The sequence below is a fragment of the Colius striatus genome, chromosome 26 (assembly GCF_028858725.1).
Source record: "Colius striatus isolate bColStr4 chromosome 26, bColStr4.1.hap1, whole genome shotgun sequence".
NCBI lineage: Eukaryota > Metazoa > Chordata > Aves > Coliiformes > Coliidae > Colius > Colius striatus.
The window spans coordinates 1,726,002-1,792,932 of NC_084784.1; the positions used below are offsets into that span (position 1 = coordinate 1,726,002).

A 66,931-nucleotide genomic window follows, 5' to 3' on the forward strand; every position below is an offset into this window, starting at 1 on the left:
CGTAGGTCACGCAGCCCCTTCCTCACCCTGAGTGTGTGTGGGGGGGGGTCCTGCACCCACCCCCCTCAACCCCACCCCTTATTCCAGGGGTCCCTTCCAACCCTCCTCCCACCTCTCTGCTTCCTTTCCAGCCTCTGACAGCCAGAACGGGAACGGGCTGAGCCCGGGGGGGCCCCCGCACCCCTCCGGAGCCCCCCCGCACCCCCCCAGCGGCCGCATCACCCGCAGCCAGCCCGGCCACCCCCCCGGCCCCGCCCCCGGCCCGGTCAGCAACGGCAAAGAGACGCGGCGGAGCGGCAAGAGATGACGGGCTGAGCCCCCCGCAGCCCCCCCGCCCCGGGGAGGGGGGGGGGACACCCCCAGCCCTCAGCACCCCCCCGGGTGCCAACCCGGCCTCGCAGCCCTCGGGGAGCAGCTCTGGACCCTCCCCCCTCCCCCAGCCCATGCTGGGGGTCCCGGCTGGGCTGGGGCTGAGCGCTGCCCCGCAGCCCCCCCCCCGCTGCAGCCCCCTCGGGGTGAGGGTGGGGGGGGGGACACCCCCCTGCACCCCCCCCCCCTTCATCCCTGCACCCAAAGCCCCGCGGCCGGGGGTGTCAATAAAGGCTGGTGCCGTGCCCGCCGTGCCGTGCCCACTCCTTGCCCCCGGGGAGGCGCAGGGGGGGCTCAGACCCCCACCCCCCGGGGCAGCTCAGGCCCTTCCCCCGGCCCCTCCCGGCCCGGGGCCGGCTGGGAGCAGCCCGTGCTGACCCTTGCCCCCCCCCGCGTTGGGCGCTGCACACGCGCGGCACCGGGACACGGGGCTGGGGGGGTGGGGGGCGGGGGGGGGGGGCATCGAGCAGCAGCGACCCCCGACCCCCGGCATCGGCGCAGGTGAGACGTCGGGGTGGGGGGAGGCAGGAGGAGGGGGGATGAAGCCCCGAAATGACGCGGTGGGGGGAGGGGGGGGCACCCCTAGGACTTTGCACCGCGGGGGGGGGGGGGATAATGGGGGTGACGGCTGCTGGGGTCTGCTGGGGTGTCCCAGCCCCGTGTTGGGGGGGCAGAGGATGAGCCCCACGGCCATGGGGCTGGTCCTGGGGGGGGGTGCAGGGGGGGGTCCCGTGGGGTGGGGGTGTCGCCGACCTTATCTCCCCGCCCCGTCAAACATTAACCGCGGCACTAAAGCTGCCCCGGGCTGCAGAACGGCCCCTCAAGGACGGCTGGCAGCCCGTGACCCCCACGGCCATCCCCACATCGGCCCTGCCTGTGAGGGGCTTTTGGGGAGGGTTTTAGGGGGGCACAACCCCCCCCCCCCTTTGAGCCTGTCCCCAGGGGCAGGACACGTGTCCCCAGCCCTGACCCTGATGCCTCCTGTTGCTTTCCCAAGGTGAGGACGGGGGGGATGGTGGGAGAACCCCTGACCCCAGCAGCTCCCCTTCTCCTCCCCCAGCTCCACCAGGACCCTCCTGCTCAGGATCTGACCCCATGGCCCCCCAGGGGCTGCTGCTGGGTGTGCTGGTGCTGGCGGCTCTGGGGGCCGGGGCTGTGCCGGAGGACGCGGCTCAGGAACACGGCTACTACCTGCAGCAGCTCTTCGGGCTCTACGGGGCCAACGGGACGCTGCCCTCGGAGGGGCTGGCGAGGCTGCTGGGCAGCCTGGGGCTGGGCAGGGTGAGGGTGGTGCAGATCCAGCACGAGGAGCTGGGCCACGGCCACGTCAGCCACCTCGACCTGCTGGAGGTGCAGGATGAGAAGCATCGGCACCGGCACCCGCTGTGGGAACACGACGGGGACCCGGCTCCCAGCACCCCGCTGCCCACCCGCAGCCCCAGGTACCTGCCTGGCCCCCCCAGCCCTGGGGAGGGGGGGTGGCTGGGATTGGGGAGGGGTCTCATCTTGCATTTGTCTCTCCAGCCCTCAGCTCTCGCTGACAAACAGCCCAAGGAAGCCACTGCCTGGTGTGGGGGTCACCCCTGGTGGTCGTGGGGTCACCTCTGGGAGCCGTGGGGTCACCCCTGGTGGTCGTGGGGTCACCCCTGGGAGCCATGGGGTCACCTCTGGGAGCCATGGGGTCACCCCTGGTGGTCGTGGGGGTCACCCCTGGTGGTCGTGGGGTCACCCCAGGGGGCCATGGGGTCCCCCCACCCCCCCGTCGGGACCATCCAGGGCTGAGCCTGCTGGGGAAAGTGCTGGGCTTGGAGCACTCCAGTGATGACCATCCCCACGATGATGTGAGCAGGGCTTTAATGAAGGGGAAGGGGGTCACATCATCACTGCAGCTCCTGGGGAGCCCCCCTGCTCCCCCCCATGGGCTCCCCCCTGCTCCCCAGCAGCTCTGACGTGCCCCCCTCTCCCTGCAGTGTCTCAACGTGACGCAGCTGCTGGGGAGCTTCGGGCTGGACGCGGTGGCTCAGCTGACCCCGGAGCAGTTCAGCCTCCTCTGCCCAGCCCTGCTCTACCAGATCGACAGCCGGGTCTGCATCCAGCACAGCGATGAGCTGACGCTGCTGCCTCCCTCGGGGCGGGGGCTGTGGCCAGGTAACTCCAACCCAGCCCCCTCCCCAGCCCCCAGCCCCAGCTCAGCCCTCCCACATCCCCCATCGCTGTGTGTCCCCCTCCCTGGGCACCCCATCAGCTGGGCCCTGTGTCTCCTGTCCCTGTAGCCCCATCCTTGGTCACCTCATCTTCTGGGCCCCTGTCACCTGGCTCTGCACCCTCAGCCCCCACCAGCTGAACCCCATCCCTGCATCTCCATCCCCATCTTCACTATATTCACAGTCTCAGGGGCTGGGAGGGAGCTGGGAAGCTCAGCCAGTGCAACCCCCTGCCAGAGCAGCAGCACCCAGAGCAGGGCACACAGGGACTCATCCAGCTGGGGTTGGGATGTCTCCAGAGCAGGAGCCTCCACAGCCCATCTGGGCAGCCCCTGCCAGGAGTTTCTCCTCCTGTGCCAGTGCAACCAGAGAATCACACAGTGATGGGGGTGGGAAGGAACCTCCAGAGCTCCTCCAGCCCCCTCAAGCAGGTTCCTCATGCTCAGGGGGCACAGGAATGAGGCCAAGGTGGGGTTGGGATGTCTCCAGAGCAGGAGCCTCCACAGCCCATCTGGGCAGCCCCTGCCAGTGCTCCCTCACCTCAGCAGGGAACAAATCCTGCCTTGTGTGTCTCTGGAACCTCTGATGTTGCAGCTTGTGCCCGTTGCCCCTTGTCCCATCATTGGCCATCCCTGAGCACAGCCTGGCTCCATCCTTCACCACCATTTCCCTCCTCACCATCCCTTCAGCCCCCACATCCCAGTCCCTACACTGCCCAAGTATCCCTCATCCCCCCTCCCCGGGTCCCCATCACCCCACCAGCCCAGTCCCAGCATCCCCACTCCTCCTCCATCCCACAAAGCCCGTCCTGTCTCCCCATCCCTGGCTCCTGTGCCCATCTCACCCTCCCCTCAGCGCTGGGCTGGGGGCTCCTGGCTGTTGCCTTCATCAGTTTGCCGTCTGCCCTGGCCGTCGGCCTCGTCCCGCTGCTCAGCTGCAGCTTCTTCCACTCGCTCTTGGCCTTCCTGGTGGCCCTGGCCGTGGGGACCCTCTGCGGGGATGCTCTGCTCCACCTCTGGCCCCATGTAGGTAGCCCAGCCCTGCCTGGCTGCTGGCCATGGGGTGGGCACTGGGGGTGGGCACTGGGGGTGGGTGCTGAGGGTGGGTGCTGAGGGTGGGCACAGGGGGTGGGCGCTGGGGGCTGGGGGTGGGCGCTGAGGATGGGCACACGGGGTGGGCGCTGGGGGTTGGCACCAAGGGTGGGCACTGGGGATGGGCGCTGTGGGTGGGTGCTGGGGATGGGCGCTGGGGGCTGGGGGTGGGCACTGGGGTGGATGCTGGGGTGGGCACTGAGGATGGGCACTGGGGATGGGCGCTGAGGTGGGCACTGGGGGTGGGCACTGAGGGTGGGCACTGAGGATGGGCACAGGGGATGGGCACTCGGGTGGGCACTGGGGGTGGGCACTGGGGGTGGGCACTGGGGGTGGGCACTGAGGGTGGGCACTGAGGATGGGCACAGGGGATGGGCACTCGGGTGGGCACTGGGGGTGGGCACTGAGGGTGGGCACTGAGGATGGGCACAGGGGATGGGCACTCGGGTGGGCACTGGGGGTGGGCGCTGAGGGTGGGCACTGAGGATGGGCACAGGGGATGGGCACTCGGGTGGGCACTGGGGGTGGGCACTGGGGGTGAGCACTGGGGGTGAGCACTGGGGGTGGGTGCTGAGGGTTGGTGCTGAGGGTGGGCACAGGGGGTGGGCACTGGGAGTGGGCGCTGAGGGTGGGCACAGGGGGTGGGCACTGGGAGTGGGCGCTGAGGGTGGGCACAGGGGGTGGGCACTGGGAGTGGGCATGGGGATGGGCGCTGGGGACCCTGAGCCAGCGACTCGCCCGTGTGCAGGCGCAGGGGAGGCACCAGGAGGCAGCGGCAGGGCTGGGAGCGGTGCAGCAGGGGCTGGCCGTGCTGGGGGGGCATCTACCTGCTCTTCCTGCTGGAGCTGCTGCTGGGGATGCTGCGGCACAGGCGGGAGCACACGGTGAGAGCCAGGGGCAGGGGGAGCCCAGGGGCAGGGGGAGCCCAGGGGCAGGGGGGAGCCCAAGGGGGGAGCCCAGGGGCAGGGGGGAGCCCATGGTGAGGGGAGCCCAGGGGCAGGGGGGAGCCCAGATGAGAGCCAGGGGCAGTGGGGGGCCCAGGTGAGAGCCAGGGGCAGGGGTGAGCCCATGGGGCCACTGCCAAGTCCCACATCACACCCAACACCTCTGTCTTCCCCAGGGACAGTCCCCCAGAGAGACCCCCGAGGTAGCCATGGGGGTCTTGGCACCACTGCATGAAGGTAAAACACTCCCCCACACCACCACCCTGAGCACCCACAGAGCCCCCAACCACAGCACCCACCCACAGACCCCCAGCACCCACCCACAGAGCCCCCTGCCCCAGCACCCACTCTACAGATCCCCAGCCCCAGCACCCACCCACAGAGCCCCCAGCACCCACCCCACAGAGCCCCAGCCCCAGCACCCACCCCACAGAGCCCCAGCCACAGCACCCACCCCACAGAGCCCCCAGCAGCCACCCCACAGACCCCCAGCCCCAGCCCCCACCCCACAGAGCCCCCAGCACCCACCCACAGACCCCCTGCCCCAGCACCCATCCCACAGAGCCCCCAGCACCCACTCTACAGATTCCCAGCCCCAGCACCCACCCACAGAGCCCCCAGCCCCCACCCCACAGACCCCCAGCACCCACCCCCAGACCCCCAGCACCCACCCCACGTCTCTCCCACCGCAGAGGCTGAGCTGCAGCAGCTGGCAGCACCAGAGCTGGAGCTCAAACCCCACCACGGACACCCCCCTGGACACCCCCAGGGACACCCCCAGGGACACCCCCAGGGACACCCCCAGGGACACTCCCACAGCCCCAGGCTGCCCCCAGGCCCCGGGGCCGCTGACATCGTGTGGATGGTGGCGCTGGGCGACGGGATCCACAACCTGACAGACGGCTTGGCCATCGGTGAGGGGCACAGGGGGGCTGGGGCTGAAGGTGCAGGGTGGGGGCTACGTGGGGATTTGAGGGGGGCACTCAGGGTCCAGGCTGACAGAGCCTCTTCCCTCAGGTGTCGCCTTCTCCCACGGCTTCTCCAGCGGCCTCAGCACCGCGCTGGCCGTGCTGTGCCACGAGCTGCCCCACGAGCTGGGTACGATCCTGCCCTCTGGAACAGCCCCTTGCCGTGGCAGCACCCCCCATCCATCCCAACCCCAGCACCACCCCTCCTCTTGCCTCAGGCGACCTGGCGGTGCTGCTGCGGGCTGGCACAGCCCCTCGCTCCGTCCTGCTGCTCAACCTGCTCTCGGCGGCGCTGGCTGGTGCTGGGGCGGCTGCTGGCGCTGCCGTGGGGCAAAGCGCTGCCCAGCTCACGCCCTGGATCCTCACCGGCACCGCCGGCGTCTTCCTCTACGTGGCCTTGGCTGACATGGTAAGGGGCTGCTTTGGGGGAGGTGGAGGGGGCTGTGGGGATGTGGCCAGCATCACTGAGCCCACACCATGCTCTGCACCAGCTCCATGAGGTGCTGTGGGATGCTGAGGGCCCTGGGCAGCAATGGGGAGGGCTCTATCCTGTGCCAACCCCACTGATTCACCTCCCCTTGCTCTGCCCCAGCTCCATGAGGTGCTGCAGGGTGCTGGGAGCCCTGGGGGGTGGGCATAGGGCTATATCCTGTGCCAGCCTCACTGAGCCCACACCGTGCTCTGCACCATCTCCATGAGGTGCTGCAGGGTGCTGGGAGCCCTGGGTAGTGATGTGGAGGGCTCTGTTCTGTGCCCCCTCCCCTTGCTCTGCCCCAGCTCCATGAGGTGCTGCAGGGTGCTGAGGGCCCTGGGTAGTGATGTGGAGGGCTCTGTTCTGTGCCCCCTCCCCTTGCTCTGCCCCAGCTCCATGAGGTGCTGCAGGGTGCTGGGAGCCCTGGAGGGTGGGCATAGGGCTATATCCTGTGCCAGCCTCACTGAGCCCACACTGTGCTCTGCACCAGCTCCATGAGGTGCTGCAGGGTGCTGAGAGCCCTGGGGGGTGGGCATAGAGCTCTATCCTGTGCCAGCCTCACTGAGCCCACACCGTGCTCTGCACCAGCTCCATGAGGTGCTGTGGGGTGCTGAGAGCCCTGGGCAGCAATGGGGAGGGCTCTATTCTGTGCCAGCCCCACTGATCCCCCTCCCCTTGCTCTGCCCCAGCTCCACGGGGTGCTGCAGGGTGCTGGGAGCCCTGGGCAGCAATGAGGAGGGCTCTATCCTGTGCCAACCCCACTGATCCCTTGCCCTTGCTCTGCCCCAGCTCCCTGAGGCTCTGTGTGGTGCTGAGGGCCCTGGGCATAGGGTTCTATCCTGTGCCAACCCCACTGATGCCCTGCCCTTGCTCTGCCCCAGCTCCCTGAGGCTCTGCGTGGTGCTGAGGGCCCTGGGCATAGGGTTATATCCTGTACCAACCCCACTGATCCCCCTTCCCTTGCTCTGCCCCAGCTCCATGAGGTGCTGCAGGGTGCTGGGGGCCCTGGGCAGCAATGGGGAGGGCTCTATCCTGTGCCAGCCCCACTGATCCCCTGCCCTTTGCTCCACCCCAGCTCCCTGAGGCTCTGCGTGGTGCTGAGGGCCCTGGGCAGGGCACCTGGGGCCGTTTCCTCCTGCAGAACGTGGGGTTCCTGCTGGGCAGTGGCACCATGTTGGGCATCGCTCTGGCTGAGGGGCACGTCCAGGCCTGGCTGCAGCCCTGAGCAGCCCCAGAGCTCAGCCCCACTCAGCCCAGCACACACCAGGAGGAGCAGGAGCCACGGCTGAGCTGGGAGGACGGACAGTGGGAGCCCCAGATGTGCCCTCAGGACTTTCTCCCCTCCCAGCACTGCTGGGACCCTCCGTGGCTCAGCTCCCAGGTCCCTGCAGCCCCTCCAGCCCCAGGGGATGGGACATGGGGTCCCCTCAGCACCCTGGGTCCTGTCTGAGGGGTGAGTGGGGCTGGGAGAGTGGAGGGGGACCCTTCCCACCCCCCCAGCTCAGCCTTTCGAGGAGGATGGACGCAACAGCATTTTAATAAACACAATTGTTTGGCAGCCACGATTGCAGGAGCAGGGCTTGGGAAATAGATCAAGTCTCGATGCTGGTGTTGTTGGCTGGGGGGTGGAGGAGTTCTTTAGTTTTCATAGAATCACAGACTCACAGCATGGGGGGGTTGGGAGGGACCTTTAGAGCTCATCCAGTGCAACCCCCTGCAGAAGCAGGGTCACCTAGATCAGGTCACACAGGAACGTGTCCAGGGGGGTCTTGAAGAGCTCCAAGGAAGGAGCCTCCACACCCTCCCTGGGCAGCCTGGGCCAGGGTTCCCTCACTCAAACAGGGAAAGAGTTTCTCCTTATGTTTAAGTGCAACTGTTTGTGTTCCAGCTTCATCCCATCACCCCTTGTCCTGTCACTATCTACTATAGAAAAGAGGGATGTCCCAACCTCCTGACACCCACCAGTGAGATATTGGTAAAGATGGTATTGGTAAATGATGAACTTGCCCTGCTCGTGGGGGTCTCCTCAGGATCCCCCCCATGGGAGAAGAACCTTGGGCAGCCCTTGTGCTTGGGCTTTGAAGGGGCAGTGAGGGGAAGGAGCACTGAGGAGGAAGGAGCATTGAGGGAGAGGAAGAAGGAGCATTGAGGAAGAGGAAGGAGCACTGAGGAGAAGGAGCACTGAGGAAGAAGAAGGAGCATTGAGGGGGATGAAGGAGCACTGAGAGAGGAGAAGGAGCACTGAGGGAGATGAAGGAGTACTGGGGGAGAGGAAGGAGCACTGAGGGGGATGAAGGAGCACTGAGGGGGATGAAGGAACACTGAGGGGGATGAAGGAACACTGAGGAAGATGAAGGAGCACTGAGGGAGAGGAAGGAGCACTGAGGGGGATGAAGGAGCACTGAGGGAAGATGAAGGAGCACTGAGGGGGATGAAGGAGCACTGAGGGGGATGAAGGAGCTCCAGCCCCCTCCCCTCCCCTCCCCTCCCCTCCCCTCTCCTCCCCTCTCCTCTCCTCTCCTCTCCTCTCCTCTCCTCTCCTCTCCTCTCCTCTCCTCTCCTCTCCTCTCCTCTCCTCTCCTCTCCTCCATCCTCCCCTCCCCTCCCCTCCATCCTCCCCTCCCCTCCCCTCCTCTCCTCCATCCTCCCCTCCCCTCCCCTCCCCTCCTCTCCTCCATCCTCCCCTCCCCTCCCCTCTCCTCTCCTCTCCTCTCCTCCCCTCTTCTCCCCTCTCCCCTCCCCTCCCCTCCCCTCCCCTCCCCTCCCCTCCCCTCCCCTCCCCTCCCCTCCCCTCCCCTCCCCTCCCCTCCCCTCCCCTCCCCTCCCCTCCCCTCCCCTCCCCTCCCCTCCCCTCCCTCCATCCCTCCCTCCCCCGTCACACACAGGGCTCAGCTCCAGGTTTCCATGCGTTGACTTTATTTAGTTTCAAGTTGACGAACAACACGGGGACGACTGGGTCGAGTAAGGCCATTTTCCTCTTCTTTTCCCCCACCCCTCCCACCGTTTCTTTCTCCCCTGGCTTTGGGGGGGGGGGGGAGGGAGGGAGGGGAGGGGGAAGCTCCGAGACCACCCGGCCACAGGGACCCGCCGAGGCACAACCGAGCCGAGGTGCAGGGGAGGAAGAGTCGTTGATACCTGGCTGCTGATGAGGTCTGTCCTATCTTAGTCAAAGAAATGTTTTATGTGCATAATATACAGAGAGGTGCAGCATTTGACACACAGGAGAAAGACACAGAGCTTGCTACAGATGCCTTCGAGTCCTCACACACGCATTCCCCTCTCCCTCCCTTCACCTCCTCAGGGATGGGGGTGGTTCTAACTCCATCCTCACCTCCCACCCTGATGCCAAGGGCTTGAAGTTGAAGGTGGGATGCAGAGCTCAGGTAGGTCCCTCCCCTCTCTGGAGCTGGCTTTTGGTTTTTGTGGTGGTGGGGGTTTGGTTTCTCTCTCCTTTCAGCACCTGCTGAGCCCAGAGGGGTTCAAGCAGGACTTGGAACAGCTGCTCCTGTCCTTGGATGAAAACAGAGAAAGAAAAGGAAGGGGAAAAACAACCCAAAAGGAAAGAAAAAGGAACAAAAGCCCCAAGGAATCTGCACCTCGAGAGGAGGGGGTGTGGGGGGGTCCTTTGGTTTCTGACTGAAGGCAGCTGGGGGGGAGCAGAGGCAGCTCCACACCTCCCCCATCTGAGGAGAATCAAATCAAAGAGGAACCCCCCCCCAAAAAAAGTTGTTTCCTGCACCTCTGCAGTTTGCTTGTTCTCTGTCTCGCTCCCCCCTCACCTCAGGGCACCCCCAGGATCGCTGCCGTGCTCAGAGGAGCAAAGAGAAACCCCCCTGGTTCCTCTGCTGGGTTGGTTGAGGGGGTTTTGGGGGGAGGAGGGGTAAAAGGGGGTTGGTTTTGCTTCAGCTTCCAGCTCCTTGTGCATCCCCGAGGGAGCATGTGGGGCAGGGAGGGGGATGAGATGAGGCAGAGGGTGATGAGGTGGGGAGGTGAGGGTGGGGGGAGGAGAAGGGAGTGAAGGAGGGGGGAAAAACCTTTTCCTCAAGTCAAAAACCAAAAAAGAAGGGATCATCTTTTGCCAATCACCTTCAGGAAACAGCAACAAGAAAGAAAACACAGCGACCAGCTCCTCCTCCTCCTCAGCTCCTCCTCAGCTCCTCCTCTCCTCCTCCTCAGCTCCTCCTCTCCTCCTCCTCAGCTCCTGCTGGTTGCAGCACCCGGCAGCCCCTGGCCCGTGCTTGGGGGGTTGGATTTGGGGGTGGGGTGGGGGGTTACATTCAGGGGGTGTCAGCAGTTTCTATGGCTCAGAGGGGCCCCAGGGCCAGTAGCCCCTTTTCTCTAGCAATGGCAGTGCAAATACACCTTGGTTGGTTGGTTTTTGAGTTGAAATGTTTTTGTGCTGTTTTGTATTTGTCTTTTTTTTTGTCTTTTTCATCTTGTTTTTCAGTTTCTCTCTCTCTCACCACTTCCCTTTGTTCATTCATTCCCTAGAAACAACCCTTTCTTTTCTCTTGGTTTGCAGGGTCTTTTGTGTCTGTTTGTGGGTTTTTTGTTGTTTCTCTTTTTACATCAAAACTGAGAAAAATAAACCCAAAGCCACTCTTCTTCATCCCTTCTGCTCTCCTGCTGCCCATGGGATGCTAAAGGGAATCCAGACTCATGCTTTAACAAAAGTGCTTATTACTTGAAGCAAGTGCTTTGGACTGAGGGGGTGGAGAGAAACTTCCTCTTGGTTTTTTTTGGGGGGAGGATTCAGTGCCCAGAGCTGAGGGAGGGAAAGGGGGAGAAGCTGAAAACATTGGGCAGGACGTGGGAATGGTCCAACTTTGGCATAAAGGTCCATGGGGAGGAAGGTTTGGGGTCCAGCAGCCCCCTTTTGATGGGCTGGGGAAGGATGGGGAAAGGTGAGGAGGGAGCAGGTAGGGCAGTGGAAGTTTCCCTCCATCCCTCTTTACAATGCACCAGGGAAACCATCACGAATCTCGTTGAGCAAAAGAATGCATTATTACCAAACACTTGGATTATTACTGAAATTGTCAAGCTGTGCTGTCAAATGGATACGATACAGCGTTAAAGGAGAACAAGACTGGCACCTCTGTGACCCCCCAACCCCCCTTTTCCACCCCCTAAACCTCCCCTTCCCCACACTGCCCCCCCTTTCTGCCTCCTCCCCACCCTCCGCTCCCGGCCTGCGGATGAGCTGCTGAAACCTCAGTTCCCTCCATCTCTATTATTATCATCATTGCTATTATTATTAAGACACAAGGGGAGGGGGAAAGGAGAAGGGAAAGATCCTCACACTAAGAGCAAAGAACACACACAAACACACACACACACACAGAGATAAACCTCGAGCGTGGTGCTGCAGAGAAGAGATGGAGAAGCCCTTAAACAGAGATCACATCGATTGTCTCGTCGTGGAGGGACAACACATCAACACAAGGCCTAAGAGAGAGCAGTTGTCTTCTCTAAAGAAAGAAACTGAAAGAAACCTCACTGTAATAGGCAAAGAAAAGAAAGGAGGGGGGTGTTGGGGGGAGGGAAAGCAGCATTTTCCATGTGCTCTAAGGAACGTGCTTCACCTGGCGACAGGAAAAAGCCTTCAAGTGAAATGGTGCTGGAGCCCTGTCCCCACTGCCAGCGATGCTGAAGCCACACAGCAGCGAGGAGGCATGAGGGGCATGCTGCTGCCTCACAACCTCCCCTCAAGTGCCTTTGGGAGAGCCAAAGGGGATGGAGCCATCAGGGCCCTGCTCCAAACCCACCTCGGACCTCGGGAAGTGCTGCCTGGGCGGCCACGGGCTGAGGCCTGGCCCGGCTCGGCCCCTTCCGTGTGCCTGAAAAGAAGTACTTTAGCCCTTGAAGACAACAGCTCAGGACTTTGGACCCACTTTGATTCCTACCCCTGTTGAGGAGGGTGAGGGCCAGCAGCGAGAAGAAGAGATCAAGTGATGCCTAAATTCCTCTCAGCAAGGGAAAGAGCTGCAGGAGGCAAGTGCGGACTCGACAGCAATGTAAACAAGTCTCTTTTTTTCCAGTTCTCCTCTGTAGAATACTGAAAAGGATCTTCAAAAGAAAAAAAAAAGCAACTTTTGATTCAAGTTTTGTTGAGTTTATTCTGGTTCTGAACTGAGGTACTCGGTGCAGAAAGGTTCAACACTTTCTTTCAAGCTAAAAGGTTGGGGGGTGGAAGGGGAGATGTGATGGGCTGGGGACAAGGGCCCCACTGGCCCAAAAAAAGGGAAGAACCCCTCTGGAGCAGCTGGAGAAGCCCTCCAGGGACCACCCAGCGCTCCTGCTCCAGCCCCTCACCGAGGGCAAACGTCTCAAGTGCTTTTACTGAAGGAAGTGCGTGCTGGGGAGGAGCCGGGGAGACCCGAGCGGTGGGTCCCCCATCCCTCTCCCCTTCAAGGGAGGGGGCAAAAAGCCCCACCTCCCTACATGAAACATGAAGAAAAATGTGCTTCTCACCCAAAGGCCAAGACTGAAACTTCATATTTGGTTCTAAAGAGTTTGGCTTTGGTTCAAAAAAAGAAAGAAAGAGTGTGAGGAGGGGGGTGAAATGTCGCTGGGCTGCCAGCAGCACCCTGTCCCCCGGGCACGGCTCTCAGCCCGACACACACCACCCCAAGAGGAGCCACCTTCGTTTCAAAACACACAAAAGAATCGTAACAATCATTAAAGAACAGAGCAGTAACTTGTTTTGGTTCCAGAGATGCTTTTTCCTCTCTGAAACACCGGGGCAGAAGAGCTGCAGCGAGGCCTCACCAGTGAGCCGAGGGCTGGAGGGGAGAGAAGGATCCTTGTGTCCCCCTGAAGGGATCAACCCTGGGACATCTCTCTGGTGAGAGCCTCAGGTCACTGTGTTCCCAAGGAGTCAGAAGGAAAAAGAGGTGAGGGGAGAAGATGGCTCCTGAAATCCTGCTGCCCTATCAAGCCTGTTCTCGTTCTCTGCCTCCCAAGTCTTTGGCTTTGAACAGACTGGTGATATGGAAGAAGAGGTTGGGGGGTGCTGGGGGTGCTGGGGGGTCTCTTTTTGCACATTATACTGTTACAGTAATTCAGAAGGAAAAGAAAACCCCAACCAATAAACCCAAACCCAAGGGGCAAACAAAAAGCCACAACAGTGCAACTGTTCTCCTATGGTTCCTTATAAATATGATTCCTAAACATCTCAAGAAAAACCCAGAACAACAACAACAACAACAACAACAACAAAAACCCACCCAAACAAAGGATGGTGGGCTCACCAGAAATCTGCCACGATGAAACTAAACACAGACGTACTCAGGGCTGGGAATAAGGACTCTGAAGTGCATTTTAACTTGTTAAAAGGCAAAAACTTTCAGAATGGGGTGGTTTGTTTTTGTTTGTTAAGTTATAAATAACCCAAAAAGCAACACTGACCCTGGCAGGGGGGTGGCAACACAGATCCCAAACACAACTTGTTTCTTTAGGATCCCACAGCTTGGCCAAGAGGTAAAGAACAAAACAACAACCCCAAACAACAAAGGGAAACCCAACAAAAGCCATGGAGCGAGGAACAGAATCCCTAAAGTGCCTGGTGTGGGGGAGGAGGCTCCAGCAGCTGGGTTTGGGCAGCAGCACCCGTTTTTGCATATAAAATGACAGCTGCCAACAGGATCTTTCTGGTTTTTAGTGTCCCCAAGCTACAGTAGATCTTCATTCAAGTGTTTTACGTATTGGAATCGAAAAGGAGGAGGGTGAGGAAATCAAAGTGATGGTGAGAGAGGAGCAGTTGAACGGCGGCACTTGGCCGGGAGCTAAAACCCACCCCAAAGACCCTCCCCACCCCAAAACCCTCACCAAAGAGTTCAGGCTTCCCCTTCCCAGCTGGATGGGACAGAGCCAGGGGACAAACTGGTGCTGGGAAGTGCCAGAATCCATTTCAAAGCGGCTGAGGGGACAAAACACCCTTCTCACCCTGACCCTGGTGCCCGCCTCACGCCCGCCCTCGGATTGAAGGGGCAGGGGATGGGAAGGGCACTGCCAGCTGCTCATTAAACCAGGGTAAAGATGGGAAGGGCACTACCAGCTGCTCATGAAACCCCATTAACAAGCTTTAGCACCTCACCTGGCGAGTTAAAGAGGAAGCTCTGAACTCTTGAGGCCTACCCCGGCCTGCTCTAGGCCTCACCCCGGCCTGCTCTAGGCCTCACCCCGGCCCGCTCTAGGCCTCACCCCGGCTCTAGGCCGCTCTCTGCCCAGTCTTGTTCTCCTTTAAAGTGCCCTATATTTATAGAGTTTCTAAATAAATATAATAAGATATCAGGTCACCCATAGCTGAAGCTACTCGGAGTAGCAGCCGTCCAGGCCGATGGCGCTGTGCCGCTCCTTGCCGTAGGGGCAGCTGCTGCCGTTGGGGAGGGCCCCGCACGCCGCCGTCTTGGCCGCGATGCCGCAGTTCTTGAGGAGGTTGAAGCTGAAAGAGCTGATGGCGTCTTTAGGTGGGAAAGGCTTCATGGTGGAGAGGATAAGTGCCAGGCAGTCGGCTACGTCCTTGTTGGGAGCGCATGCCAAGGCTGGGGTATGACCTGGGAGGGAGGAAGGGGGGGAAGGGTTGTGCCAGGGAATGTTCTCGGCAGGGCAGGGGGAGCGTCATGATGATGGGGGTGGAAGGGACCTGCAGAGCTGCTCCAGCCCCAGCCCCTGCTCCAGCAGCTTCCCCTGGCTCAGGGGGCACAGGAACGTGTCCAGGGGGGGTTGGGAACCTCCTGAGAAGGAGCCTCCACACCCTCCCTGGGCAGCCTGGGCCAGGGCTCCCTCAGCTCAGCACCAAAGGACTTGCTCCTCCTGGGCCAGGGGCACTTGCTGTGTCCCAGCCTGTGCCCATCACCCCTTGTCCTGCCACTGGCCACCCCAGCACAAAGCCTGGCCCCATCCATCCTCCTTTAGGGACTCAGCAGCATTGAGAAGGGCCCCTGAGCTCAGGCTTCTGTTCCCCAGGCTGAACAGCCCCAGGGCTGCAGCCTTTCCTCCTCACACACATGTTCCATCCCTCAGCATCTTGCTGGCCCTGCCCTGGCCTCTCTGCAGCACTTCCCTGTCTCTCTGCAGCTGGGGAGCCCAGCACTGGCCCCAGGACTCCAGCTGAGGCCTCCCCAGCTCTGGCAGAGCAGAGGGGCAGCACAACCTCCCTGGCCCTGCTGCCCACACTCTCTTCATGCCCCCCAGGCTGCCGTTGGCTCCTTGCCCACGACCCCACGGTGCTGCCCCACGTTCCCTTTGCTGCCCCCCAGCACTGCCAGGGCCCTGTCCCACAGCTGCTCTCCAGCAGCTCACCCCCAGCCTGGGCTGGTGCTGGGGTCCTACCCCTGTGCTGAGGGGACAGGACATCTATTTGCCCTCATCCCAAAAGCCTCTGCTCCTGGGCACCAGCGAGCCCCAGAAAGGCAGCAATTGCTCTGAAGTGTGCCAGGGTCAGCAGGAGAGGAATCAAAATCCCCAGAAGCCCTGGCAGAGAGTGAGAGAGCACTGGAAGGGGCACTGGAGTTGCAGAGAGTGCTCCTGTCTCCCCTCAGCCTGTTCTCCAGGGTCAACACCTCAGCTGCTTCCCAGCAGACTTGTGCCCCTTCCCCAGCCCCATCCAGCCCCTCAGCATCCCTCTTGTAGTGAGTGGCCCAAAACTTAACACCTCATCCCAACAGAGCCCTGCAGGCAGCTCCCAACCCCCTGAGCACTGTGAGGAACACTCACCTTCTTCATCCACAGCCAGCACAGTGGCCCCTCTGCTGAGCAGGGCCTGGACGACAGAGGCCAGTCCGTTGCGAGCTGCGATGTGGAGTGGCCTGTGGGGACAAGGAACCTGCCTGTAACAGCTTGTGCTAAAATGAAGGACCCCTGTGAGTGGTTTTGAGGCCAGAGGCTCAGGCCCTGCCCACCCCTGAGCTGCTTGTGCCCAGTGAGCACGGGCAAAGCTCCCAACACAGCGTCAGTCCCCCCTCAGCCAAGCCCCGTGGGCTCCCTGCCAGTGCCAGCTGCCCAGATACTCACATCTGCAGAGCACTGTTACTTGCATTGATAAGGCCAAGGTCTTGGGTTTCCCCCAGGATCAACAAGGCACACTTTTCATGACCCTGGAAAGAAGAGCAGAGTGTTCCCAGTGCAGGGGCAGCAGAGGGGAGCTGGTGCTGTAGCAGTGGAACACGATTCCCCAGGATACAGGGTATCCTGCCCTGCCCAGCACTGAGCCCTCAGCACCTCACCCCACGGCTTTGGGGTCCCTCCAGGGCTGGGCACTGCCCCAGCTCCCTGGGCAGCCTGGCACAGGGCTGACACCCCTCTCAGGGAAACAGTTCTGCCTCAGCTCCAGCCTCAACCTCCCCTGGGGCAACTCCAGCCCCTTTCCTCTTGTGCTGTCACTCAGGAGCAGAGACCAACCCTCAGCTCCCTGCAGCCTCCTGGCAGGGAGTTCACCACCCAAAACACACTTTTTCTATTAAAATTCCACCAAATCCCAACTTTTCACCTCAGAAGTTCACCAAAACCCTACTTTTCCCCCTCAAACCCATGTCCCAGGGGCTGTGGCCACGCTGCAGCCCCTCAGTGTCCCTGTGGCAGTGAGTGAGGGGCCCAGCACTGACACAGCCCTGGAGCTGCAGCCTCCCCAGGGCCCAGCACAGGGGACAATCCCTGCCCTGCTCCTGCTGCCACCCCAGGGCTGATCCCAGCCAGGCTGCCCTTGGCCTTCTTGCCCACCTCTGCAGCATCTCCTTTGCATGGACACACTGATCAGAAACCTCCTGCTCCCCCCACACCCCAGGAAGCACCAAGCTCAGAGAGGGGACTCCCCAGGAAAAATACCAACAGGTCTGTGCTAAAGCCTCAGAAGTGAGTCAGGCAGAGGCCAGGACAAGGGGACAACAATCCCAGGGTGTCCTGGCACAGCAGGAGCAGACAGACAACCCCTCTCAGCAGGGTACTGAGGCTGGAGGTGATGGTGGCTGTGAGTGGCTGGCTCCCTACCTTGCTGCAGGCCAGGTGAAGAGCTGTGTTCTTGTTGACATCCAGCACAGTTATATTTGCTTTTGCTTGGTACAGCAGGAACTCTGAAATGAGGAGGGAGAGCTGCTGTTGAGGAGCAGCAGCACAGAGCTTGGCCACGTGGTGCAAGCAGCCCCATGCCAAGGGAACAGAGGGGCAGCTGTCCCAGGGTGGCTATAAGGAGGGGGAAAAGACCCCAGTCCCTCAGGCTCTGGTGATGGAGGAGGCCCAGAGGCACATACCAACTGCTGCAGTGTGCCCATTCTCAGAAGCCATCATGAGGGGAGTCCTCCCCAGCTTGTCTGTGGTGTCCACCTCAGCTTGGTGGCGCAGGAGCAGCTGTAAACCATGGATGTTGTCTGCAAAGGCAGCAGCGTGAAGGGGTGTCCTGGGAAAGCAAGAGAGAGGCTGAAGAGGAGGGAAGGGCCCAGCAGCCACCCCAGTAAGACTGCTCAGGCCTATAGATAGGTTTGGGGGTGTCAGAGTCTCTTTGTGCTGTGGGGAGTCACATGGAAATGGCTGTGGGGAGTCACTCACCACCCAGCAGCACTGAGGAGGGAACCACAGAATCATTCTGGGTGGAAAAGCCCTTGAAGCTGCTGCAGTCCCAGCCCTCCCCTCACCCTGCCAACCCACCACAAACCCCTGGCCCTCAGCACCTCAGCCCCACAGCCTTGGGATCCCTCCAGGGCTGGGCACTGCCCCAGCTCCCTGACAACCCTCTCAGGGTTCTTTCTAAACGAAGGGAGGGACAAGAGAGGGAAGGAGTCTGTCTCACCTTCCTTTGGCATCTCTGCTATTAACAATCTTGGCACCTAATGCTTCCACCAGCATTTCAGCAGTGCCATCCTGGTTGTTAATTCTGTGGTGGAGATGAGAAGGAAAGTTAGAACAGCATGAAGCAGCACGAGCATGTCTGTAGCAGGAGGGAGCAGCGTGTTCCTGAGGTTCAGATCAAACAGCAGCTGGGCTGGAGTTCTTTAGGGTGAAACACCCCCTTCAACCTTCTTGGTGTTACTTGAGGCAACACAGCACCATGCCAGGCAACAGCCCTGCCCATCCTCTGGTGCCAAGGACACACCAGGCTGCCCCAGGCAGGACATGGCAATGCCTCTACCCTCCTCACCCCTTCCACTGCCAAGGAATCACCATCAGACCCTCTGCACTCTGTGGGACCCCAGGGATCACGCTCACACTGCTCCAGACACCTCTAAGGAAGAAGCTTGAGGCAACATGGAGCCTTTCTCCCACCACAGCCCATCTCCAGAGCCCTAAGGGAAGCCTGGAGAGTTCCTGAGATGCTCCAGAACCAAAGAGCAGTGAGGAGCCAGCAAGGCCTGGATCCCCAGCCCTTGGCAGCATCATTAGCCCCATGGAGCTGGAAGCTCTGGGAGCCTGGCATGTGACAGCCCTGGCTGTGCTGCCAGCAGACAGTGAGTTTACAGCTCCCCAGGGGCTTCTAGCAGCACAGGAACCCCCTTCCCACTACAAGGGAGCTGGGACAAGCAGGAGATCCCACCCCAAGGAGCTGCTGCTGCCTTTGGGAAGAAGGGCTGGAGCTCCTCTGCTCAGAGCACATATCCCCTGTCCTACATCACCTGGAAGGGAAGAGCCTGGGGCAGGTGCCAGGTGCCACTTACACTGCACAGTGCAATGGAGTAAAGGGGTTTCCTTCTAAGTACGCAAACGGGTTGTGTTCAAGTAACAATTCAAGACAATCTTCATGCCCTGTGAGGAGAGTGAGACAGAAATCCATCAGAACTCAGCCTGGGCTCCCTCACTTGTAACAAAGCAAAGTGGGACTAAAGGCTCCTCTTGCTCTGCCCACATCCAAAGAGCTGGAGGGCCCCAGAGGATCAGCAGCACCAAAGTGCCCCAATGAACCCATTCCCCAGCACAGAGGCAGAGGTTTTGTCTCCTCCCTGGGAGCAAAGCTGCTGCACTTCAGGTGGTTTCTAATTCCATGTTGTCTCCTGAAGGACATTTGTTGGCTTCTCCTTGAAACACTGAGACATCCCTTCCTGATCCCACTCCCAGCAGCCAGGGGGGTGGCCACATAACCCCATAAACCCAGTGGTCCTGGAGGAAGCAGCCTCAAGCTGTTCTAGAATTGCTGCCTTCATATTCCATCTCCTTTGTTAAGGAGCTTGGCACAGGGAGAAAATCTCCCAGCTTTGCACCATCTTTCTCACCAGGCTGATGGCTCCCAAAGCAGTGGGTGACCGAGAGACAACCTGGCTCTCCCTCCTTCCCTCCTCCTCATCAAGCAGAGCAAGAGCAGGGGCTCAGCCCAGGTCCTTACCACTGTATGAAGCCCAGTGCATTGGTGAGTAACCACTGTAATCCACCACAGAGTCCAGAGGGTCTGTGGAGAGGGCAGCCTGCAGCAGAGTCCTCAGGATCTCCAAGTGCCCACAGGCCGACGCAAAGTGAATCGGGGTCCGGCCTTTGAAATCCCGACACAGAACGAAGGCATCGTGGTCCAGGAGGGCAGCCAGGCAATCCTCACAGCCTGTCACAGCCTGCAGCAGGAAAGGGCTCAGAGCTCACACAGTCTTCACACAACCACAGAATCCCAAGGGCTGGAAGGGAGCTGAAAGCTCAGCCAGGGCAGCCCCCTGCCAGAGCAGCAGCACCCAGAGCAGGGCACACAGGGACTCATCCAGCTGGGGTTGGAGAGGTCAGGTAACCCCAACACAGGGCCCCTTCCCAGCCCCCAGCCCCAGCTCAGCCCTCCCACATCCCCCATCGCTGTGTCTCCCCCTCCCTGGGCACCCCATCAGCTGGGCCCTGTGTCTCCTGTCCCTGTAGCCCCATCCTTGGTCACCTCATCTTCTGGGCCCCTGTCACCTGGCTCTGCACCCTCAGCCCCCACCAGCTGAACCCCATCCCTGCATCTCCATCCCCATCTTCACAATATTCACAGACTCAGGGGCTGGGAGGGACCTACAAAGCTCATCCAGGGCAGCCCCCTGCCAGAGCAGCAGCACCCAGAGCAGGGCACACAGGGACTCATCCAGCTGGGGTTGGGATGTCTCCAGAGCAGGAGCCTCCACAGCCCATCTGGGCAGCCCCTGCCAGTGCTCCCTCACCTCAGCAGGGAACTAATTCTGCCTTGTGTGTCTCTGGAACCTCTGATGTTGCAGCTTGTCCCTGTTGCCCCTTGTCCCATCATTGGCCATCCCTGAGCACAGCCTGGCTCCAGCCTCCTGACACTTGTGAACATGACTGAGCTCAGCCCTCAGGCTGCTCTTCTCCAAGCTGCAGAGCCCCAGCTCCCTCAGCCTTTCAGCACAAGGCAGATGCTGCACTCCAGCACCTCTGTGCCCTGTGCTGAGCTCTCTCCAGCAGCTCCCTGTCCTTGAACTGAGGAACCCACAACGGGCCACAATACTCCAGTGACAAAACCCTCCCCTCCCTCCCTCCTTCCACGGCTTCCCCCTCAAACGCTGCAGCTCACCAAGGGGAAAGGGTCCCTTTCTTTGAACAAAAGAAACCATCTGCCTGCCCTCCAAGAAGCCTCTGTTTGGGAGGATGAGCAGAAGCCCAGGGGCTGCAGGCCCATGCCAGGGGTGCACTCACCCCTCGGTGCAGGGCGGTGCGGCCCCTCTTGTCGGCGGCGTCGGCCGTGGATCCCTTCTCCAGCAGCAGGTGGACACAGTCCACGTGGCCGTTCATGATGGCCAGCATCAGTGGGGTTCTGCAGGGGACAGGGGCAGGAGGGAGGAGAAGAGGCTCAGAAATCAGCTGGGGTTTGAGGCTTGTCCATAGAGATGCCAAGAGGAACACCCAGGGGAACTCACTGGCCGTGGATGTCCATGACGTCGGTGATGTCGGCTCGCTCCCCGCTGTCGATCAGGAGGTGCAGGGAATCAGTGTTCCCGTTGGCAGCTGGAGAGGAGGCATGAGGAAAGGAAGGAGTCACACCCAGGGGAAAGACTGCTCTCCTCTCCTCCTTCCAGCCACTGCTGCAGACCAAAGGCAAGGGGCTCTCGTGCCCAGCAGTGGGCACACGTGGCTGAGCACGGCTGGTATCTGGTTGCTAAGCTACAGGATCGATGAGGATGTGCACAGGGCACGTGTGAGCAGGAGCTGCTGGTGGCTTCTCTCCCATCCACTGCTGAATCACTTGAGCTCCCAGTTTCACAGAAGCATGGAATTGCTTTGGTTGTTAAAGCCCCTGAAGCTGCTGCAGTCCCAGCCCTGCCCTCACTCTGCCCAGCCCAGCACTGACCCCTCAGCACCTCACCCCACGCCTTTGGGGTCCCTCCAGGGCTGGGCACTGCCCCAGCTCCCTGGGCAGCCTGGCACAGGGCTGACACCCCTCTCAGGGAAACAGTTCTGCCTCAGCTCCAGCCTCAACCTCCCCTGGGGCAGCTCCAGCCCCTTTCCTCTTGTAACTTAGGAGCAGAGACTGACCCCAGCTCCCTGCAGCCTCCTGTCAGGGAGTGTCAGAGAGGGCTCCTGGCTCCCCTCAGCCTCTTCTCCAGACTCAACACCCCCATTCCCTCAGCCCCTCCCCAGCCCCTTGTGCTCCAGCCCCTTCCCCAGCTCTGTGCCCGGCTCTGGCCACGCTGCAGCCCCTCAGTGTCCCTGTGGCAGTGAGTGAGGGGCCCAGCACTGACACAGCCCTGGAGCTGCAGCCTCCCCAGGGCCCAGCACAGGGGACAATCCCTGCCCTGCTCCTGCTGCCACCCCACTGCTGAGCCCAGCCAGGCTGCCCTTGGCCTTCTTGCCCCCCTGGGCACGCTGCTGGCTGCTGTTCAGCCCCTGGCACCAGCCCCCCCAGGCCCTTTCCCTGCAGCAGTTTCCAGCCCCTCTGCCCCAGCCTGGAGCTGCCTGGCCTTGGGGTGGCTCAAGGGCAGGACCCAGCACTTGCCCTGGGGCAACCTCAGCCCGTTGCCCTCAGCCCATGGCTGCAGCCTGCCCAGGGCCCTCTGCAGCCCCTTCCTGCCCCCACACAGACCTACACTCCCACCCAGCTTCATGTCACCTGCAGACTGGCTGAGGGTGCACTGATCCCCTCATGCAGATGACTGCCAAAGACATCAAACAAGCCCTAAAACCGAGCCCCTTCTTCTGGCACATCCCAACAGGCTGCACTGCTCCTTCACTACCTCTAAGCATCACCATAAACCACAGCCCCCTTCCCTCTGCCAGACCAGGGCAATCCTCAGCGGGGCTCTGGCCATGCTCCCTCACCACCTCCTGTGCCCTCTGTCACCTGCAGCATGGAGAGGAGTCCACTTTCTCTTCCTCTCCTTCACCAGAGCAGATGCTCCATGGCTGGTGAGCACCTCCACACACTCCGTGGAGCCTCTCTCCGTGGCCAGGTACAACGCCGTCCGTCCCTTGTGGTCCCGCACGTCGAGGTTCACGAGGGTTTCAGCAAGTGTCTTTAGGGCTTCACAGTGACCATTATAGGCCTGGGGATCAAAGAGATGCTGGTGGAGCAGTTCCTGGAGTGTTTGAGCTCAGAAATTACCCTCCCCTGGGACAATTCCTGCTTGGTTGCTGCCTCCTGTTGATGCTTGGGTCTCACACAGTGGCCTCACCCACTCTGACCCCTGCCCAAATCAAACAGCAGCAACCACAGAGCCCTGCAGAGAGCAAGGAGCTTCAAATATCAATCACAAGGTCTTTGACTCATGGTCCAGGGGGGAAAGCTGCTCCCAAAGGCAGCAGTGACTTCCCTCCCCTGCCCCACTCAGTGCCAGCAGCAGCTCTCCAGGACCCAGTGTGAGCCCCGCTCAGAGCCAAGTGCCTTCCCCAAGGCCAGTTTTGGGCTGCTGTACTTACAGCTAAGTGCAAAGGGCTGACTGGAATGGTGCTTTCCACATCCTCCAGGCAATTAAAAGACATTTCCAGGAGCTGCAAGAGCAACACCAAAGTGTGAGTGAGTCTGGACTGAGGGAGGCTTTGACAGACACCCTGTCCCAGCAGCAGGGTCCAAAAACCAGCTCATTTCATCTGAGTTTTGGGATGGGACCTTCCTTAACCTGCCTTTGGGCCCTGTGTAAACAAGATACATCAGGTCCCTGCTACCCCAAAGCCTCCTCACTACTCATATGGTTTACTCTGCCCACAAAGTTGTGAGCTGAGCCTGTAGCAATGCAACAACTTCAGACAGAGCCACAGGGGATTTTCTGTGCTGATTTTCATCCTTGGCACAGCTCTCCAGGCTTACTTTTAAAAGCCCAACTTTGCTTTATTGCCAGGGGTTTAAGCAAGATAGTCACACATTCCCTTGGGCCACCTCTTTGCTCTCAGGCATCTCAGTCCCAGCTCTTTCCTCCATGGTGTTTCCAGCACAATGGATCCCTGAGAGTCTCAATGAAACCCATTTACCCTCACAGTCATACAATGGGTTGGGTTGGAAAAGATCTTTAAGCTCCTGGAGTCCAGCCCCTCACCTGACACTGCCCAGCCCAGCACTGACCCCTCAGCACCTCAGTTCCACAGCTCTGGGATCCCTCCAGGGCTGGGCACTGCCCCAGCTCCCTGGGCAGCCTGGCACAGGGGTGACACCCCTCTCAGGGAAACAGTTCTGCCTCAGCTCCAACCTCAGCCTACCCTGGGCCAACTCCAGCCCCTTTCAGCTCCCTGCAGCCTCCTGTCAGGGAGTGTCAGAGAGGGCTCCTGTCTCCCCTCAGCCTCTTCTCCAGGCTCAATACCCCCATTCCCTCAGCCCCTGCCCAGCCCCTTGTGCTCCAGCCCCTTCCCCAGCTCCGTGCCTGGCTCTGGCCATGCTGCAGCCTCTCAGTGTCCCTCTTGTCATATTCTATCCTAGTTTGGGCTGTTGAAGCCCCTGAAGCTGCTGCAGTCCCAGCCCTGCCCTCCCCCTGCCCAGCCCAGCACTGACCCCTCAGCACCTCAGCTCCACGGCTCTGGGATCCCTCCAGGGCTGGGCACTGCCCCAGCTCCCTGAGCAGCCTGGCACAGGGCTGACACCCCTCTCAGGGAAACAGTTCTGCCTCAGCTCCAACCTCAACCTCCCCTGGGCCAATTCCAGCCCCTTTCCTCTTGTAACTTGGGAGCAGAGACTGACCCCCAGCTCCCTGCAGCCTCCTGTCAGGGAGTGTCAGAGAGGGCTCCTGGCTCCCCTCAGCCTCCTCTTCTCCAGCCTCAACATCCCCATTCCCTCAGCCCCTTCCCCAGCTCCGTGCCTGGCTCTGGCCATGCTGCAGCCTCTCAGTGTCCCTCTTGTCATATTCTATCCTAGTTTGGGCTGTTAAAGCCCCTGAAGCTGCTGCAGCCCCAGCCCTGCCCTCACCCTGCCCAGCCCAGCACTGACCCCTCAGCACCTCACCCCACGGCTTTGGGATCCCTCCAGGGCTGGGCACTGCCCCAGCTCCCTGAGCAGCCTGTGCCAACCTTCCTCCCTGGACAAAGCCTGACTCAGTAGTGCCTACAACACCCAACATGCTCCTCAGTGGGGGGCTTCCTCCCTTCTGCTGGGAGCACAGGGGGTTCCTCCTGCCCACTCACCAGTTCCAGGTTCTGCCTGTTGCCGTACGCAGCTGCGTAGTGGACCGCGGTGTATCCCTGCTTGTCCCGGAGGGATGGGTCAGCACCATTATCCAGCAAGAACTCTAAACAACTGCAACCAGCAAGAGAAAAGGGGAGATGAAGGAAAAGGAAGGGACTGGGGAAGTGGAGATTTGCAGGGAAGTCCCCTCCCAACTGATCTCTGAGCAGACTCCAGATGAATCCCCTCAGGACACAGAGTCCAAGGCCAGGGAGGGTTGGATCAGCTCAGCTCTGCCTCCAGAGTCACAGCAGCAGCTCTTCCCTCCCATCAGCACAAGAGAGGGATGTCTAGTGACTGCATGTAGGGGTGTGGGGAAAGAGTGAAACACCAAACAAGTGCCAGGTGGTGCTGCTCACTCACAAGAATGCTTCCTTCAGCCTGGACTCCTTCAGTGGCTCCTCGTCAGTGTCATGGCTGTTTCCTGAATGAGTCTCTGCTCTGAAAGGTCAGAGACCTGCATCAGTTTGCTGACTTCCCACTCACAGAATCCCAGAATGGTGGGGACTGGAAGGGCCCTGCAGAGCTGCTGCAGCCCCAGACCCTGCTCCAGCAGCTTCCCCTGGCTCAGGGGGCACAGGAACGTGTCCAGGGGGGGTTGGGAACCTCCTGAGAAGGAGCCTCCACACCCTCCCTGGGCAGCCTGGGCCAGGGCTCCCTCAGCTCAGCACCAAAGGACTTGCTCCTCCTGGGCCAGGGGCACTTGCTGTGTCCCAGCCTGTGCCCATCACCCCTTGTCCTGCCACTGACCACCCCAGCACAAAGCCTGGCCCCATCCATCCTCCTTTAGGGACTCAGCAGCACTGATGAGATCCCCTGAGCTCAGGCTTCTGTTCCCCAGGCTGAACAGCCCCAGGGCTGCAGCCTTTCCTCCTCACACACATGTTCCATCCCTCAGCATCTTGCTGGCCCTGCCCTGGCCTCTCTGCAGCACTTCCCTGTCTCTCTGCAGCTGGGGAGCCCAGCACTGGCCCCAGGACTCCAGCTGAGGCCTCCCCAGCTCTGGCAGAGCAGAGGGGCAGCACAACCTCCCTGGCCCTGCTGCCCACACTCTCTTCATGCCCCCCAGGCTGCCATTGGCTCCTTGCCCACGACCCCACATTGCTGCTCATGTTCCATCTGCAGCTCACCAGCACTCCCAAGTCTTTCTCCACAGAGTTTCCCCCAGCAGCTCATCCCACATCCCTCCCACCCACCCTCCCCAAACTCTTCTCTCCTCACACCCCACCAAGCAGCAGCCACAGGGAGCTGTGGAGCATCAGGGCTCAACAGTGCCCTGTTAGCCCAGGCCAGGCAGGCAGCAGCCTGTGCCCTGAGCCCCTCTCTCACCTCCTGTACGTGTCTGAAGCAGCAGCATAGTGTAAGGGGGTACAGCCTTTGCAGTCAGCCTCGTTAATACTGGCTCCTGCCGTCACCAGCGTCACCGTACACTGATAACTGCCGTTGGCAGCCGCGTAGTGCAGTGGAGTCCTGCCAGGGGGAGAGGAGAAGGGGGCTCAGGAGCAAAGCAGGAGCCAGGGAACCATCCACCCTGCTCTAGCTCCAGGCCCTGAGCTTGCAGCTCCTTCTGGAGAGCAGCAGAACTCGTGGGTTAAGGGAAGAACAAGTGTATAAACCAAACTCAACTGCAACAACAGAGAATGAGGTGTGACAAGAGCAGTGGAGAGAAAGGAAGCCCCAGCCAAAGCCAAGCCCAGAGCAGTTGCTCAGCCCCCCCTATTTCAAACCTTCACTTTCAGAGAATCCCAGAACCTCAAGGGCTGGAAGGGAGCTGGGAAGCTCATCCAGTGCAGCCCCCTGCCAGAGCAGCAGCACCTAGAGCAGGGCACACAGGGACTCATCCAGCTGGGGTTGGGATGTCTCCAGAGCAGGAGCCTCCACAGCCAATCTGGGCAGCCCCTGCCAGGAGTTTCTCCTCCTGTGCCAGTGCAACCAGAGAATCACACAGTGATGGGGGTGGGAAGGGACCTGGGAAGCTCATCCAGCCCCCTCAAGCAGGTTCCTCATGGTCAGGAGGCACAGGAATGAGGCCAAGGTGGGGTTGGGATGTCTCCAGAGCAGGAGCCTCCACAGCCCATCTGGGCAGCCCCTGCCAGTGCTCCCTCACCTCAGCAGGGAACAAATTCTGCCTTGTGTGTCTCTGGAACCTCTGATGTTGCAGCTTGTGCTCGTTGCCCCTTGTCCCATCATTGGCCATCCCTGAGCACAGCCTGGCTCCAGCCTCCTGACACTTGTGAACATGACTGAGCTCAGCCCTCAGGCTCCTCTTCTCCAAGCTGCAGAGCCCCAGCTCCCTCAGCCTTTCAGCATAAGGCAGATGCTCCACTGCAGCATCTCTGTGCCCTGTGCTGAGCTCTCTCCAGCAGCTCCCTGTCCTTCTGCAGCTGAGGGGCCCAGAGCTGGACACAATATCCCAGATGTGGTGTCACTCCAGGTTCTGTCCAGCCAGAGGCCTGGGGAATTTTGGAGCCAGCACATCATTTCCCTGGGTGAACCTTGCTCCCCTTCCACTGCTGCTGTTGGCCTTGTGTTGTGGTTCCAGCCCATCCAGCAACGTGGCCCCACACAGCCAGTGGCTCCCTCCCCCTCCCCACACCTCCCTTAGCATGGGGGCAGTTGGGAAAGAGCAGCAGAACTCGTGGGTTAAGGGAAGAACAAGTGTAAGAACCAAACTCAACTGCAACAGCAGTGAGGAGAATGAGGTGTGACGAGAGCAACCAAGCCCCAGCCAAAGCCAAGCCCAGAGCAGTTGCTCAGCCCCCCCAGGGTCTGTGCTGGGAAGGACCCCCCATGGCATGGAGCAGCCCTTGGGCTAGTTGGGCTCAGCTCTCCTGGCCACGTTCCCTCCCAGCTGCTTGTGCACAGCCCGGCCTCCCCCCAGCCCAGCCCCTCTGTGGCGGGACAGGCTGAGGGGCAGAAGGGCCGTGATGCCGTGCAGCGCTGCTCAGCACCACCCAACCCTCCCTGCCTCAGCACCACTCAACCCTCCCTGCCTCAGCACCCTGCTCCTCAGGGTGCAACCCCAACACAGCAGCTGCTGCCAAGAGGATTAACCCCATCCCAGGCACAATTAGGACAGGAGGGAAGGCAGCAGCTTTGGACAGTAAATGCAGGAATGTTGCAACCCAAACCCAGGCTGGCTGTGCTCTGCTGTTTGAGGGCTGGAGGAATCATCCCAGCTCCTGCAGCACACCTACCTTCCAAATTTATCTCTCCTCCTCAAGTCAGCACCGCTGCTCAACAGCAAATTAAGACATTCAACATTCCTATGGGAGGTAAGGAGATGAGTTAGATGCAGATCACAAAGGACCACAGCAGGAACACAAACTCCTCCTAGCTGCAAGTCCACGGCCTGGACGTGCCTGAGCTCAGCTCAGTCTGTCATCTTTAGGTGGCAGAAGAGGCACAGTCACAGCTGGATGCTGCACACACAAAGCTCTCCCTGCTCTCCACTGGAATAACCCTTCACACCTCCACTTGCCTTACCAGCACTACCCTGTGCAGAGCTCTCAAACAGCCAGGCAGTGACAGAGAGACAGTAGCCACGGCATTAGAATCATGGAATTGTTCTGGTTGGAAAAAGACCCTTAAGATCAAGTCCCAGCCCTCCCCTTACCCTGCCCAGCCCAGCACTGACCCACAGCCATCAGCACCTCAGCTCCACACCTTTGGGGTCCCTCCAGGGCTGGGCACTGCCCCAGCTCCCTGGGCAGCCTGGCACAGGGCTCACACCCCTCTCAGGGAAACAGTTCTGCCTCAGCTCCAACCTCAACCTCCCCTGGGGCAACTCCAGCCCCTTTCCTCTTGTCCTGTCCCTCAGGAGCAGAGCCTGACCCTCAGCTCACTGCAGCCTCCTGGCAGGGAGTGTCAGAGAGGGCTCCTGTCTCCCCCCTCAGCCTCTTCTGCAGCCTCAACACCCCCCATTCCCTCAGCCCCTCCCCAGCACCCTTGTGCTCCAGCCCTTTCCCCAGCTCTGGCCACACTCCAGCAGTGCAGCTGACGTTGGGTTTTCTGCTTCAAAACATGTAGGATTTCTGGCTTCTCTGCAGCTGCTCAGGCAGAGTAACAGGGCTGTGAGGTCAGGGACAGCCCCATGACCAGTCCCATGGCACAGCCATAACAAAACAAGGTCCCTGACAGGACTCCCTGGCAAACACCACAAGGCATTTCCCCAGCCAGCTGAATCCCTGCTGCTTTCCAGGCATCAGCCTGTGAGTCCTTTACATCACCCAGGCAAGGAAACATTCTAGTCTCATTTTAAAGATGGGCTGACAGCCACAGAGGGAAACAACTGGGATGAGTGACCAGGGGAGAGAGCAGAGTCAGTGGCTGAAGGGTTTCTGTTCTCATTCCTGGTCTCTGCTCTCTCCCAGTGCTGGGAACAGCACAAGAGGGGCAGCAACTTCTGGTCCTGACCAAAGCATTGCCCTGGGCTACCTGGGCACAAAAGAGGAGGCTGTGGTTTGGGCTGGGGGTAAACAGCATGGAACTGGCAGCCTGCTCACCCTCCAGAAGCAGCAGCATGGAGGCAAGTCCTCCCGAGGTTGTCAGGCGTGTTGATATCGAAGCCTGCAGACAGCACGTGCTCATTGCTCAGCGAGGAGACGATACTGTACAACTGACCTGAGTGGCAGGAGGGGCAAGGAATCAGGGGGAAGCTCAGGGTTGGGAAGGGATTCTGCCAAGATTTCCTGCCCACACACTCACCTGAGGAAAGTAGCTTACGACAACAGTCTGAGAATCCAAAGAGAACAGCTAAGTGCAGAGGGAACATGTCGTGGATCCCACGCCTGCAGGAGGAGGGGAGGGGGTCAGGATGGATCACTCTGCATCCTCAGAAAGGGATGGAGGGAAATAGCTGCACCCTCAGAAACACTCAGGGCAGGGGCAAGGGAAGGAAAACCCTTCCTTACCTTGCAGTGTCAGCACCATTCGTCATCAAAGTACTAATTAGCAGCTCGTGGCCGTATCTAGCAGCAACGTGGAGGGGGGTATTGCCGTGTTTGTCAGCACAGTCAATCTCACTGCCTGCAAGGGAACAGCCACGTGTTTTGTCTACCCTCTAGTGCCCAGGAGCCCAGGCTGTTGTCACAGTCACATCCCTGTCTCAGGGACACAGCAAAGAACTCTTGAGTTCATTCAGTAACACGCAGAAGGAGAAATGAAAACTGGTCTCTGAGCCGAGAGGCCACTTGTATCCTGGAAGCTGGGGGGTTACATCTCTCCCTGTGGCTCCAGGAGGGGATGTGCCATAGAATCACACAATGGTGGGGTTGAGAAGGGCCCTGCAGAGCTGCTCCAGCCCCAGACCCTGATCCAGCAGCTTCCCCTGGCTCAGGGGGCACAGGAACGTGTCCAGGGGGGGTTGGGAACCTCCTGAGAAGGAGCCTCCACACCCTCCCTGGGCAGCCTGGGCCAGGGCTCCCTCAGCTCAGCACCAAAGGACTTGCTCCTCCTGGGCCAGGGGCACTTGCTGTGTCCCAGCCTGTGCCCATCACCCCTTGTCCTGCCACTGGCCACCCCAGCACAAAGCCTGGCCCCATCCATCCTCCTTTAGGGACTGAGCAGCATTGAGAAGGGCTCCTGAGCTCAGGCTTCTGTTCCCCAGGCTGAACAGCCCCAGGGCTGCAGCCTTTCCTCCTCACACACATGTTCCATCCCTCAGCATCTTGGTGGCCTTGCCCTGGCCTCTCTCTAGCACTCCCCTGTCTCTCTGCAGCTGGGGAGCCCAGCACTGGCCCCAGGACTCCAGCTGAGGCCTCCCCAAGGCAGTTTCCAGCCCCAGAGCTCTCCAGCTGAACCCCCGGGGTGTCTGCCAAGCCTGCAGCCCTCTTACAATATTGTCTTTCAGGCTGGACATTGCAGTGGGAATGTTCTCTGGCCTTAGCAGCTCTGACCTGGCTGGAATTTCAGTCCCCTGGTCAGCACTTTGCTGCTCTTGAGGGCTCTGCACAACTCCCTGCCATCTCCCAGGGTCACCAGCAACAGCTCCAAGGGCACAGAGTGAATTGGAGTGATAATTGTAGAGCTCTCAAACCCTTTGAATAAGCACCTGGGTAAGTCCTGGAGATAGGTGCTGAGAAGCAAAAGCAAAGGCAGGGGTAATCCAGGGCCAAGGAACAAGCCATACAGGGAGAAGAACCACTCATAGAATCACAGAATGTCAAGGGCTGGGAGGGAGCTGGGAAGCTCAGCCAGTGCAGCCCCCTGCCAGAGCAGCAGCACCTAGAGCAGGGCACACAGGGACTCATCCAGCTGGGGTTGGGATGTCTCCAGAGCAGGAGCCTCCACAACCCATCTGGGCAGCCCCTGCCAGTGCTCCCTCACCTCAACAGGGAACAAACTCTGCCTTGTGTTTCTCTGCAGAGCCCCAGCTCCCTCAGCCTTTCAGCACAAGGCAGATGCTCCACTCCAGCATCTCTGTGCCCTGTGCTGAGCTCTCTCCAGCAGCTCCCTGTCCTTCTGCAGCTGAGGGGCCTAGACCTGGCCACAATATCCCAGATGTGGTGTCACCAGGGCAGAGCAGAGGGGCAGCAGAACCTCTCTGACCTCCTGCCCACAGCCCTTCTGACCCACCCCAAGCTGCCATTGGCCCACGAGGGCCCGTTGTTGCTCAGGCTCATCCTGCTGCCCACCAGCACCCCCAGCACCCTTTCCCCTGCACAACTCTCTCAGAGTTCATTCCCCAGCCTGTGCTGGTCCATGGGGTTGTTCTTTCCCAGATGCCCTTGTTGGATTTCATCAGGTTTCTCTCCACTCACCATTCTGAATGAGGATCTGGGAGCGTGTGAAGCGTCCGTGAATGGCTGCCATGTGCAAAGGGCTCTTCCCTTCCTTACTCTGCAAAGAGCAGAACCCAACATCACCTCAGGTTCCCAACCACCCTCCCTCAGCTCCCCCCAACCCCCAAAACTGCCAGAACCTGAAAGTTGACGTCGGCCCCGTTGTTCACGAGGAGCTCCAGGCACAGGGCCCCGTTGGTGGAGACGGCAGCAAAGTGCAGAGGGGTGAAGCCCTTCTCGTTGGGCTGATTGACATTGGCTCCATAATTGACCAGCTCATTGGCCACAGCATCTTGGCCCATGTAACAGGCAATGTGAAGTGCAGTGTTACCAAAGGAATTTGCTTCATCGATCTGTGGGAGCAACAAACCCCTCCCTGAGGATTCGAGCACTCAGGAAGGTAAAAGGGCAGCAGGGAAGCAGCCAAAGCTCCTGCCACCATCCAGCAGCCTCTCCTTGGCTTGTCTACAGACTGGCCTGCACCCAGCCCCACCCTCTTCTTGCAGCTGTGGGGGTCTTACCTCAACTCCCAACCTCAGCAGGTGACGCACGACTTCGATCTGGCCGCTGGCTGCCGCCGTGTGCAGCAGAGTGTAGCCCTTCTTGTCCTTACACATCACATCAGCTCCTCTGGCCACCAGCAGCTTCAGAACTTCCAAATGCCCTGTCCAGGAGACAGAGTATCCTCTGAAAAGTTGACTTTGGGGAGCCCCAATGCCCCAAGGTGACTTCATAGGCAGCAAGGAGCATGGGTGAAGAAATTGGCCTGAGGCCCATGGGGAAAACGTACCCAGGAAAGCTGCCCAGTGGATGGGCTGACGGTCCTTCTTGTCACAAGTACTCAGGCTGGCCCCTTTGTTCAGCAGCAGGTTCACCATCTAGATAGGGACAGCAATGAGAGACAAAGCTGCCATTCCTCCCAGCTAAGAATCATGGAATGGGTTGTTAAAGCCCCTGAAGCTGCTGCAGCCCCAGCCCTGCCCTCACCCTGCCCAGCCCAGCACTGATCCCTCAGCACCTCACCCCACGGCTTTGGGGTCCCTCCAGGGCTGGGCACTGCCCCAGCTCCCTGGGCAGCCTGGCACAGGGCTCACACCCCTCTCAGGGAAACAGTTCTGCCTCAGCTCCAGCCTCAACCTCCCCTGGGGCAACTCCAGCCCCTGTCCTCGTCCTGTCCATCAGGAGCAGAGACTGACCCCCAGCTCCCTGCAGCCTCCTGTCAGGGAGTTGCAGAGTGCTCATGTACCTAGCAACAGGACAAGGGCTGATGGGATGAAGCTGGAACACAAAAAGTTCCATTTAAACATAAGAAAAGACTGTTTCCCTGTTTGAGTGAGGGAGCCCTGGGCCAGGCTGCCCAGGGAGGGTGTGGAGGCTCCTTCCTTGGAGCTCTTCAAGACCCACCTGGACACATTCCTGTGTGACCTGACCTAGGTGGGACCTGCTTCTGTAGGAGGGTTGGACTGGATGATCTCTAAAGGTCCCTTCCAACCCCTACCACTCTCTGTTTCTATGTTTCAGCCTCTTCTTCTCCAGCCACAACACCCCCACTCCCCACCACACTCCCACCATCCGATCTACCCTTGCCACCTCAGACCCACAAAGGGGAAGGGGGGACTACACACATGCCACCAACCCATCCCCAAAGCCAAGAGGCTCACCTTGAGCTGCCCAACCCATGCCCAAAGCCAAGAGGCTCACCTCCAGGTGCCCAGCCCACCCCCAAAGGCGAGGCTCACCTCCAGGTGCCCGCTGTGCACAGCGTGGTGCAGCGCCGTGCGGCCCGTGCGGTCGGCGACGTTGAGGGTGCTCAGCAGGGGGATGATGGCCTCCACGCACTTGGTGGCTCTGTTGGCAGCAGCCACGTGCAGAGGAGTTTGCCAATACTTGTCACGGGCATTGACATCAGCAGAGTGCTTCAGCAGGAGGTGAAGTGCCTTCTGGCAAGGGAAAAGCAAAAGGGTTTAAACCCAAGGTGCTGCAGGCTGAAGCTTTCAGGCAGGTTGGGGATGTTGCAGCGTGGGTCACCTCGTGGTTTCTGGACAACAGGGGTGCTCACCAGCCCCAGGCATGTGGGGGTGAGGTGAAACTGTGCCAATGTGCTCACAAGTCAAAGGAAAGCACTGGCCCAGGTTGCTCAGGGAGGGTGTGGAGGCTCCTTCCTTGGAGCTCCTCAAGACCCACCTGGATGAGTTCCTGTGTGAGCTGATCTAGGTGAACCTGCTTCTGCAAGGGGTTGGGCTGGATGAGCTCTAAAGGTCCCTCCCAACCCCACCATGCTGTGATTCTGTGATTCTATGAAAGGACTCGTTTGCTTTTGTGTCCCTGAAGGACACTCTGAAGGTGTTTCAGGATATTATCACACAGGGAGGAAGAGAAAGGTAGAGACAGCATGAGAGAGGCTCTGAGAACAAAGTGGGAGAAGGATTCTTCCCTCCATGAATCCTCCAGCCCCTACCTGGGCTGCTCCAGCTCCCTCCAAGCTGGAGCTCAGTGTGTGGGCTCTGAATGAGCCAGGCTCCTCCCACCCACAGGGTACTGCCACGGGGGAGACACCTCTGAGCCACGTGGCCTCAGTGTGAGTGAGTCTTCAGCCATGACTCAGGAGGTGCCAAGAGCCCAGGGGGGATGACAAATGTGACCCACTGACCTACATTTGTTAAGGATTTCTCCCTTTTGCTGGGGGAAGCTGTTTACTGCAGTTTCCTCAGGAGCAGAGACTGACCCCAGCTCCCTGCAGCCTCCTGGCAGGGAGTGTCAGAGAGGGCTCCTGTCTCCCCTCAGCCTCCTCTTCTCCAGCCTCAACACCCCCATTCCCTCAGCCCCTCCCCAGCCCCTTGTGCTCCAGCCCCTTCCCCAGCTCTGTGCCCGGCTCTGGCCACGCTGCAGCCCCTCAGTGTCCCTGTGGCAGTGAGTGATGGGCCCAGCACTGACACAGCCCTGGAGCTGCAGCCTCCCCAGGGCCCAGCACAGGGGACAATCCCTGCCCTGCTCCTGCTGCCACCCCACTGCTGAGCCCAGCCAGGCTGCCCTTGGCCTTCTTGCCCCCCTGGGCACGCTGCTGGCTGCTGTTCAGCCCCTGGCACCAACCCCCCAGGCCCTTTCCCTGCAGCAGTTTCCAGCCCCTCTGCCCCAGCCTGGAGCTGCCTGGCCTTGGGGTGGCTCAAGGGCAGGACCCAGCACTTGCCCTGGGGCAACCTCAGCCCATTGCCCTCAGCCCATGGCTCCAGCCTGCCCAGGGCCCCCTGAAGAGCTGCTGAGGCAGAGCAGCAGTGCTCAGATTCACAGCCAAGCAGCACAGAGCTGTGACAGCAAAGCTTGGCTTGCTGAGCTCCCGGATTTCATCGACCCACGTTCACAGTTTCAGCAGAGGTTGATGCAAACACGTCTCATCCCATGCCTGCTGCCTACTAAAAGAACTCAGGCTCCCAGTTGATGTGTGGTAACTTGTCCTGCCAGGTCAGAATCAGGCCTTTGAATCCCCTGGCTCCAACCAACACAACCACAAAGTTTCTTGCTCTCCAGCAACTCAAAACAGGACAAAGTTAAGTGGGATGAAGTTAAACCTGCAACAGTTAAACAGCAGGAAATCTTTCCAACAAGATCTGGAGGAATCAGCTCCTGAGAGAAAGGGTGAGAGCCCCATCATCCCTCAGAGAAATGTAAAGCTGGAGTAGACAGAGCCCTGGGGAAAGGCAGGAGGAGGGTGTTGTGGGATAAACTCCTGCAGGACAGAGGGAAAAGAATCATCTGAATGAGACATTCGCCTGCTCTTCACCACCCATCTCAGCCAAAACCAGGCAGGATGGAAAGGAGAAGGAGAATCTTGGTCCCTCCCTCCCACCCACACCCACCACATCCAGAGGAGGAGCAGCCAGAGCCAGGGGATGCTGTGCAGGGAACCCACCTCGTTGCGAGAAGCCGCGGCGCGGTGTAGCGGCGTGAGCCAAACAGTGTCCTTCACGTTAACGTTAGCACCTGAGGAACAGCAAGAGGAGGGGTCAGCAGGCAGACAGGCAACAGCTTCTCCCTCTCCAGAGTGCCAGGGCAGGTCTGCAGCCAGTTCTGCTGCAAGAGACGACTTGGCATTGAGCTTTGGGTGAGGAGAGGCTCTGGACTGTGCGAGTTCACCGTGCAAAGGGCGTGGAGAGGGCACAGACTGAGGAGATTCCACTTCCCAGTTTCCCCACTGAGCCAAAATCCCCCTTGCAACAGAGGCCCAAGCAAGCAGTTCTGCTCTTTGCTGTTAAAAAAAAGCCACTTGTGACATAAGAACAGAGCATTTCATGCTGGAGCTGTGGCCATTGCCCCTCTGTATCAAACAGATGATTATTGCCAGCTCTGGATCCCCCCTGAAGCCTCTCTCTGCTGCCAACAGGCATGAAAAACGTTGACACAGGCCATGTGAGGGCAGCCTGAGCTCTGCAGATGGAGCTGAACGTCCCCAAGCCTGTTCAACAAGCCCTTCATGAAAGATTGCCCCAGGTCCCTCCTCAGCAGGGTCATGTAGGATCATGGCAGCCCTGGGCAAGCTGTTGGGAAGCCCAAGTTGCCCCGTGGCACCGCGCTGGTGAGTGGCAGAGGAGACTCCCCTGTCTGCACCACACAGGCACAGGACTCAAGCACAGGGCTGAGGCACTGGAGGGGTAATAAAAAGCAGCTTTGCAAGTGAGACAGGTCAAAACTGAGCCAAATCCTTTGGGGTTTAGCACAGGGAAGTGAAACCCCTCTCCCCTGAGCATCCTGTCCTTCAAGGTATCTCTGAGGCATCCAGTCCCACATCACCCTCCTCCAGAACCTCAGTGGAACATCTCACACACATCCCCCTCCTGCCTTGGTTTCCACCTTGGCTATTTCAGTTCCAAGACTCTTCCTCTGTCTGAACAAACCTCTTAGGGATTATGGCAACGTTTCCTAATCCTCCCCTGGCTGCAACCTCGCTGGCTTAAGCGTGAGCACACGGTTGCTTGGAAGGTGATCAAAAACTATTGCTCTGCATCCCTAAGGCCAGAGGAGATCAGAGAGAAACCTTCAAGGCAGTGCCAGTGCTTGAGCCAAGAGTCCTGAGCCTCAGCCCTTACCTGACAGTATGAGGAGCTCGAGGATTGCGACATCTCCGATGTAGGCAGCAGCGTGTAGCGGCGTTCGGCGTTCTTGGTCCTGAGCGGGGATGTAAGAAACAAAAAGCACCTGTGAGCTTCTTGGGCAAGGGACATGCTCCACTCCTTCACTTCAGCCTGCCTCAACACCTCCTGTAAGCATGTGCAGCATCTCAGGCTATGGGACAGGGGAGAAAAGTGCTTAAAGCACTGGAGAGCTCTGTGGAGAGCTCTGCGGCTGCTGACGTGCTCTGAGTGGCCAGAGCAGAGGGTACCTGGGCTGTAACTCCAGCATGAGATGGGGAAGCTGCCAGAGCTCCAGCCACTGATTCCTTGAGACTGACCCAAGCTGGTTTTGCTGCTACAGGACTGGTTGGACATCCTGATCCATGAGCAAAGTGTGGCCAGGCACAGGCTGACCCATCCTGCACACCTGGATCCCCTCAGCCAACAATAAAACCACTCAGAGCTGCAGACAGCTCCAAACACCCAGAGTCATGGAAGCTCAAGGGCTGGAAGGGAGCTGGGAAGCTCATCCAGTGCAACCCCCTGCCAGAGCAGCAGCACCCAGAGCAGGGCACACAGGGACTCATCCAGCTGGGGTTGGGATGTCTCCAGAGCAGGAGCCTCCACAGCCCATCTGGGCAGCCCCTGCCAGTGCTCCCTCACCTTAGCAGGGAACAAATTCTGCCTTGTGTGTCTCTGGAACCTCTGATGTTGCAGCTTGTGCCCATTGCCCCTTGTCCCATCATTGGCCATCCCTGAGCACAGCCTGGCTCCAGCCTCCTGACACTTGTGAACATGACTGAGCTCAGCCCTCAGGCTCCTCTTCTCCAAGCTGCAGAGCCCCAGCTCCCTCAGCCTTTCAGCACAAGACAGATGCTCCACTCCAGCATCTCTGTGCCCTGTGCTGAAGCTGAACAGCTCTGCAGGGCCCTCCCCACCCTCACCATCACATGAAAGCAGCAAAGTCAAGCTGCTGTGAGAAGTCCTCCCTTCTCAGAGAGGCTCTCACCACCTCCTGGGCAGGGGCAGGAGTCCTGCTCTTCCACAGGCCTCGTTTTACAGATGGCAAGACCAAGGCAAAGGGACAAAGCTGCAGAGCAAACGGTGACCAAGCCAGGAGCAGAAATCTGCTTCAAAATGCCAGCTCTGAGCAGCCCCACCAAAAAGAAGCCCCCACATCTCATCAGCTGAGCCTCTGCCCTCCCCTCTGCTGCAGGGAAGGAGACAGGGTGAGCTGGGGGAAGGAAAGGGGGCTGAGCAGGCCTGGGCAGCACTCACCAAGACATTAATGTTCTCCTTCTGATTCAGCAACGACCGCACCTCCTCAATATCCCGGTTGAAGATGGCTTGGACCAGAGGAGGCTACAAAGACAACAAGAAACATGTTGATGAAGGTGGAAAGCACGAGAGGGAGGAGAACCAGCAGCATCACAGCACGTCCATGGGCCTGATTCAGCCAAGGACCAACCGATCCTCACCAGCCAGCCCCCCATGCCCACAGCTGCCAGAGCAGCAGCTTCCCCACACCCAGGGCTCAGCCAGCACCAGGGACCAATTTTCAAGGCAGCAAAGGTCTTTTTCTTGGTTGGTTGTTGGTGGATCCAAGGAATCACTGGAGAAAACCTCCCCAATTCCCAAAGCTCAGAAGCAGCGCTGATCACAGCCCCAGCAGCCCACCTGAAGAGCCCCTCGTTCAGCTCCTGCTCCCCAAAGCTTTGGCCACAGCCAGAAAATCCTCCCTCTGAGCTGGCTGAATCCTCCTGGCAGGAGACAGATCTCTGCAGAGAGCAGATTTGGGTCTCCCAAAGCACAACCAGGTGATGCCTCATGCTCTCCAGCAGAGAGCTCACCGCTGCTCTCCTGCCTACACTGGCTCTCGTGGCACAGCAAAGCCCAGCCTGGCAAAGCCCAGCCTGGCACCAGCTCTTCCTGTCTCCTGCTGCCCACATCTCAAAGAAATTCCCTGTCAGATCTCAATAAAAACCAGGAGCAGAGCCCCCAGGCCAGGTCCCAGAGCCAGACAGCGCCAGGAGCCACAGAACCAACGGGATCAGTGCTCCAGGCATCACCCAAATATCCCTGCACCCCATTTCTTGTCTTACAGGCCCAGAAAGGCCACTTTCCCACAGCAGCTTCTCCAGGAGCAGGGGCTGTGGTGCTCCAGGTGCCTTCAGGACTCTGCACCCCACGACTGCTGCCAAAGCCAACAGCAGTTGAGCCTCTGCTGCTTTTCACACGACCAAGTTCAGGGCCCCTTGTGATGCTGTGTGAGCCACGGCAGCTCGGGCACAGCCCTGCCACAGCCCCTCCTGCTCCACCTAAAGCTGCATCTAAGGGTCAGCCCCACTTATTTGGAGCTTCCAGAAGAGCAACACAGCTTTGTTGTGAAAGCCATCCCTTCCTGCCCCCAAATTCCCAGCCCACCTCAGGCTCATCTGCTCTCACCAAAGTGGGGGAACACCTCTGAGGGTCGGAGGGAAGGGGTGAGTCATTCCCCTGGAATGCAGCAGACAGCAGCACTCAGGAGATGTTAAAAATGGGGAGGGGAGGGGGGGGAAAAAACCAAGGGAAAGATTGGAAGCAGTGGATAATTCAGTGGATGATTCTACTCTGAGCAGCCTCCGGCAGCCACGGCACGAGGTCTGCAGCAGTGCTGGGGCTCACACACCCACCCACCATTCACAGGGAAAGCTCCTTGGTTTGGTTACCAAAAAAAAACCCTCCTAAAAAGAGAAAAGTTCTATTTCAAACACAGATCAATCCCCTGGTCTTCACCTTTCCCCTCCTCCTCCTCCAGACGCCATCAGGCTCCCAAACGCTCCCTGGCACAACGGCAGCAGGGAGGGAGCTGGGGGGGGGGGTTGGTTTTGAGGGGGTCTCTGAGATTGAGGTGGATGAAAGGGGGTTGTGACAAAGGTGGGAGGATGAGGTGAGGTGGAGGTCAGCAGCCTGGGGATGGGGTACAGCAGGGGAACCCCCAGAAAGCAGAGAGGAGCTGCCAGTCCAGGGTGAGACCCCCAGGATGGGCAGGTCAGGAGAGGAGTGAGGGCCACATGGCAGCAGCACCGGGGTGGGGGCTGCCCTGAAAGACAGTGAGGACACCCTGAACCCCATAAATGTCCTTAAAACCCACCCTGAACCCCAGGAGCATCCCTAAAACCCAGTGAGGACACCTTGAACCCCATAATTGTCCTTAAAACCCAGTGAGGACACCCTGAACCCCAGGAGCATCCCTAAAACCCAGTGGGGACACCCTGAACCCCATAAGTGTTCTTAAAACCCAGTGGGGACACCCTGAACCCCAGGAGCATCCCTAAAACCCAGTGAGGACACCTTGAACCCCATAAGTGTTCTTAAAACCCAGTGGGGACACCCTGAACCCCAGGAGGATCCCTAAAACCCAGTGAGGACACCCTGAACCCCAGGAGCATCCCTAAAACCCAGTGAGGACACCTTGAACCCCATAAGTGTCCTTAAAACCCAGTGGGGACACCCTGAACCCCAAGAGGATCCCTAAAACCCGATGGGCACACACTTGCACCCCCAAGTGTCCCCAAAACACGATGGGGACACGCTGCAGCCCAGGACTGTTCCCACAACCCCAACGGGATCAGCCTGTATTCCACAAGTGTCACCAGAGCCCAGCGGGAACACCCTGAAGCGCAGGGCTGTCCCCATAACCCGCCGGGGACGTCCTGCAGCCCCCCAGGGCCGTGCCCAAAGCCCAACAGGGACACCCTGCACCCCATGGCCGTCCCCAGCAGCCGATGGGAACACCCTGAACCCCACAGCTGTCTGCAAAGCCCGACGGGGACACCCTAAAACCCCGCGACCATCCCCAAAAGCTGATGGGAAACCCCTGCACCCCATGGCCGTGCCTAGAGCCCGACAGGGACACCCTGCACCCCTGGGCCGTCCCAAAACCCGACGGGGACGGGACGGGGCGGGAGGCGCAGCCAGCCCGGGGCGGTCGGGGTCCCGTCCCGGGGGTCTCACCCCCACCGGGGGTCCCGGGGCCGCGACTCCTTCTCGGGGCCCCGCTCTCCCCGGAGCCGGGGATCGTCCCCGCCGCGGGCCGGGGGTCCCGTTCCCGGGGCGCCGCGTTTCCCGGGCCGGGGCCCAGCGGCGGGCGGAGCGGAGCGCGGCAAGGCCGGGGCTGCGGCGCGGGCGGCGCGGGGGGCCCGAGCGGCTGCGGGGAGCGGGCCCGGCGGCCCCGCGTCGAGACGGGACGGGGGCTGCGGCCTGAGGCGGCGGCAGGGCCAGGCCGGGCCCGGCGGCGGGCGGGTGGCGGCGGCGGCGCGGACTAGGCCGCGCATCCCCGGGCTGGCGTGGCGGCGCGGCCGGGCGCGGCGCAGGGGGCGACGGACGAACGCGGCGCCGGTACCTGGTCCGTGATGCTGAGAATCCCCATCTCGGGGCCGCCCTCAGCGCCCAGCTCCCGGCATCGGGCTCCGGCCGCGGCGGCTCCGCTCGGGCGGCTGGCGGGGCGGGGAGCGCCTGGGCCCGCCCAGCGCCCGGGGAGCGGCCGCCGCCGGGCCGCAGCGCCGCCACCGGCCGCCAACGCCGGGGGCCGCGCCGGGACGGGCCGGGGAAGCACCGGCAGCCCCGTCCTCAGGGCGGGCGGGACCCCTCTCCCTCCGCCCGGGCCCGGGAGTCCCCCAGTCTCCCTCCTGCTCCGCCCCGGGCTGCACCGCAGCTTCCCCCGGGCAAAACCCGTCCCAGGCGGGAGGGAGCCCGGGGGGGTGTGTGGGGGTGTCGGGGCAGGAGCTCTACCCTGGAACACAAAGAGTTCATCTTAAACAGGAGCAAGTCCTTTGGTGCTGAGCTGAGGGAGCCCTGGCCCAGGCTGCCCAGGGAGGGTGTGGAGGCTCCTTCTCAGGAGGTTCCCAACCCCCCCTGGACACATTCCTGTGCCCCCTGAGCCAGGGGAAGCTGCTGGAGCAGGGGCTGGGGCTGGAGCAGCTCTGCAGGGCCCTTCCCACCCCACCATTCGGGGATTCTCTGCACCCGCAGGCAGGATGACCCCGGTGCCCACCGGCCTCTGCGGGCAGCTCCTGGGGCTGCAGCTCCCGCTGCTCAGCAGAAGCACCCACGGGTGCTGCCGGGCTCCGGCTCTTGGCCACGGTGTGAGAACAAGCGGCTGGGGATGGCTCCTCACCTGTTACAAACAGCCCCGACAGTGCCAGCCCCATGTGTCCCCGATGTTTCCAGGGATGGGGAGCTGGGGGAGCAGAGCCCTGACCCCCTTCCTGCCCTAGACAGAGCGGGGAAGGTGAAGAAGCAGGAGCTCCCCATCCCAGGGGGAAGGACACAGCCCCGTGTTGGGTTCTGTGGTTTCACACCGTTCCAAGCGCAGATGGACACGGGATGGCCGGGATGGGGGTTGGTGGCTCACAGTGGGGTCTGGGGAGGGAGAACCCAGAGGTGAGTGGGGAGGAGGGCTGTGAGGCCTTGGAAGGGGCTGCCCAGGGAGATGCTGGAGTCACCGTCCCTGGAGAGGTTTCAGAGCTCGGTGGGTGCTGCACTGAGGGCAATGGGCTGGTGGGTGATGGGGCTGGGACATGGGCTGGATGAGCTGGAAGGGCTCTGCCAGCTGAAACCATCCTGTGACAGGGCAGAGATGGCTCCTGTCACTGCAACCTGCCCACAGAACCTCAAGGGCTGGAAGGGAGCTGGGAAGCTCATCCAGTGCAACCCCCTGCCAGAGCAGCAGCACCCAGAGCAGGGCACACAGGGACTCATCCAGCTGGGGTTGGGATGTCTCCAGAGCAGGAGCCTCCACAGCCCATCTGGGCAGCCCCTGCCAGGAGTTTCTCCTCCTGTGCCAGTGGAACCAGAGAATCACACATTGATGGGGGTGGGAAGGAACCTCCAGAGCTCCTCCAGCCCCCTCAAACAGGTTCCTCATGGTCAGGAAGCACAGGAATGAGGCCAAGGTGGGGTTGGGATGTCTCCAGAGCAGGAGCCTCCACAGCCCATCTGGGCAGCCCCTGCCAGTGCTCCCTCACCTCAGCAGGGAACAAATTCTGCCTTGTGTGTCTCTCTGGAACCTCTGATGTTCCAGCAGTTCCCACACAGCAAGGAAACACTGGTCCACTCAACCAGCACCCAGCCAGCTGTGGTACCTCCTTGTAAAGATCCTGCTGGTAGTGCCTGGGCTCAGGCAGAGCTGTGGCACGTGGGCTGGGGGCTGGGTCAGAGGGGCTGGGGGCGCAGGGGCTGTGGGCGCAGGGACAGGGCTGGGGGCATGGACACAGGGATACAAACACAAGCAAAGCTGTGGGCATAGGGGCTGTGGGCACAGGCAGAGGGTCTGTGCCTGGTACCTCCTGGCAGAGGTCCTGCAGGCGCTGCTGCTGCTGAACTCCACCAAAACCCTACCTTTTTCCTCAGAAGTCCACTTAAAACCTACCTTATCCCTCAAAACTCCACCAAACCCCCACTTTTTTCCTCTGAAGTCCACTAAAACCCCATTTTTTCCCTCAAAACCCCCACCTTTTCCCTCAAGACTCAACCCAAACCCTACATTTTTCCCCCAGAAATCCACTTTAAACCCACTTTATCCCTCAGAACTCTCACTCCCACTTTTCTCAATTTCTCTCAAAACTTCACCAAAAAAATCCTTACTTTTTTCCCTCAAATCACAAAATGACCCTTTTCCCCTCAAAACTCCACCAACACCCAACTTTTTCCCTCAGAAGTCCACTTAAACACCATTTTTCCCCTCCAAACCTCCACCTTTTCCCTCAAAACCACCAAAACCCCACCTTTTCCCCTCAGAAATCCACTTTAAACTCACTTTTCCCCTCCAAACCTCCACCTTTTCCCTCAAAACTTCACCAAAACCCCACCTTTTCCCCTCAGAAATCCTCTTTAAACCCACTTTTCCCCTCTAAACCTCCACCTTTTCCCTCAAAACTTCACCAAAACTCCACCTTTTCCCCTCAGAAATCCACTTTAAACCCACTTTTTCCTCCAAACCTCCACCTTTTCCCTCAAAACTTCACCAAAACCCCACCTTTTCCCCTCAGAAATCCTCTTTAAACCCACTTTTCCCCTCCAAACCTCCACCTTTTCCCTCAAAACTCCCATCAAATCCTACCTTTTCCCCTCAAAACCAATCAGGTGATCCTGATACAAGAAGCCTGGAAACTGGCTTTGGACACATCTTAAAGCAGCAGAAAGAAATGTTGTGGTTGCTGATGGTGCTTAAAAAGCCAAATAACAACCCTGTGCTGTGAAACACAGCAAACAAGAACATATACAAGAGCAGGGAGGAATAAATGAACTCATTTATGGAATGCAAGGAAAACTCTGGTAAATAGTGGACACCCTTGAAGGTCAGGTTGTGCTGCCATCTTAGAATAACCCAGATGTGCAAAAGGAGTTCAAATGGGACAACTAAGAACCAGAATAAAAGCTGGTGATTACCATTTTCAACATCTTCATCAACCACCTGGATGAGGGGACAAAGGGACCCTCAGCAAGTTCGCTGCTGGCACCAAACTGGCTGATTCCCCAGTGGCTGAGCTGCCAGTCAGAAGGATCTCAGCCAGCTGGAGAGTTGGGCACAGAGGAACCTGCAGAGAGACACCTGGGAGTGTTGGGTGATAATAGACTAAATATGAGCCAGCAATGTGCCCTCGTGGCCAAGGAGCCAATGGCAGCCTGGGGGGCATGAAGAGAGTGTGGGCAGCAGGGCCAGGGAGGTTGTGCTCTGCCAGAGCTGGGGAGGCCTCAGCTGGAGTCCTGGGGCCAGTGCTGGGCTCCCCAGCTGCAGAGAGACAGGGAAGTGCTGCAGAGAGGCCAGGGCAGGGCCAGCAAGATGCTGAGGGCACTGGAGCATCTTTCATGCGAGGAAAGGCTTCAGGACCTGGGGCTGTTGAGTCTGGAGAAGAGGAGACTGAGGGGGGAGCTCATTAACATTTACAAATATCTAAGGGGTGGGTGTCAGGAGGTTGGGACATCCCTCTTTTCTATTGTAGATAGTGACAGGACAAGAGGTGATGGGATGAAGCTGGAACACAAACAGTTCCCCTTAAACATAAGGAGAAACTCTTTCCCTGTTTCAGTGATGGAGCCCTGGCCCAGGCTGCCCAGGGAGGGTGTGGAGGCTCCTTCCTTGGAGCTCTTCAAGACCCACCTGGACACGTTCCTGTGTGTCCTGACCTAGGTGGGAGCTGCTTCTGCAGGGGGTTGGGCTGGATGAGCTCTAAAGCTCCCTCCCAACCCCACCATGCTGTGAGTCTGATAAAGGGTGTCAGCAGACTGAGGTGACATTTCCTTGCTGGGGTGGCCAGTGGCAGGACAAGGGGTGATGGGCACAGGCTGGGACACAGCAAGTGCCCCTGGCCCAGGAGGAGAAACTCCTTTGGTGCTGAGCTGAGGGAGCCCTGGCCCAGGCTGCCCAGGGAAGGTGTGGAGGCTCCTTCTCAGGAGGTTCCCAACCCCCCCTGGACACGTTCCTGTGCCCCCTGAGCCAGGGGAAGCTGCTGGAGCAGGGGCTGGGGCTGGAGCAGCTCTGCAGGGCCCTTCCCACCCCTCACCACTGTATGAAAACCGTTGACACATTCTGGTAGGGGTTGACACCTTTACTGGTGGCCAGAAGCCTTTCCCTGTCCTCTTCCCTGGAGCAGAGTGGCCTGAGCATCAGTGTGGCCGGAGCTTTAGACAAGCAGAGTATCAAGAGGCCTTCCCGTGGACCTGTGGTGATTACTGTGCATCCCCACCCCCTTTTTCTTTCTTGTCTTGCTTTTCTTTTCGTTGTTGGTTGTTGTGGGGAGAGCAGTTTGCTGCTCGATTCCGTTTTGACTCCCGATTCTGTTCCCCAGCACCCATGAAACCTCCTCCCGACACCGTGTGTGATTGGGCATCACTCAGGAGTTAAGCCCAGCCGCCCCCAGCCGCCCAGCAGTGTCTGAGGCGGGTTGCAAAGCAAGGGGGCTTCACTTCTGCCAAATTCACCCAGCAGAGGGTCGTGACACAGGACGGGGGTCGCTGTGCCAGCAGGAGGGCGTTGAGAGGAGGCAACCGCCCCGTCCCGGGGGCTGCAACTTGCTGCGGGGAAGGACCCGAGCCCGCGTGTCCCGCCCCGCTCCCGGTACTCCGTTGCCATCGGTTCCCGGGGCGGCGTGGAGCAAAGCGGGGGGTGGGCAGCGGGTCCCGCGGCCGGGCAGGGCTGCGCTTGCGTGGAGCCGCCACTCGGCCGCAGTGAGACCCCCACGGCGTCCCTCAGCCCGGTCCTGCCGGGGCGGTGACTCGGGGCCGCCCCCGGGGCATGGGAGAGGCCGGGAAGGGGCTGCGGGCGGCGGGAGCCGCGGGGGGAGCCGCCGGAGTCCCGCGCACCGGCGCCGCGTCGCCATGGCAACCGCGAGATCTCGCGAGACTTGGCGGCGCGCCGCGCTCCCCGTGGTAACCGCGGCGGGTCTCGCGAGAGCTGGCGCCTGCGCGCTTAAGGTGGCGGCGGCTGCCGGGGCCGCGGCCGCTCCGCTGCGGCTGCTGTGGGCCGGGCCCCGCGGGGAGAGCGCCGCCGCGCCGCCGGGTACCCGCCTGAAGGGTGTCCCGGGCCATGGGCCTGAGCCGCCGCTCCCCGCTGCAGAGCGGCCCCGCGGCCCGCACGGCCCCGCGTGGGGCCCCGCGCTGGAGCTGGAGAGCGGCACCGGCCGCTTGTCACACAACGCCGTGTGCCTGACGGTGCCGAGGGCCGGCCCGGCCCCGCAGCCTCTGAGCGACCCGCCTCCGGAACTCCCGTTGCCCGGCTCCTTTCCCCCCCGGAGCTCCCCTCCTGCCCCGTCCTGCCCCATCCTGCCCCGCACTGCCCCGTCCTTGCAACACTGCCCCATCCTGCCCCGCACTGCCCCGTCCTGCCCCGCACTGCCCCGTCCTGCCCCGCACTGCCCCTCACTGCCCCGTCCTGCCCCCACTGCCCCGCACTGCCCCGCTCTGCCCCGCACTGCCCCGTCCTGCCCCGCACTGCCCCGTCCTGGCCCCACTGCCCCGTCCTGCCCCCACTGTCCTGTCCTGCCCCGCACTGCCCCGCACTGCTCCATCCTGCCCGCACTGCCCCGTCCTGCCCTGCACTGCCCTGTCCTGCCCCGCACTGCCCCGCACTGCCCTGTCCTGCCCCGCACTGCCCCGCACTGCCCTGTCCTGCCCCGCACTGCCCTGTCCTGCCCCGCACTGCCCCATCCTGCCCCATCCTGCCCTGCACTGCCCCATCCTGCCCTGTCCTGCCCCGCACTGCCCCGTCCTGCCCGCACTGTCCCGTCCTGCCCCACCCTGCCCCATCCTGCAGGACTGGGACACAGTCCTGTGTTGGGGCCTGGGCTGTAATGAACGATATGGAGTTAGACAAAGACAGAGGGAGTTAGTTAGCAGTTCATGGAGTTAGTTAGCAGTTCATGGGGGGAGTTAGCAGTTCATGGGGGAGTTAGTTAGCAGTTCATGGAGTTAGTTAGCAGTTCATGGGGGGAGTTAGCAGTTCTTGGGAGGAGTTAGCAGTTCATGGGGGACTCAGCAGTTCATCTCTGAATCCCTTTGGCAGCAAGAAAGGAAAAGAATGCCTATGTGACAGCAAGCTTGAGCAGGGAGGAAACCAAAACTACAGACTGTAAGGGAGGCAGGGTCAAACAAGAAGACAGGACAGAGCATTCCATTAAGCATCGTGTGATCCCATGTAGGTGACTAACAAGTTGCAATGTATGTAACTAACAACAGTATAAAGCTGAGCAAGATGTAAGGTGGCATAACCACAGTCTAGTGTGAGAGAAACTAACTGAAGGCCAAATAGATGGGGTGGTGTTTAAGCACAGTGAGGTTGGTGTTAAAGTACAATGAGGTTGGTGTCTAAGTTGTTACAAAAAGGATGGTGATTGTGTGGCAATAAAGTGGGAGTTGATGCACATCATATTGCTGTCTGGTTGCTCCATGATGAAGAAGAACCCCAGCATCTGCTGACCCTGATGTGATACTGGAGAGAGGGAGGAGGAAAGCACGAGGTGTCCTGCTGTGAGGGCTGTGAGAGGGATGCAAAGTGGGTGCCCACGAGGAGGAAACAACCTCCTTTATTGGCAAGATGGGAATTACTGCATCAGTACTGGAAAAAGCAGCTGTGCAGAGCCTCCTCCAGTTAGCAAACCAGACTGAGACTAAGCTACTGGAAGACGACCTTGTGGCCTTACTGGTGTGGTGTCGGAGCAAGGGGTTGTTAAGTGAACCCAACCAGCTCTATGATGTGGGAATGTGGGATTGAATTGGCCATGAACTGTGGGAAGCTGTAACAGATGAGAATGAAGAGGCTGGAAATCATGCACCTATGTGGCAAACTGTGAAGCTCATGTTAGAACAAATGCAGGGGGAGGCTCAGAGAAGGGCAGCTGTGGCGTGTGCTGTCCCATCAGCGGGGAAAGGAAAAGGGGAAGTGACTGAAAAATTGATCCCCAACTTGCCAGAGCCTCCCTCTGCTTATCCAATCAGTAAAAGTGAAGGAGGAGACAATATAGAGCCTGGAGCTTGGGTGCACACTGATGTGAAGGATGCTCCTGTAACAAGTCCCAAGCAGATCAAAACAAAGGTGCCAGGAGTTATTGTGGTGCCTTTCGCTCTGCTGCCACCTTATCATACCACAGTGGGTCCTGCACCAGCAGACCCCATCCAAGTACCACTCCCCATGGATGTAGATGAGGAGGTGCAGCCCGGCCCCTCACAACTTGATCCACCTTTAGTTACCCCTGATTTACAAAAACAACTCCATGATCAAGAACAAGCAATGACAGAGCTACAGACACAAATGCAACACCTTGATAAGGGATCCAGTAAAGAATCAGTTAGAGAGGCATATGCAAAAGCACATCAAGCTATAGTACAAGGGCTTCAGGCAGTGGAAAAACAGTTGTCTGGTGAGTCTATGGGAGAGAGCTCCACTTGTAGCCCAAAACTAACAATAAACACTAAAGAGTCGACATCTGTAACGCCCACAACCAAGAGACAAGTGCAAAAAGCAAAAGAGTGGGTGTTACAATGTCTGGAAGACCAAGAATGGACTATGGAGGAGGCAAACACTTATTTACAGGCTACATTTGGTAAAGAGGGACGACTCACTGGGGAGGAGTCGACAGAACACTGTGGGATCGGTTATCCCAGGGTCGTGTCTCTTCACCTGCTCCAGACGATGAACAGACAACAGGTTGGACTGATTGGTTAAAAAAGAAGTTAGATAATGTGACAACAACATCACCCCAGAAGGGTAAAACCTCTGTTAGCAATTCATCAGCGCCAGACGATCCTCCACCCCCACCAAGGGATCCCAACGGTGCTCAGGGGCGGAGGTGGAGAGGTGCTGCGATGGAAGGTATCATTCTGCCATCTAGCGCTGCAGCCTTGCCAGCGTGTAGTCGGTTGCAGGGAGCCGTCGTGGCTCACGGCTACAACAAACGCGTTCATACGCTGATACGGGCGCTTTTCAACAACCGGCTATTGGTGCCGGCAGATATAAGGAGTCTGATGGAGAACTTGTTAACTCCTACGGCATACATGATGTTTAAGGACAAATGGAGAGAGAAATGTGACCATGCAGCCTATCAGAACACACAGGAGCATGATCCTACAGCTCCTTTACAGTATGCAACCATGGCAAGGATGATGGGTGAAGGGCAATACCATGACGGTGCCACGCAGGCAGCTGTGAACCCCAGAACCATACAACAAACCCAGGCACTCGCTTTAGCTGCTTTCCAAAAGCTACCACAAACTGGGGAACCACCTTTGCATATACCCAAATTGTGCAAGGCTCAGAAGAGCCTTATGTGCAATTTATTGATAGGCTCAAGGCAGCTTTGGAGGTGGCACCAAACCTGGAAGCAGAAGCGAGGTCAGCGTGGGAAAAGGTTTGGTGTTGATAAACTAACAGAAAGTGTCAGCAAATGATTGCCTCATTACCTGCTGGAGCCTCGCTCAGCCAGGTGGTACAGCCTGTTCTCACCTCCCAGGAATGATGGAAGAGGAAGAAAAAGCACAAATGAGTGCACGAACACGGGCACAGCCCATGGCAGTGGCTCAGGGAAAGGGAGAGGGCAGGCTGGTGAATTCGAGGTGCTTCAACTGTGGGGATAAGGAACATTTTAAAAGACAATGCCCAAAGCTTAAAAAGGCCAGATTTGAAGGGATATGTCACAGATGTGATAAGTATGGTCATAAAGCATCAGAGTGCAGATCTCAGTTTAAGAAGGGAAAGGCAGAAGGCAGCGCCTGGACGGGGGGTGCCAGGACAGTGAGACACCCCCAGAGCGTGGCTGCCTCAACCAGCTCTCTGCAGCCACTCAGGGAAGTGCAGGAGGGGGTCTGGCCATGGGAGAGTCAGTAATTCTCCTCTATACCAAAGTGCACATGGCTCCATCTACCTGCACTGGGCCTCTTGGCCATGGACTGTCAGCACTCCTCCTGGGGCGCTCATCCAAGGAATGTTTGTTATCCCAGGAACAAGGAATGTTTGTTATCCCAGGAATAATCAACACAGACTATCAGGGCACTGCTGGCATCATGGTGTATACTTTAACTCCTCCAGCAACCATTACCCAAGGAAGCTGTATAGCTCAGCTGGTCTCATTTAAGGCTCATGTGCCACGAGCAATTGATAAAGAATGAGGTACTCAGGGGTTCAGATCCATGGGTTCTCCCATGGTAGCCTTTGTACAACCTGTGTCTGCAGAACCAGCTCTTGTGGAAGTTAACCTTTACAGACCTGGTGATCATGTGTTGTGACATAAAAGGATGCTACTTGATTCTGGATCTGATGTAACCCTTGTCCCTCGCCATGAATGGCCATCCAATGGGCCTTGACAGCAGCTGGTGAAACACAGTTCTGCCTCAGCTCCAACCTCAACCTCCCCTGGGGCAGCTGAAGCCTGTTTGCTGTGTCACCAACCCCCCCCAGGCCCTTTCCCTGCAGCAGCTTTGCCCCAGCCTGGAGCCTGTGCTTGGTGCAGCCCAAGGGCCAGCCCCAGCCCTTGGCCTTGTTAACCCTCATCTCACTGCCCTCAGCCCCTTCCTCCAGCCTGACCAGCCCTGCAGCCCCCTCACACAGACCTGTGCTCCCTCCCAGCTCGGTGCCATCTGCAACCTGACTGCCCTCGCTCCCTTCACGTCCCTCAGCGATGGGGACGGGCCGAGCACCCCTGGCCGTCGCTCCCCTCCTCACAAGGGGCTGCTGTGGCGTGTGTGTGGCCCTCGGGGACAGGTCGAGCACCCCTGGCCGTCGCTCCCCTCCTCACAAGGGGCTGCTGTGGCGTGTGTGTGGCCCTCGGGGACAGGTCGAGCCCCCCTCGCTATCCCTCCCCTCCTCACAAGGGGCTGCTGTGGCCTGTGTGGCCCTCGGGGACGGGCTGAGCACCCCTTGCCATCCCTCCCCTCCTCACAAGGGGCTGCTGTGGCCTGTGTGGCCCTCGGGGACGGGCTGAGCACCCCTTGCCATCCCTCCCCTCCTCACAAGGGGCTGCTGTGGCCTGTGTGGCCCTCGGGGACGGGCTGAGCACCCCTTGCCATCCCTCCCCTCCTCACAAAGGGCTGCTGTGGCCTGTGTGGCCCTTGGGGACAGGCCAAGCACCCCTTGCCATCCCTCCCCTCCTCACAAGGGGCTGCTGTGGCCTGTGTGTGGCCCTCCATCCCTCCCCTCCTCACAAGGGGCTGCCATGGCCTGTGTGCGGCCCTCGGGGCTGGGCCCAGGTGTTTGGAGTCCTGATGCAGGACACAGTGATGTAGAGCTTTACACTAACATGTGCTAATAAACCTCATCTCTATTGGTGCAGCCTTGTCCAACACTACAGGATGAACAGCACCTTTTTAGTCTTCCCCTGTTTTCTTGTTCTAGGGCCAGTACCAGGGGATCTTGGGGAGGAGTTAACCCACAATCCTGCTGCCACTCTGGGTGATTTCTCAGAGTGAAAAACATATCCACATAAGAAGCCTCATCCCATTTTCCTTCCCTCCTTAAAAACAACATTAACTGTAGGAGGGTATTATAATTCAGAGTTCCACTTTGAGGCCACTTCTCCCCATTGTCTAATTTATAGAGCAGCCACCATTGGTTGCAGTATTTTATAAGTGTTTTTTTACTTTCTGTACCCCCACTCCCCACAAGATCTTTCCAATGTGCCAATATGCATCCTAATGGACTTTTCTCAGCTCTCACACTCTGAGAGTTTCCCATTATTTTCCTATATTCTCAAATGACTCTTTCTCTGAAATGTTTCTCAAAGTAGGTAATCCCAACCCCCAACCCCAAAACACGGCTGTAATCTCAGCTATGTGTTCTTCACACTCAGGACACCAGCACCAATGCTTATTGTAGTCACCACCCCTTCCAATGCTATTACAGTTATATATCCTAGCAAAAGTAGGCTTCAGTTTTACCCACCCAGCACGTTCCAAAAGGGGCGTTTCAAACAGGGAATTTCGAGTGGGGGCAGTGGATGGAGTTCTTGCTTCTCTGCTGTATAACTCACACACAAAAGTATATTCCCTGATATTTATATACTCCACATCCTCCCGTTTGGGGCGGGATTCTCCCCACCCCCCAGGGCACTATAAAGTTTTCGTTAATGCAGCATTTGGTCAGTGACTGTCCCGTGGGGTGGTTGTGCCGCCCGTGCCTGCCGAGCTGCCGACCGCAAACCGGCGTCCCGGGGCAGCGGGGCGAGCGGCGGGACTACGACTCCCAGCATGCTCCGCGCGGCGGGAGGGGGCGTGGCCTCGCCCCTTCGCCCCGCCCCCACCGGGGCCGTGCCGGCGGCGGGCGCCATGGCGACGGCGTGACGTCACGGCCGGGTGAGAGGTCGCGGCGGCGGCGGCGGCGCGCGGGCAGCGGCCCCGGCCCCGGCGATGGCGGCGGCCCGGCGGCTCCGCGGGGCCCTGCGGCTCGGGGCGAGGCAGCGGCTGCGCGCCGCGGCGGCAGCGCCCGGCAGGTGAGCGGCCGGCGGCCGGCGGCGGCGGGGAGCTCAACGGTGGAACGGAGCGGAGGGAACCGGCGGGGCTGGAGGGAAGCGGCGGGGACGGCGTCGCGGCTGAGGGGGGACACACACGGTCACGGGGGTCACCGGCGGCGGTCGCCGCCCCGGAGGAGCCGCTCGTCACGGGGCCACCGGCTGAGGCCCCTCCGGACCGGGACTCGGCCCCCGCGGCCTCGGCCGGGGCCTGACCTTGGGGCGAAGCCGGTGTGGGGGCCCCGGGGCGGACGCGCGGGGAGCCCGTGGCGGGGGCGCTGGGCTGGGCTGGGGCCGGCACCCCCCGGCACCGGCAGCCCCGGTTGTCCCGGCGGCGGTGGGGGCGCGGCGGCAGCACGGAGCCCTCGGGCCGCCCGGCAGCGTCCCCCAGGCGCTGACCTCTGCGGCAGCCGCGCGGGGCGGGGGCGCAGCCGGTGGCCACCCCGCGGGTGCCGGTTGCCAGCTCTGCCCGCGCCGGGCACTCGGGGGCACGGCGGCTCTCACAAGCCGCGGCGGGGCCGTCACGACCCCCGGCCGGGCCCCGTCGGCTCCGCTCGGCACCCCCCGAGCCGCGGTGGGGGCACACGGTGGCCTCGGGGCTGGTGGTCCCGGGGGTCAGAGCCGGGACGGGCACGAGTCACCCGCGCTGCCGCGGCTATTCTGGGAGCTCGGGGGCTGCCAAGTGCCCAGGTGACTCTGCCTGGCACAGGGGCGGCCCCACAGCTCCTGCGAGGAGCCGGGACCTTTCTCCCCCAGCCCTTGAAGGGGGTCGGGGTGACCTGCCTAAAAATACCGGAGCCGAGCCCCCTGGGACCGCCCCAATCCGGAGCGAGTCCTCTGGACCACCCCCAAACCGGAGCGAGCCCTCTGGGACCACCCCCAAACCGGAGCGAGTCCTCTGGACCACCCCCAAACCAGAGCCGAGCCCTCTGGGACCACCCAATCCGGAGCGAGTCCTCTGGACCATCCCCAAACCAGGGCTGAGCCCTCTGGGACCATCCCCAATCCGGAGCGAGTCCTCCGGGACCACCCCCAATCCGGAGCGAGTCCTCTGGACCACCCCCAAACCAGAGCCGAGCCCTCTGGGACCACCCAAACCGGGGCTGAACCCTATGGGACCACCCCTAAACCGGAGCAAGGCCTCTGGGACCACCCCCAAACCGGAGCGAGTCCTCCGGGACCACCCAAACCGGGGCTGAGTCCTCCGGGACCACCCCCAAACCTGAGCCGAGACCTCTGGGACCACCGAAACCGGAGCCGAGTCCTCTGGGACCACCCCTAAACCGGGGCTGAGCCCTCTGGGACCACCCAAACCAGGGCTGAACCCTATGGGACCACCCCTAAACCGGGGCTGAGCCCTCTGGGACCACCCCCAAACCGGAGCAAGTCCTCTGGGACCACCCAAACCAGAGCCGAGCCCTCTGGGACCACCCCCAAACCAGAGCGAGTCCTCTGGGACCACCCCCAAACCGGGGCTGAGCCCTCTGGGACCACCCCCGAACCGGAGCGAGTCCTCCGGGACCACCCAAATCGGGGCTGAACCCTCTGGGACCACTCAAACCAGAGCGAGTCCTTTGGGACCACCCAAACCAGAGCCGAGTCCTCTGGACCACCCCCAAACCGGAGCGAGTCCTCTGGACCACCCAAACCTGAGCCGAGCCCTCTGGGACCACCCCCAATCCGGAGCCGAGCCCTCTGGGACCACCCCCAATCCGGAGCGAGTCCTCCAGGACCACCCAAACCTGAGCTGAGCCCTCTGGGACCACCCCCAATCCGGAGCTGAGCCCTCTGGGACCACCCAAACCGGAGCTGAGCCCTCTGGGACCACCCCCAAACCGGAGCTGAGCCCTCTGGGACCACCCAAACCAGAGCCGAGTCCTCTGGGACCACCCCCAATCCGGAGCGAGTCCTCCAGGACCACCCAAACCTGAGCTGAGTCCTCTGGGACCACCCCCAATCCGGAGTGAGTCCTCTGGGACCACCCAAACCAGAGCCGAGCCCTCTGGGACCACCCAATCCGGAGCCAAGCCCTCTGGGACCACCCCCAAACCGGGGCTGAGCCCTCTGGGACCACCCAAACCAGAGCCGAGCCCTCTGGGACCACCCAAACCAGAGCCAAGCCCTCTGGGACCACCCCCAAACCGGGGCTGAGCCCTCTGGGACCACCCAAACCAGAGCCGAGCCCTCTGGGACCACCCAAACCAGAGCCAAGCCCTCTGGGACCACCCCCAAACCGGAGCCGAGCCCTCTGGGACCACCCAAACCAGGGCTGAACCCTATGGGACCACCCCCAAACCAGAGCCGAGCCCTCTGAGACCGCCCCAATCCGGAGCGAGTCCTCTGGACCACCCCCAAACCGGGGCTGAGCCCTCTGGGACCACCCCAATCCGGAGCGAGCCCTCTGGGACCACCCCTAAAGCTGAGCAAGTCCTCTGGGACCACCCAAACCTGAGCCAAGCCCTCTGGGACCACCCAATCCGGAGCGAGTCCTCTGGGACCACCCCCAATCCGGAGCTGAGCCCTCTGGGACCACCCCGAATCCAGAGCGAGTCCTCTGGGACCACCCAAACCGGGGCTGAACCCTATGGGACCACCCAAACCGGGGCTGAGCCCTCTGGGACCACCCCCAAACGTGAGCCAAGCCCTCTGGGACCACCCAATCCGGAGCGAGTCCTCTGGACCACCCCCAAACCGGAGCGAGTCCTCTGGGACCACCCAAACCGGGGCTGAGCCCTCTGGGACCACCCCCAAACCGGAGCCGAGTCCTCTGCGACCACCCCCAAACCGGGACTGAGCCCTCTGGGACCACCCCTAAAGCTGAGCAAGTCCTCCGGGACCACCCCCAAACCGGAGCGAGCCCTCTGGGACCACCCAAATCGGAGCACCCAGCCTTGGGGGGAGTAGTGGGGGGGTGTCACGGTGCCACCCCCACCACGATGCCTCATCCATCCCCCTCCCGTGGGGATGAAGCTGAAGGAGCTCTGAGGGACCCGCTGGCGCTTTCAAGGGTCAAGGAGGGGGCAAGTGAGCAACAGCTGAGGGTGTGGAGGAAGAGGAGGAGGAGGAAGAAGAAGAGGTCCAGGGGAGGAGGAAGAGGTCCAGGGGAGGAGGAAGAGGTCCAGGGGAGGAGGAGGAGGGCCAGGGGAGGAGGAAGAGGTCCAGGGGAGGAGGAGGAGGGCCAGGGGAGGAGGAAGAGGTCCAGGGGAGGAGGAGGAGGGCCAGGGGAGGAGGAGGAGGAGGGCCAGGGGAGGAGGAAGAGGTCCAGGGGAGGAGGAAGAGGTCCAGGGGAGGAGGAGGAGGAGGGCCAGGGGAGGAGGAGGAGGACCAGGGGAGGAGGAAGAGGTCCAGGGGAGGAGGAGGAGGAGGGCCAGGGGAGGAGGAGCAGTTGTCTCTCTGGGCTGGTCAGGATTAGGTGTCCCTGAGGTCGGGTTTCCCCCCTGGCACTGGGCTCAGCGCTGAGACCTTCTTCCCTCGTCCTTCTCCTCTGAGGCCTTTCCCCGCGCTGGGGTGGGCTCAGGACTCATCCCTGCTGTCCCTGGCAGACACACAGCCCCGGGTGGGCTCCAGCTGAGGGGCACAGGCTGGGAGCTGCAGCCACAACCCTCCAGGTCCTTCCTCAACCTCACCAACAAGCGGAAGGAATACTCGGAGCGGCGCATCATCGGGTACGTTCCACAACCTCCCCAAACCCCAAACACCCCCCCAACCATTTCCCCCACTCACCCACCCACCCACCCACCCTCCCTCTCCTTCAGCTACTCCATGCAGGAGATGTATGATGTGGTATCCAACGTGGAGGACTACAAGAACTTCGTGCCTTGGTGTAAGAAGTCAGTGGTGGTTTCCAAACGTTCTGGGCACCTCAAGGCTCAGCTGGAGGTCGGGTTCCCCCCTGTGCTGGAGAGATACACGTCCATCGTCACCCTGGTGCGCCCACACCTCGTCAAGGTGAGAGCAGCCACCCTGCTGTGCCTGCCACGAGCTTTTTTGGGCTCCAAGCTCACTCAACCTGAGTGGTTCCTCACCCTCTCTCCCCCTCCCCAGGCTGTTTGCACCGATGGGCGTCTCTTCAACCACCTGGAGACCAACTGGCGCTTCAGCCCCGGCATCCCCGGTTACCCCCGAACCAGCACCGTGGATTTCTCAGTAAGAGCCTTGTCACACTGTGCCAGAGCCTCAGGGGATGAGGGGGAAAGGACATCCCCCTGTGCTGGGCTGTGCTGGGGCTGCACCTCCAGTGCTGTGCCCAGCTCTGGGCCCCTCGCTACAAGAAGCACATGGAGGTGCTGGAGAGGCTCCAGAGGCGGGTACCGAGCTGGGAGAGGATTTGGAGCACGTCTCAGCTGAGGAAGGGCTGAGGGAGCTGGGGCTGTTGAGCCTGGAGAAAAGAAGGCTCAGGGGAGACCTTCTCCCTCTGTGCAACTACCTGAAAGGCAGCTGGAGCCAGGTGGGGGTGGGTCTGTTCTCCCTGGGAACAAGCAGCAGAACCAGAGGAAAGGGCCTCAAGTGTCAGCAGGAGAGGTTCAGGCTGGGTGTGAGGAGCAAGTTGTTGCCTGCCAGGGCTGTGAGGCCTTGGAAGGGGCTGCCCAGGGAGCTGCTGGAGTCACCGTCCCTGGAGAGGTTTCAGAGCTGGGTGGGTGTTGCACTGAGGGCAATGGGCTGGTGGGTGATGGGGCTGGGACAGAGGCTGGATGAGCTGGAAGGGCTCTGCCAGCTGGAACCATCCTGTGAAAGGGCAGAGATGGCTCCTGTCACTGCAACCTGCCCACAGAACCTCAGGGGCTGGAAGGGAGCTGGGAAGTTCATCCAGTGCAGCCCCCTGCCAGAGCAGCAGCACCCAGAGCAGGGCACACAGGGACTCATCCAGCTGGGGTTGGGATGTCTCCAGAGCAGGAGCCTCCACAGCCCATCTGGGCAGCCCCTGCCAGGAGTTTCTCCTCCTGTGCCAGTGCAACCAGAGAATCACACAGTGATGGGGGTGGGAAGGAACCTCCAGAGCTCCTCCAGCCCCCTCAAGCAGGTTCCTCATGCTCAGGGGGCACAGGAATGAGGCCAAGGTGGGGTTGGGATGTCTCCAGAGCAGGAGCCTCCACAGCCCATCTGGGCAGCCCCTGCCAGTGCTCCCTCACCTCAACAGGGAACAAATTCTGCCTTGTGTGTCTCTGGAACCTCTGACGTTGCAGCTTGTGCCTGTTGCCCCTTGTCCCATCACTGGCCATCCCTGAGCACAGCCTGGCTCCAGCCTCCTGACACTTGTGAACATGACTGAGCTCAGCCCTCAGGCTCCTCTTCTCCAGGCTGCAGAGCCCCAGCTCCCTCAGCCTTTCAGCACAAGGCAGATGCTCCACTCCAGCATCTCTGTGCCCTGTGCTGAGCTCTCTCCAGCAGCCCCCTGTCCTTCTGCAGGGATCTGGACACAACACCCCAGATGTGGTGTCACCAGGGCAGAGCAGAGGGGCAGCAGAACCTCTCTGACCTGCTGCCCACAGCCCTTCTGACCCAGCCCAGGCTGCCAGTGGCCTCTTGCCCACGAGGGCCCGTTGTTACTCAGGCTCATCCTGCTGCCCACCAGCACCCCCAGCTCCCTTTCCCCTGCACAACTCTCTCAGAGTTCATTCCCCAGCCTGTGCTGGTCCATGGGGTTGTTCTTTCCCAGAGGCAACACTCTGCACTTGCCCTTGTTCAGTGTCACCAGGTTTCTCTCTGTGCCCAGCCCTGCAGCCTGTCCAGCTCTGGCTCAGTGGCAGCACCGCCCCCAGTTCAGCACTGGCAGCAAGTTTGGTGATGGTGCCTCTGTTCCCTCTGCAAGCTCATTAATGGCTACATGCACCCTTCCTTCCCTTTCTCCTCCCCCAGATCTCCTTCGAGTTCCGCTCCCTGCTGCACTCCCAGCTGGCCACAGTGTTCTTTGACGAGGTGGTGAAGCAGATGGTGGCGGCGTTCGAGCGCCGGGCAGCCAAGACCTTCGGGCCCGAGACGCGCATCCCGCGGGAGCTCATGTTCCACGAGGTTCACCAGACGTGAGGCCAGCCCTGGGCCCCCCCTGCTCACCCCCCCAGGACTGGGCTGTGGCCCCAGGGCCACCCAAACCTCCCCCTTTCCCCCCAGTATTTATTTGAGTGCATCTCTGTGGCCTCGGCCCTCGGACTCCTCCTGCCCCTGGCAGCTCAGCTGGGGCTTTCAGGGGTGGTTTTAGGTTTTTGGGAGCTCTTCTGGGTTGGATTTCATTTGCTTCTCTCTCCCCTCATCTTTGTTTTTCTGCTTCATATGAAGTCCTTGACCAGGCTGGATGGTCCCAGCTGGAAGGTCCCAGCCCTGGGGCAGCTCCAGGGGTCCCAGCTCTGGAGGGTCCCAGCTGGAAGGTCCCAGCCCTGGGGCAGCTCCAGGGGTCCCAGCTCTGGAGGGTCCCAGCTGGAGGGTCCCAGCCCTGGAGCAGCTCAGGGGGTCCCAGCTCTGGAGGGTCCCAGCTGGAGGGTCCCAGCTCTGGAGGGTCCCAGCCCTGGGGCAGCTCCAGGGGTCCCAGCTCTGGAGGGTCCCAGCTGGAGGGTCCCAGCTCTGGAGCAGCTCAGGGGGTCCCAGCTCTGGAGGGTCCCAGCCCTGGGGCAGCTCCAGGGGTCCCAGCTCTGGAGGGTCCCAGCTGGAGGGTCCCAGCTCTGGAGCAGCTCAGGGGGTCCCAGCTCTGGAGGGTCCCAGCCCTGGGGCAGCTCCAGGGGTCCCAGCTCTGGAGGGTGCCAGCTGGAGGGTCCCAGTCCTGGGACAGCTCAGGGGTAGCAGCTCAGAGGTGTCCCAGCCCTGGAGGGAGCTCTGGAGGGTCCCAGCCTTGGGGCAGCTCACGAGGGTCCCAGCCTTGGGGCAGCTCACGAGGGTCCCAGCTCTATGGGGAGCTCTGGAGGGTCCCAGATGGAAGGTCCCAGCCCTGGGGCAGCTCAGGGGGTCCCAGCTCTGGAGGGTCCCAGCCTTGGGGCAGCTCACGAGGGTCCCAGCCCTGGGGCAGCTCACGAGGGTCCCAGCTCTAGGGGGAGCTCTGGAGGGTCCCAGCTGGAAGGTCCCAGCTCTGGAGCAGCTCAGGGGTGTCCCAGCCCTGGAGGGAGTTCTGGAGGGTCCCGGCTGGAGGGTCCCAGCCCTGGGGGCAGCTCAGGGGTCCCAGGCTGCTGCTGGGGGAGGTGGGTGCTCACTGAGGTGGGGGAGTGTTGGAGGAGCCCCCCCTGGATCCTGCCAGGGGCCAGGAGGGGGGCCAGGAGCAGGGGGGAGCCCCAGCAGCGGCGGCTCTGCCGCTGTCGCACACTTTGCACAACGCACACGCACAGAATGGGGAGGGGGGGGGGATGGTCCTGTGTGTCCCCCCAGCTCCTACCAACCCCCCAGCCCCTACCACCCCCCCTCACCCCCTCCTTGGGCTGAGGGACCAGCACAGCCCCAGCCCTTGGCCACTGCCTGGCTCCCACCTCCAGTTCCAGCCCCCTCCCCTTTCTCCCCCCAACCCCTGGGACTTGGGGGGAGGGGGCTCAACTTGTGTTTGGAGGGGGAGGGTGGGCACAGGGGCTCCCCCCATGGCACCTGCTGCCCCAGCAAGGGCTTTAGAGGCCAATAAAGAGCATTTCCAAGGGTTCAGCAGCCTCCTCGTCCTCATTTGGGTGGGGGGGGGGGGGAGCTGGCTGGGAGTGGGGGGAGCTGTGCACTGAGACACCCCCCCCTCAACCAAACCAGACTGGTACCAGTGGCCACCAGTGAGCCAAAGCCCAGTAGAGACAGAATGGAGGTGGGGGGGGGTGTGGAGGGGGTGGCAACCAACCCCTGACACCCCCCCCTTCACCCCAAAATCCTGCAGCCCTGGGGGCAGGGTCCTGGGGGGGCTGGGGGGGATGGGGTGTGTTTGGGGGGGGCGTGATGGGAGGTGGGAGGTTGTTAATAAAAACATTTATTTTGCATTTTGTTGTTGTTTGTACAGAAGTGCCCAATGCCCAGGGGGGGGCAGCAGCCAGGGGGGGTCACACAAACACGGGGAGGGGGGGGGGAGGAGTGTATCAAGTCCCTGCTGAGGGGTTTGGGGGGGGGGGAAAGGAGGGGCTGAGATCTTTGTTCTTCACCTGCTGCCCCATGGTTGGGGGTGGGGGGGAAGGGAAGGAAAGGGGGGGGCTTGGACATGGATCAGGACTGAACCCCTTTTGGGGGGGGGGGGTTGGGGGGGCCACACAGCACCAGCCCAGCAGCAGGGGGGAGCCTGGGGGGGCTCCCAGTGTGCGTGGTGCTGCTGGGTGGGGGCAAAGGGGATGAAAGGAACAGGGTGGCTCCCTCCCCATCCCCCTTAAAGCAGGGAGAGGTTTTTGGGGGGGGGGTTTCCACTCACACCCCTCTTCCCCCCCCAGCCAATGCCTGAGGGGGGGGGTCAGTGCTGAGGCTGTCCAGGCCCTGGGGCAGCAGCACAGCGTTCCCAGGGGAGGGGGGAGTGGGGAAGAGGGGGGTTGGTGGGTGGGAGGGGGGCTTTAAGGTTGGGGGAACCCCCTCCCCTGTCCCTTCTTTACCCAGACTTGTAGCCCACGAGCTGCATCAGCCCCTTGGTGCTCATGGATTTGGGTCTCTCCAGGGGGAAGCCCAGGGCTCGGCTCCAGATGAGCTGTGACAGGACCCCCAGAGCCCTGGAGACCCCGAACAGCACCGTGTAGTAATTCATCTCCTTCATCCCATAGTACTGTGGAGGCAGAGGAGGGGGAGGAAGGTCAGGCCAGGGTGAGATGAGAGCAACCACGACCCTCCCCTTCCCCCCCCAGACAATACAGAGCCCCCCAAGTCAAACAGAGCTCCCTCAGGCAATACACAGCCCCCTCCCAGGCAATGCAGAGCTCCTCAGGCAATACAGAGCCCACCCCCAGGCAATACAGAGCCCTCCCAGACAGTTCACAGCCCCTTCCAGGCAATACAGAGAGCCCCCAGGCACTGCAGAGCTCCCCCAGGAAACACAGAGCCCCTCAGGCAATAGAGAACAGAGCCTCCCAGGCAATATACAGCCCTCTCCAGGCAATGCAGAGCTCTTCAGGCAATACAGAGCCCTGCCAAGTCAATATAGAGCTCCCCAAGGCAATACAGACACCCTCCCAGGCAACAGAGAGACCCCTCCAGGCAATGCAGAGCTCCCCCAAGCAATATAGAGTCCCTCCAGAGACTCTACAGAGCTCCCCCAGGCACTACAGACCCCTCCAGGCAATACACAGCCCTCCCAAGTCAATACAGAGCCCCCCTCAGGTACTACAGAGCCCCCCCAAGTCACTACAGAGCCCCCCTCAGGTACTACAGAGCCCCCCAAGTCACTACAGAGCCCCTCCAAGTCACTACAGAGCTCCCTCAGACACTACAGAGCCCCCCAAGTCACTACAGAGCCCCCCCAAGTCACTACAGAGCTCCCTCAAGTCACTACAGAGCCCCCCAAGTCACTACAGAGCTCCCTCAGACACTACAGAGCCCCCCAAGTCACTACAGAGCCCCCCCAAGTCACTACAGAGCTCCCTCAAGTCACTACAGAGCCCCCCAAGTCACTACAGAGCTCCCTCAGACACTACAGAGCCCCTCAAGTCACTACAGAGCTCCCTCAAGTCACTACAGAGCCCCAAGTCACTACAGAGCTCCCTCAGACACTACAGAGCCCCCCCAAGTCACTACAGAGCTCCCTCAAGTCACTACAGAGCCCCTCAGACACTACAGAGCCCCCCAAGTCACTACAGAGCTCCCTCAGACACTACAGAGCCCCCCAAGTCACTACAGAGCCCCCCCAAGTCATTACAGAGACCCCCCAAGGCACTACAGAGCCTCCCCTCCCCTCCCCTCTCACCTGCAGCAGGACCCCACTGTGGGCATCCACGTTGGGCCAGGGGTTCTTGGCCTTGCCCTGCTCCAGCAGCACGTTGGGGACGATCTTGTAGAGCTGAGCCACCAGTTTGAAGAGAGGATCCTGGGGCAGGTGCTTGAGGGCGAATTCCCGCTGGCACGTGTAACGGGGGTCGGTCTTACGCAGCACAGCGTGGCCATAGCCTGGCACCACCTGCAGGGCACGGGGCTCACAGCCACCCACAGCCACCCACAGCCACAGCTGGGGCTGCCTGGCCTGGGAAGGGGCTGGGGGTCCCAAGGAAAGGGCCCTGAGGGTCCTGGGGAAGGGGCTCCGGGTGCCAAGAAGGGCCTTGGAGAAGGGGCCCCAAGGGAAAGGCTCTGGGAAAGTCCTGGGAAGGGCTCTGGATGCTGGGAAGGGGGTTTGGGGGTGCCAGGAGGGGGTCTGGATCCTGGGAAGGGGCTCTGGGGGTGCCAGGATGGGCCCTGGATCCTGGGAAGGGGCTCTGGGGGTGCCAGGAGAGGGTCTGGAACCTGGGAAGGGGCTCTGGGGGTGCCAGGAGAGGGTCTGGAACCTGGGAAGGGGCTGAGGGTCCTGGGAAGGGGCTGGGGGTCCCAAGGAAAGGGCCCTGAGGGTCCTGGGGAAGGGGCTCCAGGTGCCAAGAAGGGCCTTGGAGAAGGGGCCCCAAGGAAAAGGCTCTGGGAAAGCCCTGGGAAGGGCCCTGGATGCTGGGAAGGAGGTTTGGGGGTGCCAGAAAGGGCCCTGAGGAAGGGCCTGAGGGTCCTGGAGAAGGGGCCCCAGGGGAAAGGCCCTGGGGGTCATGGGAAGGGGGTCTGGGGGTCCCAGGAAGGGCTCTGGATGCTGGGAAGGGGGTTTGATGGTGTGAGGAGGGGTCCTGGATCCTGGGAAGGGGCTCAGGGTCCTGGGAAGGGGCTGGGGGTCCCAAGGAAAGGGCTCTGAGGAAGGGCCTGAGGGTCCTGGGGAAGGGGCTCCAGGGGAAAGGCTCTGGGAAAGCCCTGGGGGATCCTGGGAAGGGGCTTTGGGGGTGCCAGGAGGGGTCCAGGATCCTGGGAAGGGGCTCTGATGGTGTCAGGAGGGGTCCAGGATCCTGGGAAGGGGGTCTGGGGGTGCCAGAAAGGGCCCCAAGGTCCTGGAGAAGGAGCCCCAGGTAAAAGGCCCTGGGAAAGGCCCTGGGGGTCCTGGGAAGGGGGTCTGGGGGTCCCAGATCCTGGGAAGGGGGCCTGGGTGTCCCAGAAAGGGCCCCTGGGACGGGCCTGGGGGGATCCCAGGACATAGGGAAGAGCCTCAGGGTCCCAGGATGGGCCTGGGGAAGGGTCTCAGGGTCTCAGGAAGGGTCTCAGCATGCTGGGAAGGGCCCTGGGAAGAGCCTGGGGCTCTGGGGAAGGGTGTGACCCCCTCACCCTGCCAGAGTTGAGCGTGTTCCAGATGAAATCCCGCAGCTTCTCATCCGACACCTCCCGGCCCAGCTCCTTCTGCAGGTTGGTCAACCAGAGCAGCACCTCCTGCAGCACAGGGAGGGTGAGACACAGCCTGGGCACTGCCAGGACACACAGCCTGGGCACACAGTCTGGGCACTGCCAGGCAACTGCCAGGGCTCAGCCAGGGCACACAATCTGGGCACAAAACCTGGGCTCAGTCAGGGAACAGCCAGGGCACTGCCAGGGCTCAGCCAGGGCACAAAGTCTGGGCACAAAGTCTGGGCTCAGCCAGGCAACTGCCAGGGCACACAGTCAGGGCACAGCCTGGGCACACAGCCTGGCAACTGCCAGGGCTCAGCCTGGGCACACAGTCAGGGCACACAGCCTGGGCACACAGCCTGGGCACTGCCAGGCAACTGCCAGGGCTCAGCCTGGGCACACAGCCTGGGCACACAGCCTGGGCACACAGCCTGGGCACAGCCAGGCAACTGCCAGGACACACCCAGGACACACAGTCAGAGCACAAAGTCTGGGCACAAAGTCAAGTCTGGGCACAGCCAGGCAACTGCCAGGGCACACAGTCAGGGCACACAGTCAGGGCACACAGTCAGGGCTCAGCCTGGGCACACAGTCAGGGCACACAGTCAGGGCACACAGTCAGGGCTCAGCCTGGGCACACAGTCAGGGCACACAGTCAGGGCACACAGTCAGGGCACACAGTCAGGGCAGGAGCAAAGGGGTGGAACCCACCTGGTTGGCAAGTCCATGCAGGGGCCCAGCCAGTCCATTCATGGCAGCAGCAAAGGCGAGGTAGGGGTCAGAGAGGGCACTGCCCACCAAGTGACTGGTGTGGGCACTCACATTTCCCCCCTCATGGTCACTGCAGGGGCAAAAGGGAAACATCAGGACTCCCCAAAACCCCACCAAGGACCCTCTCAACAACCTCCTGTGACCAAGGATCACCCCCTCAGGCCCACACCTGTGGATGGTGAGGTAGAGCCTCATCAGCTCCACGAACTGAGGCTCAGTGTAGCCCAACATGTTGGTGAAGTTGTGGGACCAGTCGAGGTCGGGGGCGATGGCGCCGATGCTGCTGCCCTCCCGGTACAGGTTGCGGTAGATCTTGGCAGCCACACAGGGCAGCTTGGCAATGAGATCCATGGCATCCTCATAGACAAACTGGGACAGGGCCCAGGGAGGGAAGGTCAGAGAATCACACAGTGGGGAGGGGTGGGAAGGGACCTGCAGAGCTGCTCCAGCCCCAGCCCCTGCTCCAGCAGCTTCCCCTGGCTCAGGGGGCACAGGAACGTGTCCAGGGGGGGTTGGGAACCTGAGAAGGAGCCTCCACACCCTCCCTGGGCAGCCTGGGCCAGGGCTCCCTCAGCTCAGCACCAAAGGACTTGCCCAGCCTGTGCCCATCACCCCTTGTCCTGTCACTGGCCACCCCAGCAAGGAAATGTCACCTCAGTCTCCTGACACCCTTTATCAGACTCACAGCATGGTGGGGTTGGGAGGGAGCTTTAGAGCTCATCCAGTGCAACCCCCTGCAGAAGCAGCTCCCACCTAGGTCAGGTCACACAGGAATGTGTCCAGGGGGGTCTTGAAAAGCTCCAAGGAAGGAGCCTCCACACCCTCCCTGGGCAGCCTGGGCCAGGGCTCCCTCACCCTCAGCACCAAAGAAGCTTCTTCTCCTCTTCCAGGGGCACTTGCTGTGTCCCAGCCTGTGCCCATCACCCCTTGTCCTGCCACTGGCCACCCCAGCACAAAGCCTGGCCCCATCCATCCTCCTTTAGGGACTGAGCAGCACTGATGAGATCCCCCTGAGCTCAGGCTTCTCTTCCCCAGGCTGAACAGCCCCAGGGCTGCAGCCTTTCCTCCTCACACACATGTTCCATCCCTCAGCATCTTGCTGGCCCTGCCCTGGCCTCTCTGCAGCACTTCCCTGTCTCTCTGCAGCTGGGGAGCCCAGCACTGGCCCCAGGACTCCAGCTGAGGCCTCCCCAGCTCTGGCAGAGCAGAGGGGCAGCACAACCTCCCTGGCCCTGCTGCCCACACTCTCTTCATGCCCCCCAGGCTGCCATTGGCTCCTTGCCCACCAGCCCACGTTGCTGCCCCACGTTCCCTTTGCTGCCCCCCAGCACTGCCAGGGCCCTGTCCCACAGCTGCTCTCCAGCAGCTCACCCCCAGCCTGGGCTGGTGCTGGGCTGGTTCCTCCCCAGCTGCAGGACTCTGCCCTTGGTGCCCCTCAGCAGGTTCCTCTGTGCCCAGCTCTGAAGCCAGTCGAGATCCCACTGACTGGCAGCTCAGGCTCTGGTGAGTCAGATGAGGTGGCTGTGCTCTCCCTGAGGGATGTTGGTACCCAAATCTGCCCCCAAACCTGTCCCCAGTGCCCTGTACCTCCCAGTACTTGGCCCTGTGGATCCCTTCGCCGTAGGCACGAGCGAACTTGCTCTCGCTGTTGAGGGCCGTGATGGCAGCGCTGAGCTGGGACATGGGGTGCAGGTTGGTGGGGAAGTTGTCCAGCATGGTCACCACGTGGGAAGGCAACGCTGCACGTCGAGCCCACTCCTGGGATAGCCAGGTCACCTGCCAGAGGGGCACAAAGGGCTGAGCTGTGGGAGGCAAGAGGCTGGTAAAACAACCCCCTCCAGCCCACCCAAGCCCCTCAATGAACCCCTCTGCAGCCTGTTACCTGCTCCTGGGTGGGCACTTCTCCAGTCACCAGCAGCCAGAAGAGCCCCTCAGGCAACGGCTCCTCTCCCCCAGCAGCTTTGGGCAGCAGCTTCTGGCACTCAGGGATGCTGTAGCCACGGAAGCGGATGCCCTACAGCACCCGGGCACAAGCGTCAGCCGCGGGCACAGACCAGGAGGGGACACCCCAGGAGGGCAGGGGCAGGCCTCACCTCATCAGGATCCAGCACTGAGGTCTCATAGATCAGCCCTTTCATGCCCCTCATGCCACCATACACCTGCAGGGGGTGGAAGGGCAGCAGTTACCGGGGGTGGAGGCACAGCCCTGGCACGGCGCGGCGTCGCCCCCACTCACCATGTCCACCGTGATCTGCCCGATGGCTGTGCTGCCGTGCTGCTGCCTGAAGCTCTTGATTTTCGCCTGCTCCTTGGGGATCATGTTGGCCAGGACATCCTTGAGGTTCTGGGAAGAAAGGAGGTGGGGGTTGAGGATGGGGGCTATGGGGTGGGGCGGGGGCAGAGCTCCCTCAGGCAATACAG

At 60.8% G+C, this 66,931-nt stretch overlaps 5 protein-coding genes across 5 annotated transcripts in view; 3 read left to right on the plus strand and 2 right to left on the minus strand.

The window, feature by feature from the left end:
• NABP2 (nucleic acid binding protein 2) overlaps positions 1–614 on the plus strand; it is a 2,258-nt gene extending 1,644 nt beyond the window's left edge. Inside the window, exon 6 of the mRNA XM_062015566.1 lies at positions 117–614. Within this exon, the coding sequence (XP_061871550.1) occupies positions 117–307 (191 nt within the window). The 3' untranslated portion in view covers positions 308–614. The remainder of the gene's footprint in view (positions 1–116) is intronic.
• Positions 615–1,182: 568 nt separating this feature from the next.
• SLC39A5 (solute carrier family 39 member 5) lies at positions 1,183–7,576 on the plus strand. The gene is given in 12 exon segments (XM_062015309.1): positions 1,183–1,811; positions 1,894–1,987; positions 2,019–2,210; positions 2,340–2,517; positions 3,429–3,598; positions 4,413–4,521; positions 4,523–4,548; positions 4,785–4,845; positions 5,301–5,522; positions 5,626–5,706; positions 5,795–5,985; positions 7,124–7,576. Coding segments are annotated over 12 exon segments (1,821 nt in total). The 5' UTR covers positions 1,183–1,464; the 3' UTR covers positions 7,274–7,576.
• A 3,640-nt stretch (positions 7,577–11,216) lies between these two features.
• On the minus strand, positions 11,217–40,953 carry ANKRD52 (ankyrin repeat domain 52). The gene is made up of 28 exons (XM_062015725.1): positions 40,852–40,953; positions 37,746–37,829; positions 36,444–36,522; positions 35,270–35,340; positions 33,102–33,302; positions 32,153–32,240; positions 31,884–32,026; positions 31,503–31,715; positions 31,342–31,420; positions 29,494–29,608; positions 29,288–29,370; positions 29,086–29,203; positions 27,778–27,846; positions 25,910–26,050; positions 24,944–25,021; positions 24,541–24,652; positions 22,852–22,923; positions 22,277–22,478; positions 20,856–20,943; positions 20,635–20,752; positions 19,355–19,574; positions 18,693–18,780; positions 17,831–17,914; positions 17,295–17,440; positions 17,035–17,117; positions 16,063–16,145; positions 15,766–15,857; positions 11,217–14,603 (listed from the first exon to the last, which is right to left on the minus strand). Exons 1-28 carry the CDS (start codon positions 40,876–40,878, stop codon positions 14,359–14,361), a joined length of 3,222 nt encoding a protein of 1,073 aa, XP_061871709.1. The 5' UTR covers positions 40,879–40,953; the 3' UTR covers positions 11,217–14,358.
• An 11,387-nt stretch (positions 40,954–52,340) lies between these two features.
• COQ10A (coenzyme Q10A) lies at positions 52,341–60,048 on the plus strand. The gene is made up of 5 exons (XM_062015730.1): positions 52,341–52,423; positions 55,984–56,106; positions 56,197–56,389; positions 56,486–56,587; positions 58,298–60,048. Exons 1-5 carry the CDS (start codon positions 52,341–52,343, stop codon positions 58,463–58,465), a joined length of 669 nt encoding a protein of 222 aa, XP_061871714.1. The 3' UTR covers positions 58,466–60,048.
• Positions 60,049–60,343: 295 nt separating this feature from the next.
• The window catches only part of CS (citrate synthase), a 10,909-nt gene continuing 4,321 nt past the window's right edge, over positions 60,344–66,931 (minus strand). Inside the window, exons 3-11 of the mRNA XM_062015726.1 lie at positions 66,747–66,854; positions 66,604–66,669; positions 66,393–66,524; positions 66,098–66,286; positions 64,680–64,879; positions 64,451–64,580; positions 63,683–63,784; positions 62,265–62,474; positions 60,344–61,130 (exon numbers count right to left, since the gene is read on the minus strand). Coding sequence (XP_061871710.1) covers positions 60,960–61,130; positions 62,265–62,474; positions 63,683–63,784; positions 64,451–64,580; positions 64,680–64,879; positions 66,098–66,286; positions 66,393–66,524; positions 66,604–66,669; positions 66,747–66,854 — 1,308 coding nt within the window. The 3' untranslated portion in view covers positions 60,344–60,959. The remainder of the gene's footprint in view (positions 61,131–62,264; positions 62,475–63,682; positions 63,785–64,450; positions 64,581–64,679; positions 64,880–66,097; positions 66,287–66,392; positions 66,525–66,603; positions 66,670–66,746; positions 66,855–66,931) is intronic.

Bases quoted from the DNA above. Each gene is read 5' to 3' on its own strand.
- ANKRD52 (XM_062015725.1), bottom strand. From the start codon at position 40,878: ATGGGGATTCTCAGCATCACGGACCAG. The intron at 20,944-22,276 runs GTGACAGAGGGC...CCTCCTCTCCAG, and splicing joins GACTCCTCTCCATGCTGCAG to CTGCCAACGGGAACACTGAT. The intron at 19,575-20,634 runs GTGAGTGCACCC...TTCCTGCTGCAG, and splicing joins GCACCGCCCTGCACCGAGGG to GCTGTGACAGGCTGTGAGGA.
- COQ10A (XM_062015730.1), top strand. From the start codon at position 52,341: ATGGCGGCGGCCCGGCGGCTCCGCGGGGCCCTGCGGCTCGGGGCGAGG. The intron at 56,107-56,196 runs GTACGTTCCACA...CCTCTCCTTCAG, and splicing joins TCGGAGCGGCGCATCATCGG to CTACTCCATGCAGGAGATGT. The intron at 56,390-56,485 runs GTGAGAGCAGCC...CCCCCTCCCCAG, and splicing joins TGCGCCCACACCTCGTCAAG to GCTGTTTGCACCGATGGGCG.